General features: G+C 34.9%; 5 protein-coding genes and 2 long non-coding RNA genes across 26 annotated transcripts in view; 4 read left to right on the plus strand and 3 right to left on the minus strand.

Moving 5' to 3' along the window:
- Positions 1–1046, minus strand: part of LOC149986747 (uncharacterized) — a 2723-nt gene extending 1677 nt beyond the window's left edge. Inside the window, exons 1-3 of one of the 3 annotated variants that reach the window (XR_016499875.1) lie at positions 872–1046; positions 516–610; positions 1–74 (exon numbers count right to left, since the gene is read on the minus strand). The exon at positions 1–74 is cut by the window's left edge and continues 21 nt beyond it. This is a non-coding gene — a long non-coding RNA (uncharacterized LOC149986747). Of the gene's footprint in view, positions 180–515; positions 611–871 lie in introns of those variants that run through there. The other 2 variants (XR_016499877.1, XR_016499876.1) reach the window with 2 other exon arrangements.
- Positions 1047–20293: 19247 nt separating this feature from the next.
- LOC112273982 (serine/threonine-protein kinase AFC3) lies at positions 20294–26822 on the plus strand. Of its 15 annotated transcripts, XM_090245940.1 has the most exons (16): positions 20639–20945; positions 21222–21259; positions 21503–21756; positions 22072–22261; positions 22494–22520; positions 22663–22816; positions 23099–23150; positions 23643–23757; positions 24013–24104; positions 24381–24525; positions 24697–24761; positions 24939–25036; positions 25201–25306; positions 25426–25734; positions 26057–26157; positions 26300–26822. In XM_090245940.1, exons 3-14 carry the CDS (start codon positions 21667–21669, stop codon positions 25570–25572), a joined length of 1281 nt encoding a protein of 426 aa, XP_090102066.1. In that variant the 5' UTR covers positions 20639–20945; positions 21222–21259; positions 21503–21666; the 3' UTR covers positions 25573–25734; positions 26057–26157; positions 26300–26822. The 15 variants fall into 15 exon arrangements, with proteins under 15 accessions (XP_090102065.1, XP_090102074.1, XP_090102068.1 ...); XM_090245938.1 differs by lacking the exon at positions 21222–21259 and having other exon boundaries at positions 20624–20945; XM_073529947.2 differs by having other exon boundaries at positions 20808–20945; positions 21548–21756; positions 25426–26157.
- Positions 26823–27612: 790 nt separating this feature from the next.
- LOC112273983 (transmembrane emp24 domain-containing protein p24beta3) lies at positions 27613–29601 on the minus strand. The gene is made up of 4 exons (XM_024503105.3): positions 29228–29601; positions 28439–28625; positions 28156–28263; positions 27613–27905 (listed from the first exon to the last, which is right to left on the minus strand). The coding sequence occupies exons 1-4, from the start codon at positions 29453–29455 to the stop codon at positions 27772–27774; spliced, it is 657 nt and encodes a 218-aa protein (XP_024358873.1). The 5' UTR covers positions 29456–29601; the 3' UTR covers positions 27613–27771.
- A 38-nt stretch (positions 29602–29639) lies between these two features.
- Positions 29640–30156, minus strand: LOC149986748 (uncharacterized). The gene is made up of 2 exons (XR_016499916.1): positions 29917–30156; positions 29640–29816 (listed from the first exon to the last, which is right to left on the minus strand). It is a non-coding gene; the product is annotated as an uncharacterized LOC149986748 (long non-coding RNA).
- Positions 30157–31296: 1140 nt separating this feature from the next.
- On the plus strand, positions 31297–33198 carry LOC112274245 (uncharacterized). Of its 2 annotated transcripts, none has more exons than XM_090245952.1 (4): positions 31297–31713; positions 32137–32284; positions 32445–32555; positions 32684–33198. In XM_090245952.1, the coding sequence occupies exons 2-4, from the start codon at positions 32165–32167 to the stop codon at positions 32918–32920; spliced, it is 468 nt and encodes a 155-aa protein (XP_090102078.1). In that variant the 5' UTR covers positions 31297–31713; positions 32137–32164; the 3' UTR covers positions 32921–33198. The 2 variants fall into 2 exon arrangements, with proteins under 2 accessions (XP_090102078.1, XP_090102077.1); XM_090245951.1 differs by having other exon boundaries at positions 31305–31750.
- Positions 33199–33665: 467 nt separating this feature from the next.
- Positions 33666–34930, plus strand: LOC112274244 (ATP synthase subunit O, mitochondrial). Its single transcript, XM_024503555.3, has one exon. The coding sequence runs from the start codon at positions 33973–33975 to the stop codon at positions 34663–34665; it is 693 nt and encodes a 230-aa protein (XP_024359323.1). The 5' UTR covers positions 33666–33972; the 3' UTR covers positions 34666–34930.
- Positions 34931–37179: 2249 nt separating this feature from the next.
- LOC112273984 (uncharacterized) lies at positions 37180–43394 on the plus strand. Of its 3 annotated transcripts, none has more exons than XR_016499781.1 (5): positions 37180–38308; positions 38649–39956; positions 40123–40761; positions 40986–42486; positions 42735–43394. XR_016499781.1 is itself a non-coding variant. In XM_024503106.3 (4 exons), the coding sequence occupies exons 1-4, from the start codon at positions 37841–37843 to the stop codon at positions 42159–42161; spliced, it is 3591 nt and encodes a 1196-aa protein (XP_024358874.1). In that variant the 5' UTR covers positions 37180–37840; the 3' UTR covers positions 42162–42643. The 3 variants fall into 3 exon arrangements, 1 of the variants encoding a protein (XP_024358874.1); XR_016499780.1 differs by having other exon boundaries at positions 40986–42477; XM_024503106.3 differs by lacking the exon at positions 42735–43394 and having other exon boundaries at positions 40986–42643.
- The last annotated feature ends 23202 nt before the right edge of the window (positions 43395–66596 follow it).

Here is a 66596-nt window from a genome sequence, read left to right on the forward strand (position 1 = left end):
GGCAGTAATAGTCAGAAACAACATGAGAGTTGGCCGCAACATTCGTAAACTCCCTAAACCCGCAGCTCGCAGGGCTGCATTTAACCACAAGCTCAAGAAACGTTATGTGCCCGTTCATAAAGTTGAAGACGGAACATCCATGATCAGACCACTGGCAAATGACAAACTTCATTACAGCGATGCCATAGGAAGCGCCAAAGCAACGTATGACTGTACAACATGAGTATGTTTCAACTAAATCTGGCTGGTCAATTGAGAAAAGTATTGATCATGCAAATGATTGAGGTAGCACTTTCGTCATCTTACATCCTCATCAGCACGGTTCGGCTCCGAACATAGAACATGGAGAACTATACAGCGTTGTGTCGATAACACTTAGTGCGTCATAGAAACATGTTTGATTTGTGACAGAAACTACGACGTTATTGCATAACAATGCAGATCGCTCTTCCAGACAACAGTCCAAATTATAGAGTACCACATTCACGGAAATAAATAAACGCGATTAAGCTTACCGGGAGGCGAAAGAAGAAAATTTGCGTACAAAGAAGACTGCTGCGAAATGAAAAACTTGTTTTTTCAATTAATGCCATTACTTCCGGCCCTAGTCCTGTAAGAATTGAGAACCAATCACGCATCACATTCACCACATTCGAATTCTCTCAAAACTTTCAAGCAAGAACATACAACACTGTTTTAGAGGCAGGACAATAACAGCTCGCTACGGTCCAAACCCACATATTTGAGGCCCTAAGATTAACCAAACTAACAGTCGTATAAAATCTACATCGACTAAATTTTGCAACAGCAGTAATTCCACCCGTTCTATTTAGTTGAAAAGATCAGCAATTGATGAATGAAAGAAGATTACTAGAGGATGAAGCGTAGTCTCCGACCAATCGAAACTCCCAGTAAAGTGAACGCCTCAGTGCTCAAAATAAGAGGAAGAAGCTCCCTTATCAAATAGAAATCCAATAACATCACAGAGCTTCTGATGCTTTCTCCTACAAACCCTGTCTTCTGCTGCCTTGCAGCGAATCTGCTGCGCCATCTGCCTTTGATCACGCAGGGCGAAAAATTCTCTCTCTTCCAAATTTCATGAGAAATACAGCAGGATTTCGAACCTCGCCTCCACCACAACGATGCGTCCAAAATCGGGCGACTGGCAAAACGACCAAATCCATAGCAATCCAAAAAAAAAAAAAAAAAAAAAAAAAAAAAAAATCCGAAATCCTCCGCACACGTGAAACCAGAAAAACTCCCGGTGCACCAGCAGTGAAAGGACTTTTGACCAACGTTGTCTCTCGCAGGATTAAAGCTATGCACCGCATGCGAATAATCACTAGCTCGACGTCCAAAATCCGCCCATCCAAAATTCACATTACGGCTCTGTGGAGTAAGAATGCACGATGCACTGAACGCAAGGGGGGAAATTCAATGACGCAGGCTTCGCCATCTGACCCCGGGACCGCAGTCACAGTAGCAATACTGGTAACAAACGAGTAATCCATGAGCATCGTCCATCGCATCAATAACTGCAGCAATTGCTCCAGCGAAAAATCGCAGCAGCGGCCAAACACGCTGCGATATGGCGGAATTTTGCGGCAACAAAACATACAAAAGGCATCGTTCGGCGCCACTAGAAAGGCCCCGAAGGCAATTTCAAGGTGTTTCAAAATTGGAGGCCCTCCACGTCGTTAAAGATAAAGTAGATTTCAAAAGTAAAAGTATCAGATATGTATTGGTTTTTATCTAAGTCTGGTTTTGCTATACAAGTTTGAGTTTGAACCAGTTCCACCTACCAACCATATGTGTAACTAGTTGAATCCATGCAGTTGTCACTAAAACAATTATGATTGAGTCAAAAGCCAATGTGATATTCTTTTGTGAGGTAGAAGTGAATCACATGTGTTGTTAAGGCCTTATAAATCTATAAATCTGGTTCTATTAAGACCTTGTGAATTGCTGCATAACTCAACTTATGCTTCATTTTAGATGAAAACAATGAGATCAAATTTGTCTCTCTTAATATGTTCTACATAAGAGATAATATGTGGTCAATTTAATTTGTGTTCATAATAGTTGAAGAATCAAGTTATTACTTCTACAGCTATGGCAAATATACACTACAAAGCTAACATTATTTTGCAAATCAAAGGATTGAATAACAAAATTTATATTTTCATGTACAAAATCTAGATTCAATTTACTGAGGAAGATGCTCCAAGTAAACACTTATTTAGTTGTAGTATGAGAAGAAAAAAATCATGTTAATTAGCCTAATTGTATTCTTGAAAGAAAATTAAGACAAAAAATAAAATGGTGATGTCTTTAAAATAAATGTTTTTAATTGATAAAGATAAATTATTATATTCTTTTTATGTTTTTTGATAACCTATCGTGATATGCAAAAAATTAAATATAAAGAAGTCTAATAGCTAAAAAAAACAAAGGATTTTTTTGGTGAATGTCTATATTTAGAAAAATTACCATATATATCAAGGTTCATGAAAATTTAAAATGTATAATATTTTGTGAAACAATTTAGTTGCCTTTGTTAGTGCCAATGCTCTTATAATTAAAGATAAAATTTTATTTTTTGACATTTTATTACTATTTATTATTTCTAATTATTGAAATTATTACATTATTTTAAATAAAGATATTTAAAAAAAAGATTGAATAACTTTTCTAAGATTAAGTAAAAATAATAATAATAATAATAATAATAATAGTAAATCTCTTATATTAAATATCTTTGAAACATTGTCTATTCCAATCAATACTATTATAGTGAATCAAGTCTTATAAATAAACATTAACAAATATTATTGACACAATTGTAAATAATTCAATCAAAATTTGGATATAATTCACATTCTTTGAAAATAATTTAAAATAATTAATTTTATATCTCTAGTTATATTTTTTTCTATCAAAAATTTAAATGATTTAAATTACTTAAATATTAAAAATATATATATATATAGCCTTCATTTAACTCTAAACTATCATATATCAAAAAAATATAAAGATGAAATATCAATCTTATCTTCTTTTTAAAATTCAAATAACAGATTGAAAAAAAATATTAACTTTTTTATACCATTTTTATTCTAAATAGTAGATCAAATTTCTCTTTATTTAGATTGGAAAGATAAAACAATCCAAAAAAAAAAAAAAAAAAAAAAAAAATCACATTTAAGATAGTGGTTTTATCTTCTTGTAAGTTTTTTTTTCACAATATTTTCTTTTTTTGTTTATGCTACTAGCACTATTCAAATTGCAATATTAGAACTAGAAAGATTTTGTAGCTACTTGTATTTATTTCTTAAATTTAGATATTTATATAATAAAATTATACAAGATAATAACAGATATTTTTATTTATAAGTCGAAAATCAATATAAGCAAGAACATGAGTTTTCCTATTGAAGAAGTCAATGTTAAATCAACCAATTTAAAAAATATTTTCGTATGATTAATTTGTTTATTCAGTAACAAAAATATAGGGAAATGATAAAGCAACCCAAATTTTTACTAAAAGGATCCACTCCATCTTAAGCATCATTGCACCTTTGGAACCTTTATCCCTATTCCTGGTCATTTTCTATTTCCAACCATTGCTAGAAATGGGCGTGGAGGATTGAAAACATTTAAAATAGGAGCAGTGATTGGAAACAAGGGAATAGGAGAATGAGGCCTGTGGGTCAATTTAGTAAAAATTTGGATTGCTTTATTATTTCCTAATATATATATATATATATATATATTTATTTATATACTAGTTTTTTATAATCAAAGATAATATGTTTAAGCATTGAAAGTCAATATATGTATTCTTTTAAGCTATAGAATAACTAGATTTACTTTAAAAAATTAATCTAATAATAAATTGAGATAAAATATGTTTATATACACATACACACACACACACATATATATATATATATATATATATATAATATAATACATTTGTGTTTCATAAATAATTTAAAAATATACTATATAAATAAATAATAATAAAGATTTTAGAATTTAAAATTTAAAAATATTATTAAATAAGAATTTAATTGAAAATATTAACTTTTAAATTCAATCAATAGATTAAATTTATTAATTCACTTTCTTTGTAGAAAATTTTAAATTCTAAAATAAATTCATCAATATATTATGCAATAAATCTTATTAAATATTAGAAAATAACCTTAATGTATTTTTTCAAATTATCTGTATTAATATGTATGTAACATTATATATATATATATATATATATATATATATTATTTATTATATCCTTACTATAGATTAAAATTTTATATTAGAAAATTTTAGTACTTATAATAAAACTGACAAGCATATAATAGTTGTTAGTATTGAAACTCTATAATATAAGAATAGGCAAATATCTTCAAAATTGATATTATTTTATTTGGCTTTGATGTCTTAGAAATTGAGATCTTGCATCAAATATTTTAAATTAAGAGCACTTACAAAGTCACCAATGTACTTATGTAAAATGATTACAATCTTTTTTCTAATACAATTATATTTTTGGATTTTTAAAATTTATAAATATCATATTTATAATGACATAATTATGATATTTAATTTAAAGATTTACAAAAAAAAATACTACAAAATTATATACATATGTATGTTTTTAAATTATTCAAAATTAAATATTTTTAAAGATGTAGATTATTTCAATAAGCTAAAGATTTGTAATTTGTTTTCTACATCGTATCAAATCAAATGTTAAAATTTTAGTTATAATTATTAGAATAATATCAAATTTTTTTGTAGATCTTTTTCATCTTAATAAAAAAACATATTATTAGTTATAAAGACACTTAAAACCACTTATTATTAATTATAACACCAATGCTATAATTTTATTTTTTAAATGATATTCATACAAACAAAAATAAAGGCACTACATTGAAACTATGCTTCTATAGAAGCCTTTTGATATTGACAATGATTTTAAGAATTTTATGTTGTAAATGTCGTTGTGAATTTTTTATTATGTATTTAAAAGAATAAAACTCTTTATTCTAATTTGTAAAAAAATTTAGAATTATTTGTACTACTTTCTATTTTGTTAACATCTTTCTTTTCAATGGCAAAGTAACAAGCTTTAATTTTGATATGTATACATATTTTTAGTATTTTTTAAAGATTTTAAAATTGTATATGATTTTTTAATATATTTACTATATTCAAAAAAATAAATTTTAGAAATAATCTACAAGTTAAAAAATTATTTATTAAGATGAATAATTTTAGCATATAATTTTAATTATCTTCATGTCTCATAATTATATAGCATTACATTCACTGACTTAAAATAATTAATACGAGTATTATTAATTAACTAATTGAACATGTGTCGTTTTCACAAAAACCTTGATTCCAAAGAAGTATTTTTTTTAAACATATTTGTAAGCCAAAAAATATTTTTCAAAAGTTTTTCAAAAAAACAAAGAAATGAAACACACTATGGAACTTTCAACTACAAAAGAGGCTAGTCTATGGTAGAATCTAGTTGCTTCATTGAAAAAGTACTTGCACTAACTTCTTATTCTTTCAAATATTTACTACTTAACAAATTTTTTTTTTTTTTGGAACATTTGCAGTAGAAAGAACAATCTCTTTGAACTTTCTTACATGGACTCAAAATTCTTCTATGCCACATTATTGACTCTAATCTTGGCAAATTTTTGAAAATGATATTTTCATTAGCTTTGTAAATGTTTATGGTCAATAATCTTATGACTCAATCAAATAGGCCTTTGCTACCTCATAGCTCTATAAGTTTTAACTCTTGCTTGTAAATTACAAGTAATAGATAATTTTTAATTTTTAACAATATCTAATATAATTCTATGATATATCATTGAAAATTGAGAATCAAAAATTTGTTTAGACCTATAATATAAATAAAAAATAATAAAAAAAAAACAATCTATTCTTACATATCCTTACAAATCCAAATTCAACTTCATGCAATACTTTGCAATACAATGGTTTATGCTTCTTTGGATTTGTGTCAAAGATATGAATTACAAATAAATAAAACCTCAATACAATCTTATTTTACTTTAAAAAAATAGATATTTATTCAAAATTTATATAATATAAAATAAGAATGGCTATTGCCAAAGACAAGAAGACTAGAAAGTCGTAAAGAAAGACTAAAGATCAAAAAGGTATTGATAAGAATAAAAAAGACTTTACTTTTGTCTCTATATATATATCATGGACTTACATATTTATTCTAATAATTATTTAGGTAATATGAATAGATAGAAGTAGATAAAAATAGATTAATTTCATAATATCTTTTAGAAAAGCTTTCTAAAAGCTTTGTAGATCTAATTTCACCTTTATACATGTCTATAGGTGATTGATAGGTTAGAAACTTGGCCAATAAGTTAATCATGTATTGCACATATTAATAGCTTGTATTATAAGTTAATAATATGGCATACATATAGGAAATTTGATTTGCAAGTTAAGACATGTGTCTCACAAATTAGACATGTGTTGAAGGTCCTATAAAATGTTGCCACATAGCTCTTATATAGATAGTATGTATAGAAAAAAAAGTAAAGCCTTTTTTATTCTTAACAACTCTTTTCTTATTTTCAAACTAATTTCAAGGATTTTTAGTTTTTTTTATCTTTTGGTAATAGCCATTCTAATTTTTTTTAATATATATATTTTATTTTATCATCTTTCTTTAAGAAAAGTCTTATTTCTTTATTTTTCTTCATCAAGTTCTTGTCATTAATAAATTAATAAGAATATACTTACAAATTAGAGCTTTATCTTGTCTTGATTAAGAGTGGATAATCTCTCTTTTTTGATAAGACATAAAAATATAAGAAATTATAGATTATTTATTATTAAATTCATATTTTTTTTAGAATTTCTTATATTTTTTAGTCCTCTATTCTATTTATCTTGAGAGATATTAGACATCTTTTTTTTCTATTATGTAATCATGGCCAAACATATTGGATAATTTAGAAGCTTCTTTAAGTAGAATTTTGATCTATATATGGAAAATATAATATAATGTATATTACAACAAATAAGATCCATATTTTATAACATTCAATTGATTTATAATATTGTATGTTTTATAATTTTGATAACCTTTAACTAATATCAAGTTGGATAATGCTGTACTCATTAGCTAATTTCTTTATAGATTACAATATGAGATAAAGAAATTGATACTCAATTTATTTGATCCTCAAACATTAAATCAAGCAATCAACTTTACTGTGAAGTGTGACAAACAATTTTTTGAATTTCAATTCATGAGTCACACAAGTAGGCCTCAATATTATTTCAATTCAATGGTAATATGAATGTCTTTTCAATACATATCTTTATTAGTAGAGGATATGCAAATTAATGCAATACATTTTAAGCTCTTATTAAGCAAAAAAAGACTTGTTGTTGTTGAAAAGGATTATGCTTATATTATAAAGAATCTAAATACATTGCTTAATATTATGTAAAAAATCAATACGATCACAAAATAAAAAATATGGCTATAAGAAAAGATAGTATGTCAAAAAAATAAGTTTATCCAATTATAATAGAGATCGTATGGCTAAAATCTTATACAATACCTAATGAATGTCTTATTTTCTTTTTAGAGTCATTTTATTATTTTAAAATAAATTTTAGTTTAAGATCTAAACATCTTAAAGCCTTTGCTTTGTTAGATTCATAAGCATCAACTAGTTTCTTAGATGAAGAGTTTGTTACAATATATAGTATACTTTTAATAAAATAAAAATAAAAATAAAAATATAGAAATCATAAATGGTCATATGTTGTCTTTTAAAGATGTTATTTATAAAATCTTTCCTATAGAAGTAGCAATTAATAATCATATTAACTTTGTAATATTTAATATTATTATATTTTCTTCTAATTCAATTATTTTAGATTTATTATGGCTAAAAAAATATAATCCTCACATAGATTGGATTTCTTGTAGTCTTGATTATTTTAAGAATATAATTTAGAGTATTATTGATAAAGTAGAAAGTTATAAGTCTAGTATAACCAAATTTGTATTTATAGGTATAAAAACTTTCTTATATAGTACAAAAGAAGGATCACCTTGTGTTATTTATATTACATTTGTTTCTAATGGTAGAAAGACTTCAAGTGGTATTTTAAGCCAATATCAATATTTTCAAGATATTTTTGAGAAGAAGAATACAAATACTCTTTTAAAACATCATCCCTATAATTATTCAATAGACCTTCAAGGATTAATTCAATTGCTATTTCGACCAATTTAAAATTTATTACAAAATGAGTTAATTGCACTTAAAGAATATATTAAAGAAAATCTGGTAAAGAATTTCATACACCATTTGAAATCTCCAACAAGATCTCTAATCTTATTTTAAAAGAAAAAAAGTAGATCATTATAAATATGTGTTAATTATCAAGAACTCAATAAGATCACTATAAAAATAGGTAATATTTATATTTTAAATCTACACTTCTTGATCAATTGAATCAATCTAAAATCTATACAAAAATAGATCTACAAGGAGCATATGATCTGGTATGCATCAAAAAAATATATATTTATGTATATATATATATATATATATATATATATTGAATTAGATATGAATATTTTGAATATAATTTCATACCTTTTGGACTTATAAATGCTCTAATAGCTTTTTAATATTTAATAAATAATGTCTTTTGAGAGTTTTTTGATAATTTTATTATTTATTATCTAGACATCATCTTAATTTATTTTAAAAATAAAAAAAGAATATGAACTTCATATTTTTTGTAAGTTACAAAAATTAAGACATGCATGGTTCTATATCAAGATAAAAAAAAGTGTATAATTTACAATATTCAAGTTGACTTTTTAGGATACATCATTTCAAATAATGGATTTATGATTAATTCTAAGAAAGTTCAAACTACTACAGATTGGAAGATCTCAAAAATTGTAAGGATTTTTTATTATTTTTTAAAATTTTCTAATTACTATTGAATCTTCATCAAAAAAAAATTTTAAGTTGTAGTTCTACTTATACGTTTGACTAGTAAAGACAAAATTCAATGGAATCAAGAAATAGAAGCAGCATTTGAAGCTTTAAAGATATTTTTTATTATTACACTAATCTTTTATTGCATCAAATTTTTTAAGCTACTTTTTTTAAAAAAAAACTTTTCTTTGAATGTCATATTGTGACAAATAGAAACAAATGATAAATTTCACATAGTAGCTTTTTATTTAAGAAAAGTTTTAGCAACCAAGATCAATTACAAGATCTACAATAAATAATTTCTTGCAATTATAGATTTGTTTTAAGAATGATATTATTATCTAGAAGGTACTTCTAATCTAGTCATTGTATATATGGATTACAAGAACTTTGAGTATTTTATATCAACACATATTTTGAATCATTGCTAAACTTATTACAGTATATTTTTTCAATATTTGAATTCAAAAATCACTTATTGGCTACAAAAATAATAAGATTTGTCAAATGCTCTTTCTAGACAATCTTATCTTGTATAAAAAAAATAAATATGGCTTTTAATCAATAATAAATAATTCTCTTAAAACTAGAGTAATTTCATCTTTGAGCAATGAAATCAACACCAACTTTCAATTCAACTTTTTTTAAGTAAGTTCAGTCAAATATGTCTTGTAATCATCTTGTTTATGATATTAAGAAAAATTCTTCAAAATCTCATGGTACTTCCAAGTCTAAATTCAAAAAAAATCTACTCTATTTTGAAGGTTGCATGTATGTTCTAGAAGGTAAAATACAATTACATATTTTTCAAGCTGGTTACAACTTTCCCAGTAGCAAGATACATTGAATATAACAAGACTTTAAAATTAATATCTAGAAATTTTTCATGGACTTAAATATAAAAGGTAGTCTAAGATTTTGTACAATCATATGACATTTATTCAAAATCAAAAACTCCTTTTCATTGTCTTTATAAACTTCTTTAGCCATTACTTATTCTAAAATAATCATAGTCTTTTGTCTCTATAGATTTTATCATCGATTTTTTAGTCTCAGATTCTTATGACTTTATATTTTTCATAGTAGGTTATTTTACTAAGATAAAATATTTTGTAATAAATGTATCACCATATGTAAATTCTATAAAAAATAAAAAAATAGCTTAGCTTTTTTTTAATAATATTTATTGCTATCATGGATTACTTAAGAATATCATATCAAATAGAAAAATTCAATTTGTATTAAGATTTTGGAGAACTCTTTTCAAGATTTTAAAGATCGATATTAAACTATCTTTGACTTTTTATCTTCAAAATAATGGATAAACAAAGAATATATATTAAGTTTTAGAGTAGTATTTTAAATATATCATCAACTATAAATAAGATGATTGAACAACTTTTTTGCTAATGACAAAATTTACTTGTAATAATATGATACATTCTTCTATTTAATAAATACTTTTTTTTTGCTAACTATGATTATTATTCACAACTTGATACTTTTGACTTTTTAATAGTTGATAATCTTATAACAAAAAATTTGAAAAATCATTTATTTGAATTTTATATAATAAAGAAGGCATATCTAAAAGATTCTCAAGAACAACAAAAGATTAATATAAATGCCTATTGCAAGGAACAACTTCAATTCAATGTTGGCAACAAGTTATAATTTTTTGTTATAATATTAAGACTAATCACTCTTATCATAAATTGGATTACTATAGACTTGAATCATTTCTTATCTATAAATAAGTCAATCATATTGCTTATCAATTATATCTATTAAAGTCTATAAAGATCCATCTTATATTTCATGTGTCTCTTCTTGAGCCATATGATATATTGAATATCTTAGAAAAAAGACAAATACCACCACTTCCTATAGAAAAGGATAATAATCAAGAGTTTAAGGTAGAAGAAGTCTTAAATTCAAGGTAGTGCCAAAATATGTACCAATATCTTATTCATTTATATAGTTACAATATTAATAAATGTACATGAGAGCCAATAAAGAATCTTATAAATATACTAGAGAAAGTTAAAACTTTTCATTAATGACATTCATCAAAATCAAGATGAAGAATCAAGCAATTTTCTACTATAAAACAAAGGATGTTCAATGGAAATTGCATTCTATCTTTTATATTTTATTGTAAGTTTTTTATACTTTATGATATTAATAAGATAAAAAATCTGTAATAAATAGATTTAACTCATGCGCTATTGTTTGCTAGCCTATTATACTAGATATTGCAATTGTTACAAACTTTAAAATAATGTATTCAAAATAAAGACCTTCAAAAATGATATGTTTTTTTCTTAAATGGATAGCAAGATATAATGTATTTCATATCATGACCTTCGAAGAGACTTTTGATATTTGATAATTTTATTGGAGGTAAGAACAATTTCTGATGATATAACATATATTTTGTTTGAAAGAAGTTATGAAGGCCTCAACAATAATCAAATAATAGGGTGGTATTCTTACCTTTGAAATAAATATTATCAATGGCTAAGAGGACCTATCAACTACCTTAAAAAAGAGAAAAACAATCAAAGTATGTGACAAATACAATTCATCATATATTTGACTTCATCAACATGTGATCACCACTCTTCATAGAACTCATTCTTACAAAAGAGGATACTATCACGAATATACATATTTATTCTAATAATTATCTATATAATATAAATAGATAGAAATAGGTAAAAATAGATTAATTTCATAATACCTTTAAAAAAAAGCTTTTTAGAAGCTTTGTAGATGTAATTTCATATTTATACATGTCTACAAGTAGTTTTTAAGTTAAACACTTGGCCAAAAAATTAGCCATGTATTACACATATTGATAGCTTGTAGTACAAGTTAATAATATAGTGAACATATAAGAAACTTGCTTTGCAAGTTAAAACATGTGTTTTACAAATTAGACATGTGATGGAGGTCCTATAGAATGTTATTATATAGTTCTTATATAGATAATATATATAGAGGTAAGAGTAAATCCTTCTTCACTCTTATCAACTCTTTTCTTACTTTTAGTTTAGTTTCAAGGATCTCTAGTTTTCTTATCTTTTGGCTATAAGCATACTAATTATTTTTATGTACATATTTCTTTATTTTGATTTTATTATCTTTTTTTGAAAAAAATATCACTTTTTTATTTGCCTTCATTGAATTCTTATCCTTGACAATATACTATCTAACTATGAACTACATGTTGACATTCTATAGGATCTTTGACATGTGTCTAATCTACAAGATATGTGTCTAACTTATAAAATAAGTTTTCTACATATGTGCCACATAGCCAACTTGTACCACAAGCCACCAACATGTATAATATGTGGCTAACTTTTTTATCAAATTTTCAACCTACAAATCAATTATAAACATGTCTAAAGTCAAATACATGACTATGTAGCTTCTATGAAGCTTCACTACATATAATATCAAATCTATTTATAATAATTTTTTTATAACACTTTTTATCTAAATAAATATGCATATTAATGACATGTTGTCAATATGTATTTTATAAATGAATAATTGTATCTTAATTGGATAATTTTTTAAAATTTTCATATGTTTCAAAGTAGAGCCAAAAAGCAAGATAGAAATAAGAAAGCTTTTTATGAATGTAATTTCTACAAGGTGTAAAGAAGGGAGTTACAACAATTGCTTTGATATATAAAACAACTTCACATTTGTAAATCTAATTTAAAGACTTGAATCTGTAAATTCTACATCAATACAGATAGCACCTCCCATTGAACAGTTTAACCATGTCTTGCAACTTATTTCTCATGTTTTTAAAATAATACCAAATCAATAATTGATTCAATTATTGTGTACACATATATGTAATAAAATTATTCAATGGTTCATTCATATTGTATATATTAATAATCTTCTTATCAATTTGTCCAAGTAGTATAAGTTTTGATTAAAGCTCAACCTCAGGATTCTATATTTCTACCACTCCTAAAACAAACATAGCCTACTTATCTTTCAAAGCCATATTATATGAGTAAGAAGAACAAAACATATACTTACTATTAAATATACTACACAAATTTTGTAAAAAAAAAATGCACAACCATTGTCAAGGACAAGAACTCGATAAAAAAGAAATTCAAATAAGTGAGCCTTCACTCAAAGAAAGGTAACAAAATATAAATAAACAAGTATGTACATTGAAAGAAAAATTGGAATGGCTATTGCCAAAAGACAAGAAAACTAGAGACCCTTGAAACTAGACTAGAAGTAAGAAAGGAGTTGACAAGAGTGAAGAGGGCTTCACTCTTGTCTCTATATATACTATCTAATTAGGAGCTACGTGGCGACATTCTATAGGACCTCCAATATGTATTGACTTTGTAGGACACATGCCTTGACTTACAAGGCAAGTTTTTCTATGTGTGGGCCATATAGTTAGCTTGATCTTCAAGCTAACAACATGTGTGGCTCATGGCCAATTTGTTGACCACGTTTCTAATCCAAAAAATCAATTAAAGACACCTATGAAGTCAAAGCAGCATCTATGAAGCTTCTAAAAAGCTTCCATATTAAATACTATAGAATTAACTTACTTTTACCTATTTTTACTTACTTCCACCTATTTGTATATGTAATTACTAGCTTACATGAGTATATTCGTGACATCACCCCCCCTTCTAGGAACGAGTTCCACGAGGAGCGGTCATCATATGTTGAGGAAATCTATGATGCGACGAATTGTATTCGCCACATACTCTGATCTTTGTTCTCTTCGAAGATGATTGATAGGGCCTCTCAACCATCAGTAGTATCCTATACCAGGGCGGGAAGACCACCCAGTTATTTGATCATTATTGAGGCCTTCATAACTTCCTTCGAATAGAACATTTGGAACACCATCAGGAGTTGTTCCTATCTCTAGCAAAATCACCAAACATCGGGAGTCCCTTCCTAAATCGTGGTACCAAATGCAGTGTATCTTGCCATCTATTTGACAAAAAATATGTCATTCTTGAAGATCTTCATCTCGATTGCATCGACTTGAAGGTTGTGACAATTGTAATGTCTCGTTCGACAGGTTAGCAAATGAAGGCTCTTAAGTCGAATCCGCTGGTTGTTGGTTCTCCATCTCTTGAGCGTCACAACTATAAAGAAGCTATGAACAAGGATTGAAAGTAGAATGTTATCTTGCCTAGATGTTGTTTCTTTTATAAAGAAGATTTTTATCTTGATTTTAATGGATGTTGTCGATGAAAAGCCTCCACCGCCTTTGCTGCATTTGTAAGATTCTTTATTGGCTCCCATGCGCATTCACTAATATCATATCCATGCCAATAGACAAGATATTCCAATTTATTCTGGCACTGCCTTGAATCTAAAACTTCTTCTACTTCAAACTCTTCATTATTGTCCACTTCTATAGGAGGAAGTGGAGCTTGTCGTCTTTTTGGTATGTCCACTGTCTTATATGGTTCAAGAAAAGACACGTGGAATATTTGATGAATTTTCATTGACTCCGATAGATGTAAACGATATACAATTGGATTGATTTGTGTAGAAATAGAAAATGGTCCAAGTCTTCGATAGTCCAACTTGTCACAAGGACGAGTGGTCTTGATATTGTGACGAAGTAGCCATACCTTATCACCCAAGACAAATGGTGGTTGTTCCTTTCGATAGATATCTGCATTGACCTTTTGTTGTTCTTGAGCCTCTTTTAACTATGCCTTCATCGTTGCATGTAGTTCTGATAAATCAATCACCAAATCTTTCGCAGCACGATTATCAACTTTTGAAAAGTGAAAAGTATCAAGTCATGGATAATAATCATAATTAGTAAAGAAAGGTGTTTGTTTTGTAGAAGAATGTACCATGTTATTATAAGCAAACTCTGCCAATGGCAAAAGAGTTGTCCAATCATCTTGTTGATAATTAATGGTACATCTTAAATATTGCTCCAAAACTTCATTAACACACTCCATTTGTCCATCAGTTTGAAGATGGAATGTCGAAGATAGTTTTATATCCACTTTTAGAATCTTGAAAAGAGTCTGTCAAAATCTTGATACAAATTGAGTTCTCCTATTTGATATAATATCCTTGGGTAATCCATGATAGCGATAGATATTATCAAGAAAGAGCTTAGTTGTTTCTTCACTTGTGATAGATTTTGTACATGATACAAAATGTGCCATCTTGGTAAAACGATCTACTATCATGAATATAGAGTCATAAAAATCTGAGATTGGAAGATCTATGATGAAGTTCATAGAAACAGAAGACCATGGTTGTTTTGGAATAGATAATGGCTAAAGAAGTCCAAAAGGTCGATGACGAAGAGTTTTTGATCTTGAGCAAACATCACATAATTGTACAAAATTTTTGACTGCCTTCTACATTTGAGGCCACCAAAAATCCCTAGATATCAGCTCCAAAGTCTTATTATATCCAAAATATCCTATTGCTGGAAAGTCATGATGAGCTTGAAGAATACGTAAATGTGCTTCTCCTTCTGGAACATATAGGTGTCCTTCGAAATAGAGTAGGTTGTTCTTGAATTCAAATTTAGAGGGATCATGAGATTTAGAAGGATTATTCTTGATATCATAAACAAGAAGGTCTGAAGACATACTTAACTGGACTTGCTTAAGAAAAGTTAAATCAATTGTCAATGTTGATTTTATTGCTCGAAGATGAAATTGCTCCAGCTTCAAGAGAACCATTCTTTGTTGCTCAAAAGCTGCATCTCCTTCTTTTAGTACAATATAAGAACGTCTAGATAAGGCATCGGACAAACCTTGTTGTTTTCCTAGCCGATAAGTGATGATGAATTCGAATCTTGATAAAGACATGCTCCAACGAGCTTGACGATGATTTAATACACATGTTGACATAAAATACTCAAGGTTCTTATGATCCGTATACACAGTGATTGGATTGGAAATGCCTTCTAGATAATGACGCCATTCTTGAAAAGAATCTACGATTGTAAGAAGTTCTTTGTGGTGGATCTCATAATTGATTTCTGCTGGTGAGAATTTTCTTGAATGAAAGGCTACTGGATGAAGTTTGTCATCTATTTCCATTTGTGATAAAATTGCACTCAGAGCAAAGTTTGATGCATTTGTTTCCATAAAGAATGCTTTGGAAAAATCAACTCGATACAAGATTGGTGCAAAAATAAACACTATCTTCAAAGATTCAAAAACAACTTTCGCTTCTTGATTCCATTGGAGTTTGTCTTTACAAGTCAAACGTGTAAGTGGAGCTGCAACTCAAGAGAAGTCCTTAATGAAGATTCAATAGTAGTTGGCAAATCCCAAAAAACATTGGACATCTCTTACCGTTTTTGGAATCTTTCAATCTATAATAGTTTGAACTTTCTTAGGATCCATCATAAGTCCATCATTTGAAATGATGTAATTTAAGAAATCGACTTGAATAGTGTGGAATACACACTTTTCTATCTTAGCATAGAGTCTTGCATCTCTTAATTTTTGTAACATACAACGAACATGAAGTTCATGTTCTTCTGGATTCTTACAATAGATCAAGATGTCGTCTAGATAATAGACCACAAAATCGTCCAAAAACTCTCGAAAAACATCATTCATTAGATGTTGAAAAGCTGCTGGTGCATTTGTAAGTCCAAAAGGCATGACGTTGTATTCAAAATGTCCATACCTAATTCGAAATGCAGTCTTCCATTCATCTCCTTCTTTGATGCATACTAGATTGTATGTTCTCCGGAGATCTATTTTTGTATAGATCTTAGCTTGATTCAGCTGATCAAGAAGTCCAAATATTAAAGGTAGTGGATACCTGTTCTTAATGGTAATCTTGTTGAGTCCTCGATAATCAATACACATCCGCAATGATCCATCTTTTTTCTTCATAAATAGAATTGGAGCTCATGCTGGAGATTTAAAATGGCGTATGAAATTCTTGGCTAGATTTTCTTCAATATACTCCTTGAGTTCAGTGAACTCATTTTGTGATAAATTGTAGATTGGTCCGAATGGTGGTTGTGCTCCTTCTTAAAGGTCAATTGAGCAATCATAGGGACGATGTTCCAGGAGTGTATTCGCATTTTTTTTTTTCGAATATATCTTGAAATTCTTGATATTGGCTTGGAATGCCACTTCAAGTCTTTTCACCAGTAGAAACAGGTGTGGCATAAATAATATATGGTGATTCTTTTATAGCAGCATGCAAGAAAGCTTTTGCACCTACAAATATGGGTTTAATTGAACTGGACTTATGACTCTCTACTTAATTAACTACACTGTTAGTTATACTTTTAGAAAAAGTAAGAGTTCGAGAAATCCAATCTATTTGAGGGTTGTATTTTTTTAACCACGATAAACCTAAAATGACTGGATTAGAGGGAGATCTAATGATATTAAATACTACAAAGCTATTATGACCATTGATTATTACTTCTATAAGAAGGGTTTTGTGAATAATATCTTCAAAAGATAATGGACGACCATCTATGACTTCTACATGAACAAGTTTAGTTTTCTTTACTAAAGATATGTTGTGTTTTTTGGTAAATTCTTCATCTAAGAAACACGCCGAGACTCCTGAATCTAACAAGGCAGAGGCTTTGTAATATTTAGGTCCTAAAATAACATTTAATGTAAAACAAGGACAGGGCTCTGAGGAGAGAATAGGACCTTTACTAGATGTTGTGCAAGGTTCCAGCCGCATGGTTCCTATTGTAGCTGGACAAACTCGTTTTCTGACATATTGTCTTCTTTCACAGCCATACTCTTCATTTTGTGATTACGTCGTTTCTTTGGAAAATATTGAACATAATCCTTCTTGACGACGACAAGTCTTTTTTTGCTCAGTAAGAGGTTTGAAACGTACTGCATCAATTTGCATATCCTCTACTTCTGAATGTATGTGCTGAAGAGGTATTGGTGTTGCCATTGAATTATAGTAACGTTGAGGTCGGTTCTCAGATCAGAATTCAAAAAGGCGATTGTCGCACTTCACAGCAAAGTCAATTGTTTGACTCAATGTTTGAGGATCAGTTAAGTTGAGCATTAATTTTTTTACCTCATATTGTAATCCGTAGAGAAATTGGCTAATAAGTGCAACATCATCCCACTTGATATCAATTGCAAGTTATCAAAATTATAAAGCGTATAATATTACTGATCAATTGCCTTGTTGTAAAATACGGATCTTGTTGGTTGTAACACAAATTACATCATGTTCTCCATACATGGATCGAAACTCCGCCAGAAAAGCCTCTACATTATTTAATATTGGATCTCGTTGTTCAAGAAAAGATGAAAACCATGATAGTGCTGAACTTGAAAGAAGCGTACTAATGAATCTAACTTGTGATCCTAGAGTTGGATAGTTTTGGGATTGAAGTTCAATCTCAAGTTGCACTTGATTAATAAATCCTCGAAACTTGAATCTGGTACCATCGAACTTCTCGGATAGGATAATTCTTGGTTCTCTAACACTGGAAGGGCGTTCCACCATAGGAAATAGGACATGATTTGGTACAAATGTTGAAGCAACTCCAACCATTTCTGTATCTTCACTTCCTGCCAATCTTGTTGCTCCTTGTGGTGGTAAATTGAGTTGATGGATCGCAAGCATTAACTCTTTCAATTGCTCTTGTATTTGTACCATTGCACTTTTCATTTCAACAAGTTCTGCCATGATAACACTTAGAAAAGAGAAGTTTTCTAATATCGCTCAAGACAAATAGAAGAGAGGACTTGAGAACAAAGAAAATACTAAAGATAATATCAATTTAGAAGAGGGTAATCCGCAACTTCTAATATGCTTATATCTTATCAAGAAAAATGAGTAACCCACTCTTAATCAAGATTAGACAAAGCTCTGATATTATAGGTGTACTCTTGTCAATCTATCAAGGACAAGAACTCGATAAAAAAGAAATTCATATAAGTGAGCCTTCACTCAAAGAAAGGTAACAAAATATAAATAAACAAGTATGTATATTGAAAGAGAAACTGGAATGGCTATTGCCAAAAGACAAGAAAACTAGAGACCCTTGAAATTAGACTAGAAGCAAGAAAGGAGTTGACAAGAGTGAAGAGGGCTTCACTCTTGTCTCTATATATACTATCTAATTAGGAGCTACGTGGCGACATTCTATAGGACCTCCAATATGTATTGACTTTGTAGGACACATGCCTTGACTTACAAGGCAAGTTTTTCTATGTGTGGGCCATATAGTTAGCTTGATCTTCAAGCTAACAACATGTGTGGCTCATGGCCAATTTGTTGACCACGTTTCTAATCCAAAAAATCAATTAAAGACACCTATGAAGTCAAAGCAGCATCTATGAAGCTTCTAAAAAGCTTCCATATTAAATACTATAGAATTAACTTACTTTTACCTATTTTTACTTACTTCCACCTATTTGTATATGTAATTACTAGCTTACATGAGTATGTCCGCGACAACCATACATCACACTTCTACAGCTACATCTCACCAAAACAATCATTTGCTTCAATATTGACTCTTTTTGCTCATGGTGTGTTTTTGCTTACATTAGTAAATATCTAAACATGTGACAATAGCACAAATTCAACATGATAGTAAATATTGATATAGGCTAGATTTTCTCTAGTTAAAGTTCTGAGATTGGCTTTATTAAGGCCCTATGAATTGGCAAATTAAGTTAAGGTAAGTTTTGATGAAAACAATGATGATTGAAAAATTCAACCAATCAAAAGACCATTTTTTATCCCTGGTTTATTCTATTGATTTATACCTCCTGATGTGTTAAATAATAGAGATTAATATATCTATTAGTTAATAAAAATAAATTAAACCACAAAAACAAAAATCTTGTGGAAAGTATTTTTTTACATACTCTATTAATTTACTATTTCATATATGCAATTTTAATTCACATCTCAAACTTATGTAAAAACGTATACACATGAAATGAAAGAATTCGACAAAAGTATAAGTAAAAGTTCGACAAAAGTATTCGACTGTCCGACCTTTGCACATGACAGGGAAGGAAGACTCACGAATTTCAGTCGAAGGATAACGAACGAAGTCGACGTCGGCGTCGACGACCCGCCAACTCCGTCACTTGTTGTTCGTTTGTTCCGCGACGGCGACGGCGACGTCGGAGCCGATCATCTGCCCACTCCGCCATTCATTCTCATCGTCACGTGATGACATGCTTGCGCTCTTTCGGGTCGCAATCCTTTGCTTTGTTCTTTTTATACATAAATTGATTTGAAGAGCGCTTTGCGACCAGTCATGGATGCTCCGCAATCCCCGTGTCGTCGTGTTAGAATTGCGTCTCGCAGCCGCCTGACCGGTTCTTCGTCACAGAATCCGGGCCGTCTCGCAATCCGTTTCACTTGTTCTCCTTCGCATGTCGTTTCTCGCCACTTTCCGGCCCCCGCCACCAAATCTGGTTTCGTCAGTCTGCGTCGGGTCTCGAGGATCTCGCTGGCAGTCTAGTTGCTGCCTGCGGTGCCGTGTTGCGTCTTGGAAGCTGAGAAATGTGGGAATTGAGTGTTCCAGTAATTTTTTACAGATGTTGAGCTTTTTGTGTAGTTGTCGTGCAGTTGTGATTTTCTCATGCCCTCGTGAAGTGCTTGAGGGTTGACATTGGAATTTCTTCAGGGAGAGGCCTTGAGGTCATGATTAAGGCGTAGGATCACGGAGATTTTCGAAGTGCAATTTTTTATTTGTGTTCAAATAAAATGGATATCTTTTTGGAAACCCTGAGTTGGAAGAGAGGGGGGAGAGTTTTGGAGGATGTACCTTCCGTTTTGAGCAGTTCGGTGCTAATTCTTAGGGTCTGGTAAGGAGAGAACGAGGAGGATCGTCTCATGACCTGTTGCTTCTTCTAGGTGAGGACTGTCTCTTGGCCTGGAATTACAAATTTTGATCGTTGCAGTGAGAAGGCTTGGAAAAGAGTCACACAGGCTGCTTGAGACGGTGTTAATCGTGAGCGTTCGCAGAGAAGCGTGCAGGTGGAAAACTGTCTGCGAAGGAGTGCATTACTTTTCCAATTTCATAGCCGTAGTGTGCTAGGATCGGGATATTTATCCTTGTTGGCTAGGAGAGTTTGAAGGGCCCTATTATTAGGTTCTGAACCCTTTTCTTTTTGTCCTCTCCTGTCATAGCTTCAATCAATACTCACCTACCCTGGAAAACTTCGAAGGCAAGAACTCCCTCCTCGTGAAGTCTCCTCTGCAGCTTTTGCACCTTGTCTCTCTTGGAACTTTGTCTACCTCAGTGATTTTAGCAGTGTTGATTGATTCCAGCCTTGCTTACCCAAGTAGTAGAAATGCACCGAGAGGTTTTGAGTCTCGGTCTTGTGTCAGCATGACAGCCTAGTCGTTAGGATGAAAAATGTGGCAGGTGGATTCTAGTCCAGACCTAATGGGTGAAGTCTTGGACGCAGAACATGAGATGTGAAGCCTTGTGGTGCTGTGAAAATCTTATGCAGCTATATCCGCCTGGCCGTTGTTGTATTACTGCTGCTGTTCTCATCAATAATTTCCTGGGAGGAGAAGAGAAATTTTTTTAGCTATTTTAGCAAGGGGGAGGAGCAAGTTGCTTTTGAGTATGGACCGTTCTTTGTATGAACGACCTGAGAAGCGCGCCCGGCTAACGTTAGTTGAGGACAATGTTTCCTGGGTTGACATTTATGATGAAGTAAGTTCATTTCGCTTCGTTGTCGTTTGCTGTGAATGCTTGCGTTATGGTTAACAATGAAGCTGAGGGCAATTCGGCACTATTCGAACATTTGAACTCATAGTTTAATGGAATTATTTCCTATCAAGCAGATACAACAGTTAAGTCCTTGATTTTGCACATGCCATGCGAGAAATTCTAACAAAATAGGCTGTGATTTTTGCGTGTTGAGTAAGTGGGCTCGAGATGATCGGTTTGGTTCATGATTTGTCAAGTGGAATGCTGAATCTGACGAAGTAAACCTTTGTGGTTGATGATTGGTGTGAATGCATCTAGGAACATCAGGTAGCGGTTAACAGTGGACACTTCGAACAAATGGGATTGGGAAGAGGAGTACCACCAGCTGCTATGGGGAACAGTCCAGAATCCTACAATGGATATCCCAGGGTATACTCTCCAGTATGGCGGGACGATGATAAAGATGGGCACTACATGTTTGAGCTGGGAGAAAATATAACACCACGCTGTAATCACACCTTCAACCCTGGTCATAGTGTCCGTTACCACGATTTATCCTTCGTAATTCACAGGTTGCTCCTGCCTTACATTGCTATTGGAGGCGCAAATAATTTAAAGACATTAGACGCCTTTGCCAGTAAAGCTGGCTTCGGAGGTTTTAATACCTGATCACGTGGTGTCGTGGTGCCTGTGTGGTTGGGTTTTTTCTGTTTTTTTCTTTTTTTTTTGTGATACCGCAGACAAAATCATTAGCAAGAAGGGTGAAGGTATGTACTTTAACTTAATTTACTTAATTAATTTAAACAGACGCATTCATGTCTTGAAAGTAACAAATGGGTAAACATCGTGAAGACCAGATGGAAGGTTCTCATAGGTTGGAGTATAACGGTATTTGGTTGGATTCTTCAGGTACTTTTGGTAGGGTGTTGGAGTGTTGGGACAGGGAGGTCCAGGAGTATGTGGCTATCAAGGTCATTCGCAACGTTCAGAAGTACCGCGATGCTGCGATGATTGAAATTGATGTGCTGCGCACACTTGCCAAGAATGACAAATTAGGCACACGGTTCGCTTGTTTCCTATCTTTTCTGTTTCTTTTAAGAGTTATAGTTGACACAACCCTTGTCACTTGTGTATATATCGTTTCACTTGATGATTTTCGGCTTTGTTATCTCCTCTAGATCATCATCTTTCGGTTCTGTCTTCTGATGAGTATTTATTCGCTGATAACACTCACGTGACCATGGTCATTCATCACAGTGGACGTCATTGACGTTTACTTGATAGTATCGCCAATGCTAGTTCACGTTTCTTGGTTACACCTTGATAAAAGCCTGCTTGTGAACAGACGATGTGTGCAACTGAAGACTTGGTTTGACTATCGAAACCATGTCTGCATTGTAAGTTTCTCTACTTTGTTTCAAAGACGTGGTTGGGATAGTAGAGACGAAGTGATGTAATTTGAGAATATATTGTGTACTGTGTAGAGTGCTGAGTCCTGAGAGTTGTCGCCAGTAGGTGTTAGTCCCTCACACTGACGTGTATTGTGTGGATTCAGTTGCATGTAATTCTATAGTTCAAACAGAAAATAAAAATATTATTCTATGCTATAGTATGTTATATTATATTATATTCTTTGGTAACCAATTGATGTACTTCAAGGTTAAATAGTGAGGTTTACGAGGTTCACGTAGAACGATTTTCCATTGTTTTTATGTAAAAGAGCGTGGGGAGTTGGTGATTTTTGCATTGACTGATTAAGTTAGTGGGTTATTATCCTCTTTTTTATTCAGTTGATTGAAAACGATTATGGTGTGCAATGAAGTAACGCTCGAATCTTAGTTTCTGAATTAGTGCTCATGTGTCTTTTGGATAAACTGGTAACTATGCAGGTGTGTGAAAGGTTAGGGCCAAGTTTGTATGATTTTCTTCGAAAGAACAACTATCGACCATTTTTTGCTGATCTTGTTCGTGATTTTGGCCGCCAGTTATTGGAGTCTGTGGCGTGTAAGTCGTCCTAGTACATTGTGGCATATAACATTTAGCTTTCAACTACGTATCTGGGTGTGCAATCTCTCTCCCATGTTTCCTTTGTAATGTGGTATGATTGTGGTTTGTACAATGTCATGTATGTGCTGGTTGTTTTGCTGTAGCTCTCTAGTCTGCTGAACATTCATACCATTGTGATGTTAAACAAGTCTATTGTGTTTCTTCTGATCACTTGCGTAATTAATTTCGCTGTTATACTATCGTTTGTTGCAGATATGCATGAGCTAACCCTCATTCACACCGATCTTAAGCCTGAAAACATCCTATTGGTCTCTTCTGAGTACTTGAGGGTGCCAGATTACAAGGTATGCAAATTTTCCTGGAGCACGTTCTGAATTTAGGCACTGTAAATTAACCTTGTGGTATACTTTTTGTCCAGTTTCACATATGATTCCATCCTTAGAGCAGTGCTAAATCTCGCTTAAGACTGCAGATTCTGGCAGCGATAGCTTGTTAGGTGCTGCTATTGCTTTACTGATGTGTTAGTCATATTGGTGTCCATGAAGTTTAGAGTCGTTTTTGTTGGAAATCTCTCTTTGTTTTGATGCGGGTGCATTCTGTGATCTTTACAACATTTGCAGGCTTCAAATACGGGAAAACACTTTAAGCGGGTACCAAAAACAAGTGAGATTAAGCTTATTGACTTTGGTAGTGCGATCTTTGACAGCCATTATCACTGCTCAGTTGTCTCCACTCGCCATTATCGAGCACCAGAAGTTATTCTAGGTGAGTTTCGCATCACTTTTCATTCCCTTGAAGAGCTAATACTAGGGGCCCACGAGGGTGTTTTCGTTCTAGTCAAACTTTCTTTGGAGCATCTCTTGTTCGTCCCTAGAATTTGAGGGAACCAGAAGGCAACACTAGAGTGGTTTAATATAAAAAGCGAACTTGTCTCAGGACTTGGCTGGACGTATCCCTGCGACATATGGAGTGTCGGCTGCATACTCGTGGAACTCTGCTCGGTATGGGATTCCTATCGCCTTCCTTTCTCTTTTATATTCCTCTATTATCCAGTAATTCCCTATACTTTCTCTTCAAACTTGTAAATTTGAGAAAATCTTTGATGTCATAGTTTTTCATGCGAAGATGTTGAAACCAATGTAAATGTTTTTCAGTGGTTACAGTATTTGCTATGGCAGGGTGATGCATTGTTTCAGACTCACGAGAATTTGGAGCATTTGGCTATGATGGAACGAGTCTTAGGTCCTATTCCTGTACACATGATCAAGAGGGCAGAGTAAGTGACATGCGTCTGTTAATCTTTTCTTGGCTTCCTCTATTCTAATCTTGTGTGATGTGTATTGAGCCACCAAGTTTGAGTTCATGATTATGAGTAGACGTTTTCTATATTCTGTCTGAAAGTGTCCTTTGGTTTACGAGCACTTTCAACGACCTCTGCAGTCGACGACTAGAAAAGTACTTCAGATATGGAAGAGAGTTGAACTGGCCTGAAGGGACAGTATCAAGGGAGAGTATCCGAGCTGTGAGGAGGTTACCTAGCCTAAGGGTTAGTCCTACTACTTGAGCATCTTTCATGTTTTTATTTCTTGAAAGATATCCAGGTATGTTACGTATTACTGTTGTCTTTATGATAGATTGTGACAGAATGATTCGTTTTTATGTCAGAACTTGATCATGCGCTATGTAGACCACTCTGGGGGCCTTCTTATTGATCTGCTTCAAGGCTTGCTAAAGTTTGAACCATCAGAACGACTCACGGCTAAAGAAGCACTTAAGCACCCCTTCTTTAAAGAGTCAAATCGGCGGTTGTAAGACTCCTGCTATCGACTGGGAACCCAAACCCCAAAATCTGAGCAGCGTTGTTCCGTAGGATTGTCGAAGAATCGTCTTGTTTTAGCCGAAAGCTGCAGAGTAGGTAATGCCGAGTGACAGAACGTTCTTTCCATCGACAATAGTTTGGCATGGTTCGAAGAGGTGACTCCCACCGGACATGCTCCTTATTCAGTCACTTTCACTCTTTCCAGAATTGCTCTACGCAAAGGACGCATCCATTTGTGTGGGCGCTGTTCATTCCACATGTTTCGCAACCTGGGTTTCGCGTGTTAGGTGAAACTGTATATGTTTTTTTGAACTCTTATCCTCATGAGGGCTGAGGCGGTAGCTTGGTATCATTCGATCTCAAGGAAATGGAAGCATTTTCTCGAAGGCACCAAAACCTTATTGAGAGGATCTTGGTTACTTTATACATATTGTCTTCTGGTGGCCCTCGTCTCATATCATCATTGCCAATGAACAGGGCTAGGGTCAGGGTTTGGGTCCTCGCTTCAGCTGTATATTTTTATTCCCGACAGGTCTTAAGATTCTTCTCCTTCAATGACGAAGTATATTCGAAATCAGGTGACAGTCTTGCTTTTTCTTTCTTTCTTTCTTTTTTCTTTTTTCTTTTTAATATCAACCAAACAATATGAGAAACCTCAGCCAATTTCTGGTTTTGATTCTTCGGAGACTCTCCTAATTCATACTGGCTGTCTTGCGGCAGTGAATCTGAGCTTGGAGACAATATTATCTTAAAACGGCCACCCTTCGGCACGGGATAGTACTTCTGTTCGCTCAGTGAAGAAGGTCTATAAGCAGCAGCGGCCAGTGCAAACTCTTTACTTGCGACGCTAGATGAGTGCACGCCGACTGGGACAAATTGCGAACTGCCGTCCCAGATCGGATAGTTCTCTGTGACATTTTTCAGCAGCCTTATGTTCCCGAACCCAGTCCCTGGGTTCTAAGAGAAAATCTGGCGGGATAACGTTGTGTGTGAGGAGTTTTCGTTCAACCTTGTGCGAATAAAAAGTGGTGCCAGATTTAAGTTGGTAGCATGCAGAGTACTTATTCCTTTGACACACTTGCATCATTAACCTGAACGCTGTAGACTAGGAACTGATCTGCAGAGCTGATCTTCGTGCTCTTATCTATGATTTGCCACAAAGATTGCCCTACCTTTGACGTTCAAAACTTGGAAACAGCCATCTAATGAGTTTTACTCATGAAGTGGGTATTATTCTCGCCTATCAATTTTCTACATGTTCTCTCAATTGGTTCACCAAAAATGATGTTCTTTTCTTCAGCGATTTCTTAAAATTAACACGTGATTGTTTATTTTTAAGAAGCTCTTCTTATCCTGCCTAATAATTTTCCGCTATAATTCAAAACTTCAATTACAATGAACAACAAGTATCCAAAGTTTCTATGTGCGTAAGGTCCTTTCCTACTCCCTTGCATTGGACAAATCACAGATAGGTGAAAGGGCACTGCGAAGCCATAACCAGCAAGCGTAAGTTAATACTCGTCTTCTATTAACCGAAAATGAAATAAACGTTTAAAACTTAAATTTAACAATGAAGTTTAGGGCAGAAACATTGTGAACTAACTGCGACTGCCTCCAGAGGGGTGGCAATGTGGGCCTCGGATTGACCAATATGTAGCTTGTGGAGACTACTTTTGTGACATGTCACATATCCCATTATTATGCCACGTTTATGACATGTATTGCGTCGACACGTCGAACACGAAGTACTGTTCAGCATGTATTGTGTCAGCTCTTTATATGATACATCATTCACCATCAGCTGCGACTATAATCAAAAAACTGCAGACTCATGCTCACCTCACTAGTCTGCCATCTCCATGATTTAAATTCACCTCAGCATGTCGGGGGCAGAACAGTTACGCAGTGTACATTGGAGCTTGGAACTTGAGAGTTGCAAGATAAGAAGATGCTAACTTGCAGCAGAGAGTGATTTACAGAGGATCCAATCTTTCAGACTACTGAAACGTAATCCATGAACTTTGGCGACCGGAAACAGTGAATACAATATCATATTAAATATGAAGTGTCAGTTGCAAGATACTTTGGTGCATTGCCTACAAAACCATTTCAGCTAGAAAAACCTGTGATCCCAGCGCCTGGGCAGGAATGCGTCCTCCTGCAACACGGACTGATCTGCAAAGGAACTGCAATCAAACCCTGTTATATCCGAGGCGCTTGTCAAAAAGCTTGCGGATGAGGTATACTTGACCAAGGCTCACACCAATGAGGCATATGTATTCCCCTACGGTATAAGATATTAATCGCCTCTGGGTGCTTTCGTTTGCTGAATCACAATAAAATAAACAAACAAACAGTCAATAAGCTGCAACATTACAGACAAATATGGAATTATCCATTCCATCAAGGCTAGATATTTCATGATTGGCATAATGATTAACCTTAAAATCTTAATAAGAAATGACAACCCCTAATAAAATGCTAAATTTATCTTCATTCTCGAGGGAAGCTATCTTACAACATACACTAAGAACAATGCACCAGTTACAAAAGCTGATGAAAAGTTTGATACTCACTGATACGATGCCGACGGTCACGAGCTTTTAAGTAAATCAACTCTCCAGACACAGCTGCAAGAGCCTCTCGGACTCGTGCTATATTTACATTCAGAGGCTTCAAATGTTCTGCAGCACCCGTAGTTTTTAAGTGTCAAGAACCTTCATCAATCCAGTTCACATCAGCTATGCCTAGAGAGCCCTACGTCCTCTTCCTCCCGCAGCTGGAAACATGACATTTACATCATTCGTGGGCAATCCAAACACTACATTATCCGCTGAAATTTGGGTTTCAGAACTTCACCGTCTTTTGCAAGGTCCATAAGGCCATAGATGTGCCCAACGTGGATGTAGAACGAGATTGTCTCAGGAGTAGGCCCAGGGTTGTTGAAGCAGAACTTGTACATACCCCGCTGATGGGCTACGAACTCAAATTTCTCGCCTTCTTTAGCAGTGATACCAATAACCTTCGCGCCAATGGGACTCGTTACCTTCCATGAACACATCATTAGTTTTTAAAGCAGCTGCAGATAAATGATTTCAAAAGGTCGGATGGCCATGACTACATGAATTCAAGCCAGAGAAAGGACTTTTGGGTTTGGCTGCAAATCATATTTTCGACTCAACTGCAAAATTTACCTAACAATTTTTGTAAAAGAGCCTGTAGCTTTGACCTCTTTGTGGGTACAACGAAATGTCGGTCCAATTTTGGCAACGAAGTTGAGGTAAGACTTAGACATGGAGGACCTATCTGAATGACGCACAGAGAAAGAGACCGAAACTCAGGGAGATTGCAAGCCTAGCAGACACAGTATCGTCCATCGTATGACACAACAAGACGATGAAAGGCCATTGCGCAAAAAGAAACGATAATCCCACCCGGTTAAACCCTAAGTGCATCCGAATCACAAAGATCGGCTCTTCCAAGAAAAGAGGTGAACTCCATCGACGACGACAGATCTCACGCGCAATGCACTTATCATATGCCAGCAATCTCAGGAGCACGCAACGCATCCATCTCTCTCACACACACAGAGAGATGCACACAAGTAAAAATATACAATAAACATCGGGGTAGCACTGCACTACGCACCACAAGCTCCACGCCCGGCTCATCGGCCCACGCAAGTCCGTGATCGATCACCACGAAGCTACCAGAAACTGTGTCGCCCTCATAATCCACTTCCTCGTACACGCACTCCTGGTGCGTGATGGTGGTCATCAGCGCCTTGCCGCGATCCACACACCCTAACCCCACCAAAACCAACACCGCCAAAAATATCCACCATTGCCTCCGACTACCCGGCGCCATAGCCACCATATAAACTCCAAAACCCCCTAACACTTCACAACACCTCACACCGATCTATACCCAACTCCTCCGCAAGTCGAACTACCACCGAAAGCACACCAAAGCTCTGAAACCCTGAATGACACAATCGCTTCAAGCTCTTCTCCGCTCCTGGAAAACAAAAAAAATGAGAGCTGGGTTCGTGAAAAAAGTAGGTCAACGATCCTCGGTCGTCATGCAGCGAAGAACTGTGTCATCCTCAACCTCGGCAGCCTGTCATTTGCCGATTCCTGAAAAGGAGCTTGCTTGCTTGCTCTTCCACTACCGAGAGCTTCGTGGTTTTGTCCTCAGCAATCCACAGGACTTGTCACCGACACCCACATGAACCCCTCTGTAAACACAATTTCGCAGCAAGATGTGAGCTGCAGATCTTCATTATTTAAATAATACACAACCGTGAGTTGTCGGTGAATGGGTTAACGGGTTCAGACCTAAAAGCTGCTGGGAAGGACTGATTTTTGCTGCATCCTGTGACCCACTTGGCACTCGCAAATTGCCTCCTTTTTTACCGATTGTTTGCTGATTTTGGATTCTGAAGTTGTGATCAAGCTTGTGCGATCTATCACGCTGCATTTTGTATTGTGAAAATCTTGGTTGCTGTGTTTGAACTTAGTGAGTGTGGGATCATCAATCGGATATGTGAATATATATATATATATATATATATATGGGGGTGTGGTGTGTGAATATTATATATAATGTATTTGTTCATATATCTATTTATATATATTTCTTAAAAACTGTGTATGATTTGAGTTTAAAAATACCCAATGCTAAAGAGTTAAATAAACAAGTAGAATGAATTTTTAATCTTCAAATAAAATACAACAAATTAAAAACTTTAACAAGTTTTCTTCTATAAGTTGTATGAATCAAACTTGCCAGAATTCTTATGAAAAATCAATCATTCTTTCAATTTTGAAATTTATAAATAAAAGAAGTTATAAAGCATTTATTTTTACAGTATACTTTTTATTTGGTTTTGATTTATTTTTTAGAGTTGATATGTGTATTAGAAGAAGAAGAAGAAGGAAAAATAATAATGATGATGATTGTATTATTCTCAACTTCTATTTCTTAAGTTAGAATGTACCATTTATATTAAAGTTAGAGTTTTATTTTACCAAATCTAGCATATTTATTGTAACGTATTTTAAACAAGGTATCCTACGACCTCTTAATTCAATTTTTTTCTTGTACAAGTTAGTTTAAATGCTATGTTACTTAAACAAAAAACATGTAATAATAAATAAATAAATGTTAAACAAGATATAGATTTAAAGTTGAATATTTTGCAATCTTTTGTACACAATATTATTCCTTGAAGAAAAAAAACATATATATATATATATATATATATATATATTAAATTGTAAATAATTTCATGTACATGACATTGTCCAAGTATGGATTATAGAATGATATGCAATTACAAAACCTTATTACAAAAATATTGAAGGGACTGTGCATTGTGTTTTGGCAAAAAGGAGTAAAGCCACATGAAATGTAGGCAAATTCCCCAACATCGTTTATCCGTTTGATACCCTCCGGTGCCAAGGCCGGTTTTCACACCTGATCCGAGTACAATAGCCGAAGGGGTATAGACCAGGGCATGACCCTTCCTAATCTCAATACCTGCTACTTGAATGTGAATGGAACCCTCCATTCTACGAGTGCATTGAGATGGTTTTCGTCCCTTATGTGAGCTACAACCCGACGATTATCGTCCTCGTCCATGGTTATCGTTCGTTGTTGGGTTCCGAGGGGCTCGATGCTTTTGCAGCACGACAGACGTCTTTGGCAGATTTCGTGTTCGCTGCGGTGATATTCATGTAGATAATTGAATTGCTATTGCTTTTGATTGATCACGTTACGTCTACATTGGTCGCTCAAGATGCCATTGCTGCGACAAACTACTCTGGGTTGTTAGTGGTGTCACATATTTAGGGTTTTTTTTTTTCTGTCCAGTTTTTGTAACGTGGGCTCTGGGAATTTGCAGGGGGCTGCTTAGGGCCCTGCTCAGAAATTCTGGGCGGGGAACTCCTCGAGACGATGCCCCTTATGGGTGCATAGCTTGTGTGAATCGGATTCAGGCGTTTTCCGTTTGTCATCAGTGTCCGAGTGGCCAAGGTTTTGGCTTAGATCTTTCCTTTGCCCCATCCCACATTTTCAGGACCGAAGGTGTCTGGTTACGCGAGGACAGAAGGCGCATACAAAGATGTCCTGCAGTAAGCATGAGCTCCATCTACTCCTATGCACAATCACGTGAGTTTATGGTCGATTCTATGAGCATATTTCATGAATTATTGAATGAGATGAACTTGTCATATATGCTATCCAGAGTGGTGATCGTGAGATCACTCAAGCCTGAGTTGCTCTGAAATGGAGGCTCTAATCCACATCGTAGATGCTCGATGGTAGCGGATGTAGGATGCCACGATTAGCATTGTAGATTCTGTCGGTTGTAGACTTGAATTACAGTCTTCCAGTGATTTACGTCTTTATTTAGGAAACATGGTTCAACTAGTTTGAAGAATGTGGCGCCAGTTCTTCGGCATATTCTTTCACGATTCAGAAGCAACTCTTCCACCTGTCGTGCAATAGTTTTCAGGGATGGAGGGGTTGTAGTTTCAGTAGATTGTTGGTTTCAGGTGGAAGATAGCCTCGAGCATTGCGAACATGATTTTCAAATTTGCGTTTGCTACCCGGGTGCGGGAAATTGTACGAGTATTGCGAGGACTTCCACCCGACCAGGCTGTTCGTGACCGTACTGTTGCTATCAATGAGCAACTTGCCCGGGTATGACCTGTCTCTCCAACCATAGTTTCTTGCACAATAATATCGAAGAATTTGGGACAGATGCCTCATTCTGCAGTTAGGGTAGCAAACTTGAAGTGCACTGGTTGTTTGTGCTTGTTAATTAGTCCAAGAATGGGTGCTCATATTGTAATGGGTGAAGCTTCGAGCAACCAGGATAGCACAGGAGAAAGTTCGCGAGGAAGCGGCTCTGCGAGAGGTTCAGTTTGTAGTTGAGGAGATGGAGCGGCTCAAGGAGAGCTTGACGGCAGCGGTATGTATTACCTTTTCATTGCTGTTCAATATATGAACTAATCTGAAAGGTCCTTGGTTTGTATTTTTCTTCGGGTTTGGAGGTATTAAACTCCCAAGCATATTTGTTGTATTTCTGTTATGGTGCAGGAGGAAGCAGCTGTTGAGTTCGTAAATCAGATAGGCGACCATGCGCAGGCACAACTAGAGGAGGAGTGGGAGCAGAAGGCCAAGACGTTGGTGGCTGAGTTCATGGCGGAGGAACTCCCTCTACCACGTGAATCAACGCCCTGCAAAGCTGACGTTCCTGTTCCATCCCTTGCACAGGAGGGCTCTCCAGTCTCCAACACCAGAACCACCGTGGTTGAAACAAACGTTACACCTTAAAGCTGGATTCTAAGCTTCTTTCAGAGCTTCATCAACTCTATCGTTATCCTCAGCACCTCCATTGGATACGATTTGTTTCCATCCTTGGAAGATCTTTAGGGTCTTATAGCACATGAGCTGGGCATATCAGAGGAGATTAAGCCTTTGTACTCACAATGGCTGATAGTGAGCTCACCTATTTGCTTTCAGCCTCTGTTAGTCATTCACATGTTCATGTTCATGTTCAGGACAGAGACGTTATATACCATTCAACTTCACCGATTAACTGGTTAAGTAAAGTACACTGTGCTGATCTCGCCCACCGTCGCCAAATTCTATTTTGTGATAGAATGTCTACATGCGTGGCAGTCAGTGATGTCAATGCCGGTTGTCATGCCACTTTGGAATTTGGAGCATTTGCACTACAACAGAAGACGGATTTTATTCAGCGGCCACCACTTTTCGTCAATGCAGCGAAATTTAGAGTTCAGGAGTAACAAGTGAAGCCAATCCATTATCAATTAGTGCAATTTTGTAGATAATGGTCAGTAAAATTGTGCTGCTAATACAGAATATGGCTACGTGACTTATGAATACGCGATGTCGTTAATGTTAAAATTAATCTCAACATCCTAACCAGTATCATATAGCTCAAAGGGAATAGCATTCAATCCTACAGAAGTTCTCTCCCCTATAATCACCCCAGCAGTGAAACGTAGTCTTAATTAGACAGACAGAGTTGACGGGAGCATAGTCGTGAACTTCCTCAACGAATGAGCAGTTCTATCAACACTGGAGCACCGGACATCAGTGCGAAAGTGCCCTTAGATACCCTTTGGGCTTCGAGAAAGACCACCCCAGAAACAAACCAGGCGGAACCAGTGCGGTTGTACGCCCAGTTTATCAGCACGGCCCACACCATCTCTCTCCTTGGTTCAATCTTGGGCAGAATTGGAACAACATTTCCTGGTTCTAGGGTTTGTGGGTGAGCTTGTTTCTGTCTTTTGGCTTTGTCGCTGAGCGCGACGAAGAGAAACTAGTGTCTGTGTTGGTGGAGTAGTAGAGGGGGCGCCATGTTGAGGTCTCAGCACCTGTTGCGGAGGTCCGTAGCCCTGGCGCGGGCCGCTGCCGGAACATCCGAGCACCCTGCGGTGCGAGCCGTGCGGTCGTTTGCGGGCAAGGCAGAGGCAGCGGAGCAGCATGTGGAGGTACCATTGCCCATGTATGGAGTCGCTGGGAAGTATGCGTCGGCGTTGTACGTGACTGCAGTGCGCAGCAACGTGCTGGATCCTGTTGAAACGGAGTTGCAGCAGGTGATTGGGGCTGCGGAGCAGAACCCTGTGTTCGCCGATTTTCTGAAGGACCCCTCTGTGTCGAAGACTATGCGTATGAAGGCGATGGAGGAGATCTTTGGACAGACGAAGTTTTCGAACGTCACGAAGAATTTTCTAGCAGTGTTGGCCGAGAACGGGAGGTTGGCGCAGTTGCAGCGGATTTCGGGGTGCTACTCGGAGTTGTTGCACGCACACCGGGGAGAGGTGCAAGCGCTGGTGACGGCCGCACTGCAGCTGAGTCCTGCGGAGCTTGAGGACATCAAGAACGCATTGAAGGGGTACTTGAAGCCTGGGCAGACCTTGAAGGTGGAGCAGAAGGTAGACAGGAGCATAATTGGGGGAATCGTAGTGGATATTCAGGACAAGCACATCGACCTGTCGATTGACACGAAGATCAAGCAGATGGAGAAGCTGTTGGCGGAGGCCATCTGAGGCAATCAAGGGAGTAGAAAAGTTGATGTTTAGAACAGGAATTCGACATTGTGCTTTTGGCAATTTGAGCAGTTTCTTGTGCGCAAAGCGTGACCTGTTGAATGAGAAACGGCGAATTCAAGATTCGTACTTGAGATGCGCCGTGTTACCTTTGGACTTGTGCCAATAGTACTGGGACATTCTGGTTGTTGCGATGGTGGATTACTGAGATTGTAAATAAATGCACAGACCCCATTCTGGGCCCAATAAAAGATTACTAGGATCATATGAGGCTGCGTTTAAGGGTCTTGAGATGCACTTTATGTTTTCCTAGAGAGAAAATGGTGGTTGAGAGGGTTTTGATCTAAGAATCTAGAGATCAATCCTGCGAAATTAGGGTAGTCAAGGTTGCGTTAGAGATCAGAAACACTGGTGATATATTCTTTTCCTTCAAGTTTCACCTCCGAGCAGGTTGATTGTGGCAAAATTTATATGCGTTGTGGGGATTGCTCAGGTCGTTGGTACGAAGATCACAGTTACACTGGGTCTAGATGATAGCGGGAGGTAATAGGAATGCATGAAATCCAATTTGAAGCTCCGTGTGATCGTTTTTGTTGCCGTATGACCAGTAGAGATTTTCCTCAACACGAAATTGCCAGAAACTTTGATAGAGGAACCGTGTGTGTGTGTTTTCTTTTTGAATGTGAACAGTGAAATATTAGCCAGTTTGTCATTTAAGTTTGGGGTAAGAATTATAGTAATTTTGCCGTAATGAACTTTAGATTTATTGATCAAGTTTGCACATTGCACACATTTATGGACCTCAAAGCCATGAATTCCTGCAATGAGTGGTTAACGACGCTATATTTGAAACACTAACTATCAGAAACCTTCGAATTTGAATCATATAACAATGAACAGTAAATGATAAAATATGGTTCAATTGTATCAATTTTAATTAATGTCGTTTACGATAATTAGCAAGATAAAACTACTTTCTTTCTATACACCTAAAAATATGTAATGTCTCCAAGATTACATATCTACTGGAGTTTATTAATTAAATCTTCATTTATTTTTATTGCTAAAATTATTATATTAAGATGATTGTGTAATACACTCATGTATTGTTTAAATAAAGGTAAATAAGTAGAAAGAAGTAGAATTAATCAGATGTATAAATTTTGTAGACAAATCTTTGAATTGTATTCCTTAAATAAATTCTATCTAATGTATTATTGTCCACAAGGCTCAAGTTTGAACAACTCTTTATTTGCTCTTTGCTTGTTGTCTAATCTATATATATATATATATATATATATATATTAAAATTTGAAGCAATTAGTATGTGTTGCAAAACTATTGGTAAGAACATTTTCAAATTTATATTTCAAATTTGATTTTAAATTGCAAAGATTGCCTATGGTCTTTTTTAGAGCATATTTTTCAAATATTTTAATATTTTTTTGTAGATTTATTCTCAACAACTATGTTAATATGCTTCTTTATTTTTTGTAGATTACACGTTAGAGATTTTTAGACTTTGTTAAATTATTAATTTGAATGAATATTGATTTCAAATATTCATCCCTTTCAATTCTCTATTCTAGAGGTTGATTCTTTGTGGCCATAGAAACTTGCTGAACAAATAATATCTTCCTCAAGAATAATGAAAAAATCCCAAAAATAAATTAGAACTATATCTACTTCTAGACATGTCATGTGGCCATAGAAACTTTTTATAGAGGTTTTTTATATTTAAAAAGTTGTAAAAAAAATGTACTATAATTTGAATTCTTGGCTAACAAGCTTCGTGGTCCTTAGAAAGCTTGTACATAGCATTTTTCTTGGCTATTATATATAAAGGCAAGATTGCAACCATGTTCAGTTTTGTAATCTTGTCTTAGTTTAAGACTCTAATTTTTTATACTTAATAATTGCAATTATAGTTTATTTTTGTAATATATATATGTGTGTGTGTGTGTTTTCTTTCTTTATTTTTTGTAATGCAAGAGTATATTATCTCTTTAAAAAAATATGAACTTATGATCTTAACTATTGTTTTGATATATATATATATATATATATATATATAACCAAAATATTGTTTAATGTTAATATCAATTCTTATGATATAAGCACAAATGCTTCTATATTAAACACAAAAATAATAATTCTTACTATTTTTACAAAACTTACGAATATGTAACCTAGAGCTATGTGGCTAATTTAATATCAATATATAAATAAAGTATGTAAAAGTTCTTTTGACAGCAAAGATCACACATTGCTAACCTTTCTATTTACATTGGTAATTAAAAAAAAAAAATTAAATAATTAATAAAAATTTAAAACAATTGTGTGAAGGTATGCATCATAGTTGTAAAACGATGGAAGGGAAAAAAATCAGAATAAAAAAGGATGGTGTCATGACTATATATATATATATATATATATAAATACATACATACAAACGAAATAATGCCTTTCCACTACTTATTACATATTTTACTACTTATGAAAAATTTATTACATACTTAATGAATTGACATCTTGTTACACAACTTGCTTTTCACCAAGCGTTTTCTTGTTCCGGTGCAGTAATGTGTAAACTTGCCCTTGCGTAGGTGTCGAAGCTTAGAAATGCTGGTTTTAGGTTATTCGATAATAGAGATGTTGAGAGAGGCTTGCAAGAAATCGGAGCAGGGACGTAATGCACGCAGTTGGGACATGAATTAGGCGATTACAAACAAAGGTTACATTTAGGATTGTTTGTGATTTCTTCGCGGTTCCTGCAGTGATCAGATTTGTGTGGGGCAGCAAGTCATTGCGTCCATCCTTCCATATTCCTGTTACGGATGGCAGAGAATTAGTGGTGAAGTGTGATGCAGACACAGACTGCTCTCGCGGGGACCTGAGCGATAAATTGTTCTTCTCGTTGAAGGCTCGGTGGCCATGGCGGATGTTCAGCCTGGGGGTCGTAGTCCCAAGACTTCTGGATTGTCTTGAGATTGTTCTGGATTCCGCTGGTTACCTTTAAAGCTTCTTTTGAAGCATGTGTAGTTTTTTTTTTCTATTTCAAGTATGATCTTTGCGTGCGGGCGCTATGATGTCTTAATGGCCGTTTGTAACTCAATGAGGCTAGCTCCTCATTGAAGAGTCTTTGAACTTTTGCTATAGACATTTCAAGGCCACAATGAGGCTAAAATGCCATGGAGTTGTTAGATATCTTAAGAGCCTTCTACCTGTTCCGCACCTTGATTGCTTTGCTGACGAATTATTTAGCTGCGATGGAACCAAGTCTTTCGATAAGGTTTTGCCATTGGAGATACTTGCTACTCATTTGCGATCTTCCGACACAAGAGTCTATGTGGCTGAAGAAATTGATATCATGTGCCCAAGTAGGTTAGCAGAGCAGTTCATAGGTTACCTACTTCCTCAATCAATACCTAGCTGCGTCCTCGGTGGCGTTACAGATTTGGTTTCTCCATCGAAAGCATGTGCATGGTTCGAAGACATGGAAATAGATTCTCTGATCGTGACGAGAGAAATCGAACCGTACATGCTAGACCTGCTTGAGGTTTGGCGGTTCAATGAGAGTCTGAGCCTGGATATTTTGCAAAATTATATTCATTTCACCAAGGACTTTGAGTGCCTCAAATTGGTAAGTAGCACCAAACAGCAGGTTCGACGATTCCTGTTTTACAAGCTTAATTTGCAAATTTTTCATTGGTGTTAATTCAAAAAATTCTATTAGACTATTTACCGTCTAAGAGATAGGGGATCTGGAGTGTCAAATTAATTAAAACAGTTGCACATTCCATTGTTCATAGCTATTGAGGGTTCTCTGAGCTTCAATCTGACCTGAGGTGATACCGTGACGAATCCATAAGTTGACTGCGCCAAGTTGGTGAAGATGCGTAAACATGCATCAATTTAGTAAGCACTTGGAATATTCTTTGTTTGATGACCTTTGCTGGTATCTTTTGCCTATGGCAACACAGGTTCAGTACGTGATCGAACCGGGGCAAAACGCTACTCCTACTGTACGTGATGAAGACTGTAATCAGGGGAGTGTTATGCATGATATGCTGGCTGATGCAGGTTGCAATTTGAAGGAAACGAAAACCATGCATAATAATACTGTAGAAGCTTCTGAACTCAAACCCCTTGACCAAGAGTCGCTTCTGGAGCAGTATTCTGGTCAAATCATTCGCAATAGGGAATTGAAGGATAATGCTAAGAACCACGCTGAAGCAGTTGATTCCGAATCCCACATCGAGCTTTTAACCGAACTTCTACACTTTGACCCCAGGGCTTTCCTATTGGACAAAATGAGTATTAAGCCAAATATTGAACACAACGAACTTCAGTCTGCTATTTCGCCCTCATGTACAGCCCGTTGTTTGAGTTTGTTGGACGAGAACTCAGTTGACGCGGACACAGAAGCTGTTACCAAACACCCTACCATAAATACAGTGAAAGTTCTGTTTGAACTTCCAGAAGTTCTTGAGGAAGAATTTCTGATCACGTCTTATACCTTATATCTTGGAGCTTACGTTACCATATTAATGAAGCCGCTTTTCATTGAACTTGAGGAATTGGATTCCCGAGAGACTCCTATTCAGGGTTTTGAAAGATTATTAGTTCTTCCTGAGTTAACATTAGATCCCTCTAGCTTTCATTTGCTGCCAGAACCTTCTTTCATTCCAGGATATGAAGCACATTTGAGTGAAGACGTGTTTAAGAATCTTGTCCGAGCAAAAGCCTCACCAACTGCCACATCTGCTAGCGATTGCTTGTATCTGGATTGGCATTTGTCTCAAATGGGACATTGTAACAATTATAAATGCTTCCATCTCCAGAGGAGATTGGTTGAAAATGAGTTTCGATTGACAGTTCCTGGAAATTTAAATCTAGGAAAAAGAATCCCTGACCATCAGCTATTACCAATGCTCATTTCGGATGACGACTCTAAGTCTTCGTGTGAAGGTGATACAGAGTGTTGTTACAACACCGTGGAGGAGAATTCTTCGGCTAATTTAAATTCTTCCGCATCAGACTCCATGCTCAATTCCAACAGTTTTGTGTACACAGCTGCTAAAGCAGTAAACAATTATCACTCGGATCAAGCAGTATTGACGGAAGAAAGGAACGACTCGATTCCAGTAAGAGTCCATCAGATTCTTCAAGCAGGATTCAGTCCTACTGCGATGGATAGTGTCCTCACATTTATGAAACATGCCAGGCAGGGGGCTCCATCAAGAGACACAAAATGGATGCAATTACAAGAAAACCTTGACTTCAAGGAGGTAAACACTGTCCACTGAAATTATTTACATTAAACTATTACAGGGCACAGTAACTCATAGCATCGTGCGCTGTTCTCTTTCTGGATTTGTTATGTCCGGCTGTCATTCAACACTGATAATGTAGAACATTGAAAGCTATGAATGTATAATTACTCTTCTTATACAGAATCATCAAGGCTCATGCAACACCAAAGACCAATCCCGCAATTCCAACTTGTTTTATGAAGATGTCTTGAAATCTACATCAGGTGAGAAGATCTCCGCACCAAATCCATCGTGCTCTTCAGGACTGGATGCAGCTTCGAGTTACGATCTCAAAACCTCCGACCATATTCAGCGTGAATCACAAATGCCAATATCTACTCCTTTGTGCTCCCCCAAAGATTCACTTAAAAATGGGATCAAATCAGCAACCCCTCTTCAAACAACGCTTGCAGATCAGTTGAACACTCTGCAATCGGAAGTGGAAAATCTAGTACAGTCGGCGGAAGAACATGGACCTCATATCATAATCGTCGTAAATGTTCTACAACAGAACACGTCAATACTTTTGCAAAGAAGAAATTCGTACCAGAAAATCCTTGGTCTTGAAAATGAAGACTTACAAGTTGTGGAGAGGGAGATGAATCTCCCTGTGGATCTCTTGCTGGATCCATCAACATGCTTGACCATTTACACTGAGGAGAAGCTGCGCTCATATATTCGCAGTTCTGAAGTCACCGACGAGTTATTTTCGTGTGCTGTGGATAGCGTTGTTAATTGCCATATGAAGATCCTCAGCTTATCTTTTCAGAGATGGTTTATGGTAAGTCTATCTCTAATCCTTTCTAAGTAAATGATAGACATTAATTTTGATTGGGATAGTACTTGGTTCCACATCACCCAATTTGTCATTGTTTCTAATTTGTCAGTTGTTGTCCCTGTGACAATATTCTGCATGATACACGATTCATCGAGTGCTTGGAATATCTGTGCGGTGGTCATACATGGTGAAGCTAAGGTCGAAAGTGTTTGTTACCTAATGTTCAGATTTTTGAAGGAGGTCTGGAATTCAATTCGGCTATTCTTCGTATCATGAACAAGCTCTACAAAGATTCTGCTGGATTCCAGATACATGCGGAAGGTTTCATCTCTAAAAATCCATTAGACACAGATTCTCTGGTCCTGAGCTGCATTAAAGGCATCTGGAAAATGTCTAAGAGATCCTTCGATTCACCGATGTCCGAAGACCTGACTGAAGTTGAATCCTTTCTGACAAACTTCCCATCACTCAATCCGCTATCTTCACACGCAATACTGTGCCTTAATATTCCTATCGCTACATTCATTTCATGGCCACTCGAAAAACAAATTTTCGCTCTCCATGACTTCAACATACGAGAAGAAAGCCTGGAATTGTTACAAACTCAGTTTTTGAGCTTGCATGGAAAGTTGGAGGTTGCAACTCAGCAAGGGCTTTTAAGCGCGTGTCCATGGCCAGCTGCGTCGGATATTGTTGCTTCGGAGGTTGAAAGCCATGGCAATGATGGTTTTATGTTCTTCCCACCCGCGTCGGAGATTGTGAACTGCGAGGTTGACGAGGACCGTCACACTGTGGCTTCAAGAGAGAGATGTAGTGATCTGTATTCCCCCAGTCCCCGCGATTCTATCTTACTTCATCCTAAAATAAAGCAGATGCGAAGTTGCTTCTTAAGTGGCGAACGTCTGTCAACTCATAAACTTGCACAACGACCAAGTTACGTCGAAGACAAACGTGACTGCACTAATCCAAATGATGTGCATGACATTTCACATCGATGGATTAGAAAACGTGAAAGAGATATTGATAAGAATAAGAATTGCTCAGAACTGGAGTCCGAACTTCTCTGTAACCCACTCAAAGTTCCAAATCAAAAGTTGTACAATGAACGGTCCCCCATCAACAAGGTACCTACTTCGGGAAAATCTACAGCTGAAGCATTCAGCTCAAATTACCGAGGTCACGCCACCGATGAACTCCTGTTGTTCCCAATGCGAAAGAGACTTTTTTTGGATCTCCAAGGGGGGGTTACTTCTGCATCGCAATCACAGAACAAGAAGTTGAAACCAACATCCTCAACTAACCCTCTCATGAGTATCAGACCCTCTTCTCAGAGGCACGACTCGTTGAATACCTTGAGACAGTCTTGTATCAAATTCAACTCCCCTTTCAGACGCTCGGTTTGAGAAACTGCACAAAGATACCTGGGCCAGCCACTCACTACGTTCCCAAAAAATCACTAGAATTGTAGTGTGAAAGCTTCACCGACATTCTAAATATCTAATAGCAATGCTGCTCGTGACATGTCTTCAAATCCTATTTTAAGCTTAGGCGTAGGGTTTCAGGGTGAAATTTGCATCCTCTAGTAAACTTGCATATTGTGATCACTTGATTGGTCATGTGGAAAGTGCAAGATTGGACTCGATTTGTTCCTGCGTATTTTAACACGTGAGAACATGTTGAAGGTAAATTGCGCAACGGGAGAAGAATCTTCAAAAAGAGGTGAGTTTGGTATGTCACATGTTACTCCATCGACTTTGAAAATATGGTCTGAGATTCTGTTATACTGTCTACGGTTGTCTATTTCTGCAACCCTTAGTCATGTGAGCAAAAGCCACTGATCCAACTTGAAGCATCCCGCTTCTGAATTAATTTCATCTTCATCCTCTATCTCTGATATCCAAGAGAAAATGTTCAATATCACTCATTTTTGTAGGTCCTTATATTTTGAAGTAATCAGCACGAACTTTCTCTTTCAGGTATTATTTCAGACGAAGTTCAGTCTAACTGATTTGGCAAAGCACAAAGGACGTTCTCGATGTCCTAGCCACCTCTCACGCATGAGATGCCCATTAAAAGAGGCCCGCTCAGCATGACAAAAGATTTTACTGCTGTTACTTACGGTCTTAATATTCCGCCAGAATATGAATGATATACTTCATTGCTTTGAGTGACAGAGATAAATGTGTTGGAACTGTTTACAATCTTCACAAGAGAACATAGAAAAGTTATGGAGGCACATCGATCTGGAGAACGGAATCAATTAACAGCATACAAACTAACGCAACAATGCAAGGTGATGTTTGATTGTCAATTCTGAGCTTAAGGGGGTGGAGATCATAGATACAAGAAGCCGGTTTTGGGAACCGCATATTCAAAAGTTTAGGGGATCGGCCAGTGCCAGAGGAACAAGATTAGAAAACAAGATGCTGAGAGGGGCGTGTAGAAATGTAGTCAATTGATCAGGAACAGTCGGGTTGTGCACGAACTGGTCATGGAAAGGAATCCGAAGCAGGGTAAGTTGGAGACGGACCAGCTGCTTAGGTCTGCGGTCTGTTAATGCTTCTGAACATATGATTATGTTTTTGGCGTGTTTTTTAATCAATTTCTTCTACGCCATTGGCTGCAGTTTATATCAATGTCTATTGTCGTGATAATGCCTGACATGTATTGGCTACTGCGACATATTTTCTGATATAATTAGATCGAGGAAGTCGCTAACGATGGTTCAAAGTTGAGAAATATTTTTGCTTCTCGGCCCACTTAATGCTGCTTGTAAAAGGCTATGCCAAAACTTATGGAAGAAAAAGGTGACAGAAATCCCTTCGTTTGTCAATTCGTTCGCATTCCTTCGGTACGATGATGTTAACAGCAAATAAGCACGTGTTACAGGAGTTGCAGGTGGATCTGGACATTCTTGTGAGCTATTTGTCGAAAGGATGTTATTGCGATATTGCTTGTTTACTTTGTTAAGATATTGCGTAGGAAGTTTTTATGACGTTTTTAAATATTTATTTAAATCACTATTGAAAATGATGTTTAAAATTTCGATGGAATATATTAGAGGACACTTAGGATTGGAATCACCAAGGTTGAAGCAGAGCAAGTTAGTTGGAATCTAAGTTGTTAGCCTTATAAGATATCTAAATTAAAAATAAAAAAATCTACCTATTTATATATATATATATATATATATATATGATATTGAAAGCTGTAAATTTTAAAATAATTATAATTAACTTTCATCTATACAAAATAATGTATAATGGTCTAAAAAAATATTAACTTGATAAAAAAAAACTATTAATTGTCATAATCAAATAAATTGTAGAATAAGTGATTTTTCATTATAGATCAACAAAAATATTATGATATATTTAGTCATTAAATAAATATTACATCATTATAAATATAAAAAATTATATATTATTATCTTTTATCTTTTTTATTTTTTATTGAATAAAAATCTAGTAACCAAATTGTGACTAATTTTATTATGTGTGATTGCTTTATTATATTTCTTCCACTTTTTTTATATTTTTTCTTCATTAATTAATTATTTATTTATTTCTCCTTTATACTACCAATTACAAGCTACTTTTAATTAAAGCTCTCTTATAATTTGGATTTAAGGGTGAATTTTGCCCTTATATTGAATCAATTCTTTTAGTTCAATACTATTGCAAGTAATGTCAATCATTGTCTAAAGGTGGAGTAAGGGCACATACTTCTTTCTTCTATTTTGCAAGCATCATTATCTCATTGCTATCTTTTAGATTGAGATTTTCTTTTAGATTGAGATTCTCCTTTGCATCCAACAATGATATTTTGTTGTGCCACTTCGGATCCAATTATGCCTTGTCATTATTAGGACAAGGAGACAAGAAGAGGGTTTTTATACTACCATTTGTCAATTCCTTGAGGACCTCTTGTATCTTAGTTGCTTAACTCACAAAATTGGCTGAGGTTTTGATCATGCAATATATCAACATGGATACTTGTTGTTTTAAGGTTTGGTCCTAGAATTGTGCCTTAATAATCAGCTCTAATTTAATAGTATAAAAAGCACAATCTTTTCTAATTTATATTGTTATATGGTAGCAAAGATGGCTTAGATATTGAAATAGTGGATTTCTTCTTTGACTTGTTATTATTCTTTCTTCAATGCTTTCACTTATGTTTCTAATATCATCACTTTCTTTAGACTTTCTATTGCCTTGACTATTAAATTGAAAATCCAAGTTATATTCTTAGATGTATGAATTAAGGTCACCATATAAATTAGTATCTTAAACAAATTGAAATAATTGTATAAAAAATAATCTAAACTCATATAAATGGTGTCAAATAACTTAATTGAAGTTGGCACTAAAAAGTCTAATTAAGTCTGCTTTGTTTTTTTCTTTAATTTGGATCATGGAATAACCTCTTCTTTTCTATGTTTCAAGGACAATACTATTCCTTATATTTGCTTTGTCCTTATAGTTTCTTTATCTTTCTATTAGGTATCTTTATCTTTATGCTTTAATAGATTGATTTCTTAGAATTGTCAAGTTATTTCTTCTTGTATCTATTCTTCTTCTTTCAACAAAATGAGTAGACGATTGGCTTGAGACAAGTGATAAATATAAGGCAAGATGGATGATATTTGGTTCTTATGTATGTTGATTATGGATTGTAGAATCAAGTCAAGATTATAGAAATAATTTTATCTACTTCAAACCTTACATCTTGATAATGACTCTTGTCAAAATTTATCTTCAAGTCTTATTGATTCACTTTTAGTGGTTAAGATGAATGTTACTTGGAATTTTGAGGTTACTTACAAATATGGAACATGACCTTGTAACGTTAGACTTAACACACATAATTATTGAAAAAATAAAAAATAAAAATAAAAATGTATTGTTTAGTCAAAATTACATGGACTTGGGCCCAATACTAGCTTGATTTTTGGTACTATTACATGGGACCTACTATGTATTATGCTACTTTTCAGCTATTCATTAAGTAATTTTTCCAATCTTTAAATATTCGTCTACCTTACTACATCTCCATTAATTTTGATAGCTTCATAATGGTGCCTTATTTCTTTGCTTACTACTGCTTTGATATTGTGCCATTGAAATATTTTAATAGATATCATCCGTAGCAAGTACATGCTTTTTTAACAAGTAATATCATTGTAATTGGATGTAATTACTTTAAATGGATAACATTTTATCTCCTAAGATATCTCACATCATGTCCTTAAGATGTTTAGAATATACAAAAAAATTTGAGTTAGGATTATACATTTAGGAATACACACTAGGAAATAATTCTTATCCATTGTATAATTTTTGTATTGCTATGGCAAATCCATAATATATACAATAGTGATTGTACTAGGTTTTTTTTATTTATATTGATAGACATCAAAAATCAAGTTGCATATAGATTTTGTATTAACTAAATAATCTACCATGTTGATTTAAATAATTTTTTTTTTTTTAAAGTATAGTTGTTTAAAAAAATATTTTAAGATTATTCATTGTGCCTTTCTTATATCATCATCATTATCAATCTTATCATCGAAGCCACTATTATATGGGTTGTTGTTATTGAACTTGTACTTAATAGCCAGATCCACAAGTTGTATTCTATGCCATACTATTAACATTGGTTGATAGCCACAAGCATCAAATAAATCAAACTTGTAGTTCAATACACTATCAAGGACTTGTAATTGATCCTTGCAACTGATCATGCATGCAAGAGATACATAAAGTGAATTTGTATTATTGTTTAATTGTTCAAGATGCAGGATTGCATGAGTGGCTAATAGTAAGTTAAATACCATACATTTTTTTTATCACTATGGAATTCCATAGTGATAAAAAATTCCATAGTGATAAAAAATTCTTTGACTTAGATTTGGATGGCATTTTTCAAAGCTTTGAAGGTTCCATATTTATATTGAATCATTTAAATTTTGTCTTCCAACTTGTGACATTCAAGTACACAGATAATTTTGTCTTCCAACTTTTGTAATCATCTCTTATGTTTGGATGCTTGTGATGACATGGCATTGCATAGCTAGATTATATTCTAGTTCAATTTATTATTGTATAATTGTAACATTGTGTTGAGCTTGTAATATTCATGAATTATATCATAAGCGTAGTTTTTGCAGTGCTATAACCTTGTAGTTTTTTTATTGGCCAATGCTACCAATTTCTATATAGTATGGCATAGGATTTTTTGTTGCAACCAAGTTTCTTAGATTACTACTTTTTAGACTATTTTTTTAAAATGTATTGTAAATCAACCACAATGGTGCAGACATTAACATTGGTATAGAATTTCTCCTATTTAAATTCCTCGTCATACTACTTTTATAGGTGCTTGCTATTAGCATCCTCTTTTGTATTTCTTTGCATGTCCTTGATCAATCTTTCATGTTGTATACATCTAAACTTGATGATATAATATTGACACTCAGTTATATATACTAAAAAAAAAAATAATGATAGTGTAAGAATGTTGGTCTTTTTGAAGATATCTCAATTTTCAATTAGAAAGGCATTGTTGACGATCATATCCTAGTTATTGTATCTCCATCATCTACTAGGAGATAAATATCTACTATGATGTTTGAAATGATATTGACTTGCTTACAAAAAAATATTAAAAAAAATATACCATAAATAAATATGTATTCTTTGATATTGCATTAGATCATAACTGTATGTATATTATATTTGTCGACTACATTAGTTTTATTGTTAACAACACCATTGTGGTTATGATATAGCTACTCACATTAGAGCTCATAGTTGATGATTTCCTAAAAGTTAAATCCAAACATCACCTTGAGATAACTGATATTTGATAAAATCTCTTCACTCTTGACTAAGCTCAAGTATTGATTGTATGAGGATTTGCACAATGCCATATTTTGTAAAAACTCTCCATACTACTTTTCATTAATGGCAAATAAGAGCTGACAATAATAAATCTCTAAACCTGTAGTATTGATCTTCTTATTGTCATGCATGTCATTCCTTGCTTGTATCTTGGATATAATAAAGAATTATATATAGGAGCGAGATGCCATTCTAATGGAAGAAGAAAACATTAAAGACAAAGTCAAAAAACAAGAAGGTAAAGAGACAAGAAGATGTGAGTATAAGATAGTAAGATGAATAGATAATAACATGGTGATTTGTTATTAAGAGATGTTTGTATAAAGAATTACATTGATATAAAGGTTTTCAAATGTTGTCATAATGGCTACCATTTTTATCATAGATAAGATGAATTCTTTTTTAATTATATTTTATTTAAATAATGAGGTAGTGATGTAGGCGACCACAATCTTAAAAGAATGTATAAGATGCAACTCAAAATTCTAATTGTATGATGATTTTGAATTGTCATTGTTTTTGAGGATTTGACTAATGTCTTTAAAGAAGGTAGTTTACGGACATATAAGAATCAAGTTTATAAGTTTTTACTAACAAAATTTATTTGTACTTACAATAGAAGTATATAGATTGTAGTTATCTTGATTGATCAATAAAACTATATTATTGAGTAGCGTAAGCTGAATTCTATATGGTATGTCCTATAGTATATGAAATTTGTTAATGCAAATTTTTGAGTCTTTAGAGCACCAAATGGCCATGTTGCTTCTATTGAATTTGTAAGGTTTGTACTTCTTTTAAGTCTTTAGCTAAGTCTTTAGCTAAGTCTTTCAATATCAAAAGAAGTACAAACCTTACAAATTCAAGCATAGTTAAGAAAAAATATTTAAGTCTTTAGTTAAGTCTTTCAATAGTGTAAATTTAACTAATATAAAAATAATATATAATGTAAGAAATAGGAATCAAATACCAAATATAAGTTCAAATGGAAAGTAGTTCATTGTAGTTTTATAAGCCATGCGAAGGGTCGAAAGAGTAACAAATAAATATTCATTCTAGTTTGCCTTATTTTTGTATATGAAGTGATATAATATATTAACAATAGTTAATATTGATAGAATTGGCAAGGCCATTGCCATATAGATAGTAGGTCATAGATATAAGATACTTGATGATAAATATGTCTATGAATTGTTCAATTACTTTATTTACAAAATGTGTGCCTTAATTCAAGATTATTTCAGTTGAATATTCAAATCAAGTAATAAAATGTTTTTAAAAGAATTTGGCAATAATTAAGATAGTATTGGTTTTTAGTACATATGCTTTATATCATTTGATAACATAATTTGTCACTACAAGTATATATTTATTTGATTGTTGTGTACGAAGTTTAACAGATTTGATAAAGTCTAACTTGCAATGCATAAATAATATAAGTAGAGATATCGGCCGTAATATAGCTTGTTCCATTTATACAAATCTTAGTTTATTTATTTGATAAAAATAGGACAAAGAGACGTACTCATGAATATCTTTATGAAGTATAGATTACTAATATTGTATAGAAAGAAATTTTTAAATAGTAATATCAACTACCTTATGTCATATTCATGGAATATTATACGATACTTGCATTAGCTCATATTGTTGGACTGCTAGGATATATAAAGAAGGAATATGATCCATCTTGAGTTTATATAGTTTATCATCAATGTATGTAAATAATAATGCTTAGCATACAAAATTAAGACGAATCAATCTTTATGAATGTCAATAAAATATATTTCATCTTCTTGAAGTTTGATAACTTACTCAAATGAAAAAAATACATTCAAGTATAAGCTCAAAGCAGAATAAAAATATGTATTTATCTACATTGAAGTTGATATTGTATTTTTAACAAGCTTGAAGGATTTTTTGCAAATATTAGATATATTCATTCTTGAGCCTATCAATCATTCTATCATTGAGGCATATTTAAAAGAATGTTTTGAAATATGATTTAAATAAAAATTTCATCACATACTAGAACACCATTAGTGTATTGTTTGTATTGAATAATATTTGTTCAAATTCAAATAGTCTCTATTTTGTAGAGAAAGCTATTTTGTTTTAGACTTCCAGTGCCATAGCTGCCTTGTAATATTCTAAGAAATAATCAATGTAGCTATATATCTTGTGGCTTATTACCTTGTTAAAGATTTCTTCCATATACAAGAAGACATAATGATCATTTTTTATAAAAATATTTAATCTTCAAAAAATTCTTATAAATTAATAGAGCTCCTATTTTTTTTCAAAATGATTGCTATGGATGACAACCATGAAATAAAATCCATAGGTAAAATAAATTTGGCTTTTAAGAATTTATCCAGTTCCTACTTGATGATTTAAGTGTAATTGGGATTTATTAAATATCACCTTTTTTGAATAAGAGTAGTATTTGAGACAAAATTAATTTGATGCTCTATTATCTTTATAGATATTTTTTAAAAATATTTATATGACTAAGCAAATATGTCTTGATATTCACAAAACGATGCAATTGTAGTGATTTTTATGTCATTAGATGTATGAGCATTTATTTTGACATGTTTGGATTTTGGAGATGTTCCAAGGTTAATAAGTTCTATTTTTAAAAAAATTATGTAGCCATTCTGTAATCATTTTCCTTTTTGATTTTATATATGTTGATTTTTTTATTAATGATTGATTGATCTTGAAGCTTGAGAATAAATTTTATAAATATATTTAATGATTTTTTGGTAGTTATAATTATAAGATTTACTTCCACAATATACTTTGATTTAAATACATACATGAACTCTTCATAATCTCAATTTAATTTGGAAGTCTAATAATTTTTTGTAATTAGTCAAATCATCAAGGTTTTTTTTCAAGTTATGTAGTTATTAATATGAATACATGCTTATTGATGTTGACAATGAATAGTGATTTTGATATTGTACCAATTGTGAAATGCATTCACATCTCGTAACTACAAACTTTGTAAGATGTTCAAGAAGTAACTCTTGTTAAAAATCTCAATTAAGTAATTAATATGCAAATCTTTTGGATGGAGATAATTATATTTTGTAGTATCTCAATAAAGTTGACTTGAGCATTGTTTATCATATAGAGTATAAATAGAGCTATTTAGGATTGAAAAAGTCTAAAAAACTTATGAATATGATTTTCCATGACATTAATGTGAAATCTTCTATCCACAAGTATGTTAGTTAGTTGATGCTTCTTGATGCAAAACTTAATAGCTGTAACATCAATATCTATAATTACAACACTTAAGTTTGCAACTACTTGCAATGATGGTTTGGAGCAAGTATTATGTTTTAAATATGTCAATATTTTAGGATTTAGTTTGAATAATTGAGTAAGTAAAATTATAATTATAATTGAGTATATTTTTTATTACAATTTTTTAGATATTATCATGAATTGGCTTCATAGTCTTATCTATGCATAGCTCCTATTGTATCTGTTTATAAATATTTTTAAGAAACTTCTAATTTTCTATAATATTCAAGAGATGAGATTTTTATTCCATTTTCATAAGTACTTTGGATTAGCATAGATTAACTCAAGTACTTATCATAGTATATTTAGCTTTTATCATTAAGATTGTTGGTAAGTGCAGCTCTTTGGTGTTTGTGATGGTTATCCCTCTCAAAGGAGGTTCTATTGATTCTAATACTTTGTCCATCATTGTCTTATATAAACACAATAGTTGATTTTGTGATTTTTTCTACATTTAAAACATCGACCTAATGTTAGGGACATAGTCCTTAGACCTTTCTAGAGACAAGTTTCTAGAACCTTCTAGAAAGAAGTCTCTAGAAACTTCCAGAAGATTCTTTCAATATTCTCTTAGAATATTCTTCAAAGATTCCCTAAAGATTCTTTGAAGATTCCCTAAAGATTCCCTTAAAAGGTTCTAGAAGATTCTTAGAATATTCTAGTAGATTCTAGGAAGTTACTTGAGAAGCTTCCTAGCTCTTGGGTAGTTGCTCGAGAAGCTTCATAGTTCTTGGGAAGCTTCTTGATGCGCTTCCTTAGAACCATAGGCCAGTAGTATATATAGGAGTCGAGGCTGAAGAGTTCTTCAGTCTCGACAACACATCTCTTGGAGTTCTAGCTCACCTTTTTGGTGTTGTTCTGGTACTCATCTGTTTAATCTAGTTCTGTCACTTCTTCTTGAACTTCTTGTTAGATTTCAAGTCTGTATTTTGTGTCCGTGACAGTTTGTCGAGACTACCTTTATCTTAATATCAGAGCTGAATCCTTCTTGTTTGAGAGCGGATTACCCCTCTTCTTGAAGGTATTCTAGCGCTTTAGGGGTTGCGGATTATCTTCCTCTAAACTGATATTTTCTCAATCACAATATCAGAGCTTAGTTCTTTAAGGCAGAGAGTGGACTACCCCTTTCCTTGGAGATACTTGAGCGTTCTAAGGGTTGCGAATTACCCTCTCTTGGACTGATATTAATTCCTTCTTTTTGTTTAGCATAGCTAGTAGAAAAGACTGTTAACATCGATTTCAGAGCTTTGCCTTCTTGATAGAGTGCGGATTACCCCTCTTCTCGAAAGCATTGAGGCATTTTTAGAGGTTGCGGATTACCCTCCTCTAAAACTAAAATCGTTTAGTGTTTTTTTTTCCTTTTCTCCGAGTAGGTTTTAGTGACAGGTAGTGCTACAATTTTCTCCAAGAGACTTAGCAATTTCTTCTTCTCTCAAAATTTTAATCCATCTATTCTCTAAATATGGAAGTAGACCAGGTCATAGACAGTGCATCTCCACAAGTAGACAATAGAGTGGCAAATCTTGCAGATCTTCAAGCTCTTATGAATAGTGTACGAAAGGAGATTGCATTTCTTCGCAATCCTAGTAAAGAACCTCAAATTGATCTAGTGACCGAAGAAGCTAGACACGAAATTCATAGCCTACAACAAGAGATTATTCGACTGAGAGAAGCAAGACATGTGTCATATACGACCCCTATAGATACTTCAAGGATTAGTACGAAAGAACCAAAAGCGACTATGCCAGACAAGTTTGACGGAACAAGAGCCAACTTTCGAGGTTTTGTGCAACAAGTACGGCTTTACCTACGCCTATACCCTTCTCGTTATCCGAATGGATTTACCCAGGTTGCTTTCATAGGTACTCTTCTATCAGGAAATGCTCGCTCTTGGTTTGCTCCACTATTGGAGAAGGATTCTCCAATATTGTACGACCTAGAGGCTTTCATAGAGAGACTTACTGCTGCGTTTGGAGATAGCGATCGAGAAAGAGTGGCTGAAAGAAAGATACAAAATCTGCGACAAGGATCACGTTCTGCTGCAATCTATGCTGCAGAATTTCAACAACTTACATGTGATCTTGATTGGAATGATAAGGCGTTCATGACACGATTTCGATATGGACTGAGAGATGATGTCAAGAACTTATTGATCACCATGCCTAAGGCGGATACTTTAGAAGAACTTATATCTCAGGCAATTATTTGTGACAACCGCCTCTTTGAATTACGACAAGAAAGACGATCAGGCTGGAGAAATGATGGAGCATTTGCTACATTTTCAAAAGGTCCAGAGAATCACTCCACAGATCCTGAACCCATGTAAATTGATGCGGTACGTTTCAAACCCCTCACAGCTGAGGAAAGGAAGCGACGGTTTGAACAAAACTTGTGTTTATATTGCAGAGAAGCGGGCCATAAAGCTGTAGATTGTCGGAAGAAACAGAAGCCTCAAACAACAAGACTCAGGAGTACAAGCATGCAGGAAAACAACGATGCCCAGCCACAATAGGGACCGTGCGGCTGGACATCTCAACATCCAAAATTAATCAAGGTCCCTTTCTCTTAGTTCAACCTTCAGATTGTTTTATGGTACTTTTACATCTGAGTATTCAAGAACTACAAGTCGATGCTTTATTAGACTCGGGTGCATCCACTTGCTTTATAGATGAAGAGTTTGCCAAGCTTCACAATATTTCTCTTGTAAAGAAACTTAAGCCTGTCCATGTAGAAGTCATAGATGGACGACCATTGTCTTCGGGCAATGTTATCCATGAAACTAAACCATTGAAGGTACGTCTTGAAAACCATGAGAGCAATATTGTATTTAATGTTATCAAGACCTCTTCATGTCCTATCATTTTGGGACTATCTTAGCTTGATACATATAATCCATTGATAGATTGGAAGTTGCGGAAAGTGACATTTCCAACAAACTCCTTGAACGTGGAATCTGCCAAGACAATGTCTAGAAACAAATCCTTGTTTATAGGTGCAAGGGCTTTCATGAAGGAAGCCAAGCAAAATACACCTCTTATCATCTTTGCAACTCCGACTCGAGAAGATGCAACTCTGACTTTGGTTATTCCAAAGCAGTATGAAGAATTCAAAGATGTCTTTGAAAAGAAGAATGCTGATATGCTGCCAGAGCATCGACCCTATGACTGTGCCATTGAATTGCAAGAAGGAGCACAACCACCTTTTGGACCAATCTACAATTTGTCGCAGACGGAGTTGACTGAGTTGCGGAAGTATATTGATGAGAATCTAGCCAAGAACTTCATCCGTCATTCGAAGTCGCCAGCTGGGGCACCAATCTTATTTGTGAAGAAAAAAGATGGCTCACTACAGATGTGCGTGGACTATCGAGGTCTCAACAAGGTGACAAAAAAGAATCGCTACCCACTGCCTTTGATCTCTGGTCTTCTAGAATAACTTGGGCGTGCAAGGATCTTTACAAAGATTGACCTAAGGGGAGCTTACAACCTTGTGCGAATCAAGGAAGGAGATGAATGGAAGACAGCTTTTCGAACAAGGTATGGCCATTTTGAATACAATGTCATGCCATTTGGTCTTACTAATGCTCCAGCGGTCTTTCAACACATGATGAATGACATCTTTCGAGAGCATCTAGACGATTTTGTTGTCATCTATCTAGATGATATTTTGATATTTTCTAAGAACGAGGAAGAACATGAGAAGCACGTTCGTCTGGTACTCAAAAAACTACAAGAGCGAGGACTCTATGCCAAATTGGAGAAGTACTTATTTCACCAAACTGAGATGGAGTTTTTGGAATTCATCGCGACTATGGAAGGATTGAAGATGGATCCAAAGAAGGTAGAAGCAATCATGTCTTGGGAAGTTCCGAAGACGGTTAGGGACGTACAATGTTTTCTTGAATTTGCTAACTACTATCGGATCTTCATCAAGAATTATTCTCAAGTTGCTGCCCCCCTCACTCGATTAACGTGCAAGGACAAGCTCGAATGGGGACCTATCGCAGAAAAAGCATTCCAAGATTTGAAGATGGTATTTACTACAGCTCCAATCTTGGTACACCCGGACTTTACAAAGGCCTTTTATTTGGAGACAGATGCTTCGGATTTTGCTTTGGGAGCTGTACTTTCACAGATGGGCGTAGATGAGAAGCTCCATCCAGTTGCGTTCTATTCTCGAAAATTCTCTGCTGCTGAGATCAACTATGAGATCCACGATAAGGAACTCCTTGCTATAGTAGATTCTTTCCAAGAGTGGCGCCACTTTCTCGAAGGAACTGCACATCCAGTGACCATATATACGGATCACAAGAATTTGGAGTATTTTATGTCGGCTCGGGTTTTGAATCGGCGTCAAGCTCGGTGGAGTATGTCGCTATCCAGGTTCGACTTTGTTATTACTTATCGGCCTGGGAAGCAACAAGGGTTGTCCGATGCATTATCAAGGAGATCATATCTCGCGCCAAAGGTTGGAGATGCAGCATTTGATCAACAGTGCACGATATTGTTGAAGCCAGAGAAATTTCGACTCAACGCAGCTATTGTACCAATTGATGCTGACTTCCTCGACCAGGTACGGGCCGCAACCATTGAAGATTCTCTAGCCCTTGATATCAAGCAACATGCTAGTGATGATAAATTCAAGATGGAAGGAGATCTAGTATATTTCGAAGAGCGGTTGTATATCCCAAAAGGGCCAACACGACTCCGAGTTCTTCAATCTCGTCATGACTTTCCAACTGCGGGACATTTTGGATTCAATAAGACCTTGGAACTTATTTCTCGCGATTTCTGGTGGCCTCAAATGTGGAAGGATGTGAAAGATTTTGTTGTATCTTGTGACATTTGTTCAAGATCCAAAAACCCTCGACATCGGCCTTATGGACTTCTACAGCCATTGCCTATTCCGTGCCGACCATGGTCTTTGGTTTCCATGGACTTTATTACGGATCTACCACCATCGAATTCATTTGACAGCATTTTTGTTGTCGTAGATCGGCTTACAAAGATGGCACATTTTGTCCCTTGCAAGAAGACATCATCAAGCGAAGACACAGCAAGACTCTTTCTTGATAATGTGTATCGATATCATGGTCTACCAGATGATATCGTATCGGATCGAGGAACCCAGTTTGTGTCAAAATTTTGGAAATCTCTTTTTGAGATATTGAAGGTGGATATCAAGCTTTCTTCGGCATTTCATCCTCAAACGGACGGCCAAACAGAACGAGTGAATCAAGTTTTAGAGCAATATTTACGTTGCACCATCAACTATCAACAAGATGATTGGGCCGCATATCTACCGCTAGCCGAGTTCGCATATAACAACACCCTTCATGCGTCAACTCAACAAACGCCATTCTTTTCCAATTATGGATACCATCCGAAGCTTGACTTATGGAGTTCGTCAACGATTAACAATCCGGCAGCTGAAGGATTGGTGAAGGAGCTTTCGCAACTTCAAACTATATTGAAGCTTCAATTGCAAACTGCCCAAGAATCTTACAAGGCGTCCGCGGACAAATTTCAGAATCAGGCACCTAAATTCACGATTGGAGACAAAGTTTGGCTGCTTCGACGAAATATTAAGACCAAGCGGCCATGTGACAAATTGGACTATCGGAGATTGGGACCATTTGTTATCCAGAAGCAGATCAATCCTGTAGCGTATCGTCTGGAGTTACCAGCTACTATGAAGGTACATCCTGTCTTTCATGTTTCTTTGTTGGAGCCTTATCGAGAATCGTCTTTTTCTGGAAGAGTACAATGTCCACCACCTAGCATAGAAATAGAGAACCACGAAGAATACGAGGTGGAAAAGGTCTTGGATTTACGGCAAAGACGGGGTAAATTAGAATACTTTGTGCATTGGAGCGGTTACGATATTAATGAACGAACATGGGAGCCGGCCGAAAATCTCGCAAATGCGCCGCAAAAGGTACAGGAGTTTCATCGACGATATCCTGAGAAACCCAAGCCGGTTCGACGATAGCTTCTTACTGAAGCTTGCTCATCCAGAAAACAGAAAAGAGGAGAGAGCACCACCAAAATCCATAGTTGATGTAGTCATTCTCTCCAAGATAGCGTAGAACTTTGTTAGTAGCCCAAGTTTGTTCTTATTGTTTTAGCCTTTGAATATGGATAGCCAAGATACTACACTTGTCATGTCATCTCAAGCAACTAGCTCACGAAGACGATCGCGAGATGAAGAACCCCCTGCACCACGACGACGTCGAAGGATTCCGAGCAACAGATCGCTGGTGATTGTATTTGAGGTCGAGCCTGCCTACAATGGTCAGCGAGAAGGAGTGTTTACAGGACAATTTCACAATGAAGACACGGAGGTTCATGCTTGGTCAGAAGTTGAAGGCGTGGGCCACTACCGTTGGCTTCAAGGACCATTGAATCACTTGCCTCGTGAACAACAATTGGAGTTCATAGCAGAGGTTATGTGACAGATCTTCATTTTCTTGCGTTGGTATTGATTGACGATAACATTGCTTCTCGGAGACCTCGAAGCTAAAGGAGGAGGTGATGTTAGGGACATAGTCCTTAGACCTTTCTAGAGACAAGTTTCTAGAACCTTCTAGAAAGAAGTCTCTAGAAACTTCCAGAAGATTCTTTCAATATTCTCTTAGAATATTCTTCAAAGATTCCTTAAAGATTCTTTGAAGATTCCCTAAAGATTCCCTTAAAAGGTTCTAGAAGATTCTTAGAATATTCTAGTAGATTCTAGGAAGTTACTTGAGAAGCTTCCTAGCTCTTGGGTAGTTGCTCGAGAAGCTTCATAGTTCTTGGGAAGCTTCTTGATGCGCTTCCTTAGAACCATAGGCCAGTAGTATATATAGGAGTCGAGGCTGAAGAGTTCTTCAGTCTCGACAACACATCTCTTGGAGTTCTAGCTCACCTTTCTGGTGTTGTTCTTGTACTCATCTGTTTAATCTAGTTCTGCCACTTCTTCTTGAACTTCTTGTTAGATTTCAAGGCTGTATTTTGTGTCCGTGACACCTAACTGTAGATGTTGACTGTTCTATTTTTTATTGCATTGTAGATGGAAGATATTGTATTCGATTTTTTTGTCCAATTCTATGGTTACAGTAGTTGGCTTTTTTTAAGTATCATTTAGCCAATTTTTTGGATTTTAGAAATTCTACTAATATTTTTTAGTATTTAATTTTATAGTAACATTTATACATTGTTGATGTTCCATCCATGTTCCTTTGTTTGAATTTTCATGCAAATAAAAATGTGCATTTGATCTCAAAGGTGACCTTGAGCATTTCTTCCATGTTTTTGAATTGCATATATATCATGTCTTCTTTGATACTTGATAGTAAGCCTTATTTAAACCATAAGATCTAGATAAAAATACTAAGAATAGGATCAAGTTTTTCCACAAGATCTGTGATTGGTCTTAATAATCTTCCATTGTCTTGTGATTGACTTGATTAATTTTTGACAACTCCAATATAATGTTGTTATTAGTTTTTATGCATCTAAATCTTTTCACAAAGCTTAGTCCAATCTCTTTCTAAGTAGCATCAAGATGCCTATAGATAAATAATAAAAACCACATAATATTCGTTTTTAATAATGTTATCTTAAATATTTTATTTAATATTTTTAATAATATAATCTTGTTAATCTTTGATAAGATTAAATATTCTTTGATGTATTTATTGGAATCACTGATACAATCATAAAGAAGATATTTTAAGCTAGATTATCTCAAGTTGAGAATCATTACCTAAGTTGAAATGGATGTTACAGGTGGATTTTTTTGTGGAGTTTGATTATAGCCCTCTTCCATTTCTATACTAGATTGCCTTATTTGAGGTGCCTAAAATTTAGATTATAAACTCCAAACTATTTACACAAGTTTCTTATTATATTAAAATATCTCTTTTAAGTTATTTACATGTAATCTTCCATTGCAATGGTATATTGTTATAATCAACTTTATAAGTCTCTAGCCGCTTTAGGATTACTCGCAATCTCTCTTGAATTTTTCTTGCCAAGCTCAAGTCAACTAAGAAGAGATCTTTATATGTCCTCTCTTGCTTCAATTTGTATGCTCAATTTGCTTGTGGATCTTATATTCATCTTCCATCAAGATTTTTCAAGATTTTTTATGTAATGCTTTTCAATATGGTTATCAAATATTACTTGGGCTTTTGAAGTTATTGGCAAGTATAAAATATGACCTTAGAAGAATAAACTTGATACATATGATAATCAAAAAAAGATAAAGATTAATTTATTACTATGTCAAAATTACATAACTTCTAATCTAATACTAATTTGACTTCTAGTGATAGTATGCAAGACATGGACATATAATGTAACTTTTGAATTGCCCGTTGTCATAATACGTGAAGTCTTGCTTGAAAATGCTCCAGGTACCTAGCTGTAGAAGGAAGAATGGAAATTGTAATAACAAAATCCTAATTCTAATAGAATACTAACAATGCTCTAATTAGACTATAATAATGCTAAGCAAGCTTAATCAAATTCAAAAAAAACCTCAAAGAAATTTCAAACAAACAATAAGAATTCTTAAAGAAATATTAGAAGGATCACAAATATTACTCAAATATATCTCAATTCAATCTTAATTTAATTCTAGTTAAAATCCTATTGAACTTCATTCAAACTTTAGGTCAAAACTAATTGAATCTTAAATCCTAATAAAATCCTAAACCTTGAATCAAATCCTAAACAAATCTTAAACCAAATCCCAACCAAATCCTAAACCAAATCCTAACCAAATTCTAAACCAAACCCTAAACCCTAAATCAAATCCTAATCCATATTCTAAATCCTAAATCAAACCCTAACCAAACTCTAAACCCTAAATCTTAAACCAAATCCTAATTAAATCCTAAAAAAAATCCTAAAAAAATCCTAAATCTTAAATAAAACCCTAATTCAAATCCTAAATCCTAAACCAAACCTTAACCAAATCCTAAACCAAATCCTAAACCAAACCCTAAACCAAATCCTAGTAATTCCTACAACAAATTTAAACCTCAATAACTAATGAATAAACCGTTGATCTTAATTCAAATTTTACATACTTCTAAAAAAATAAGTTAAAAACAAGCACAAAAAAATTGAAAAGGATCAGAGTTATCAAATTGACGATAACCTCAAAAATGAGCTCAAGTATTGGCCAGCCTCCATCTCTAATCTTGATGCCAATCTTCCAGAGTTAATATCTCTCCTTTGTACCATTCGATTGATCTCAAAATTCTCACACACATAGAAAAATAAGTCTAATATCCTATTGAAGAAACACAATAAGTAAGACACAAGTAAGTAGAAATCAGCAAGGTTAGACACAAGAGAAGTGTGGAATAAGATGCCTCTCACTTCCAGCACCCTTTACTTATAGGTAGAGGTTACATCCATTTTGGCTAGTATTCATCTTACTTTCATCCAACTAAACCCTAGAATCTTCTTAACTTAGCTGTCACTTTAAATCCTAGCTGCCACCTATGATCCTAGCTGCCATCTATAACCCTAGCTGCCACTTATGATCCTAACCACCACCTTGGTAACTTTTCTTCATCTTTTTGATGTCCTTTGACCATTAGCAACTTATCTAAGATAATATCTTTTACCTTCTATCTTATCTTCCATTTACTTTAATACTCCTACTTTGCTATTTGTCAAAGGCTAATAAACGTAATTCCTTTGTCAATTTGTGATGTCTAACCTTCACGAGTACTTTTGTGAATAAATCAGCAAGCATGTCTTCTGTTGCACAATATTTTATGTCAATTACTCCCATCTCAATCTTCTCCCGTATGAAGTGATGTTGAATGTCAATGTATTTTGTCCTTGAATGATGCTTTGGATTCTTTGCAAAAACAAGGCATCCTTGATTGACACATTTCATTGGAGTTGCTTCCAATTGCACAAGTCTAATGTCTTCTAAAACTTATCTTAGCCAAATTACCTCCATTGCACCATGACTTGTTGCCAAGTATTCCACCTGCATTGTAGACCTTATAATTGTTGGTTTTCTCTTATAATTCCATGAAATTTCTCCCACTCCTACAAAGAATACATATCATGTTGTTGATCTTCTATCATTTGCATCTCCAGTCCAATCCGCATCATAATATCTATGCAATGTAATACTATCACCTCCAAGACACAATTTGAAGTTCAAAGTACCTTTTAAGTACCTTAAGATCCTCTTAATGGTTGCCCAATGAATTGGTCCAGCCTTTGATATGTGTTGACTCACAACGCTCACCGCATATGCAAGATCCACCCTTATACCAACCATTGCATACATAAGTGAACCTACTGCTGCCTTGTAAAGAACATCTTTCATTTCTTCTTCAACTTCAGCAAATTCCTCATCCGTGAGCTTCATCAACTTCAAATTTGCCTCCAAAGGTGTTCCAATAGACTTGCACTCCTCCATGTTGAACCATTTCAACACTTCTTCAATGTACTTCTTTTGACTCAATGTAATGATCTTTTTAGCTCGATCTCTCATAAATTCCACTCCTAAGCAATAGTGGAGCTCTCTCAAATCACTCATTTCAAATTCTTTTGCTAACTTTGCCTTCAACCAATCCATCTTTTCCAAAGTATTGGTCAAAATGATCAAATCATCAATATAAAGAATAACAATCAGCAAAAAGGCTTTTGATTGCATCACATACATGGAATGATCAGCCTCACTCCTCACAAATCCTTCATTTACAAAGAAGGTGTCGATACGTTGGTACCATGTTCTTGATGATTGCTTAAGCCCATACAAGGATTTCTTCAACTTACACACAAGGTGTTGTTTGCCTTCTTTAACAAATCCTTGAGGTTGATCCATGTAGATGTCTTCTTCCAATTCTCCATTCAAGAAAGCCGTCTTCACATTCATTTGGTGCATCTCCAAGTCCATTGCTGCCCCAATTGCCACAATGGTTCTAATGGTGGTGAAGTTGGCCACGGGAGCAAATATCTCATTGAAATCAACACCAGCAACTTGTGAGTAGCTTTTCGAAACCAATCTTGCCTTATACCTCACAATATTATCCATTACATCCCTTTTGGTTCTAAACACCCACTTACAACCAATTGAAAATCGATTTGGTGGAAGTTGAGTCAATTCCCATTTTCCATTATCCATGAGTGATTTGTATTCTTCTTTCATAGTATTTTTCCACTTCATAGCATCTGTGGACTTCATTGCATGACATAAACTCAATGGATCAGCAAGAAATATAACATTGGCATATTTTTTACTTACTTGAGGAAAAATATGGTCCTTCTACTATTCACCACGTTGTTTTCTATCTCTCAAAGGATATCTCTTTTCATTTGAAGAAGACTCAACTTCTTACACTCCATGGTCACCTCCAACCTTCTTTTTTTTTGAAGATAGTCTTTTCTCACTCAAAAGTTCATAATCCTCATCATCATCATCAGCAACATCTTCATGCTCTTTATTGCTAGTCTTAGCAATTGTAGAGGCCTTCTTATCCACCTTCTTTGTCTCTTCATCTTCATTTCCATCTTTACAACCATCATTGTCTTTGTCTTCTTCTTTCTTTGCTGAATTTGAAGATGTATCCACAAACACACCATTACTCCCACTTGGAGACATCTCCAAGTACTCACAAGCACTCTTGTGCTCCAAAAACTCAACATCATGACTTTTGATGATCTTTTTAGTCTCCAAACACATGAACCTATAAGCCTTTGTACCTTCACAATATCCAACAAACACACATTTTGTACCTTTTGTATCAAATTTTAATCTCATACAATCTGATATTTTTACATATGCTATGCATCCAAAGGTCCTCATGTGAAAAATACAAGGTTTTCTCCCACTCCAAGCTTCTTCCGGCATCATTGATGTAAGTGCACTTATAGGACACCTATTTCTTGTGTATATTGCATTCACCACTGCTTCCGCCTAAAACTCATGTCTAAAATATTGTACATGAAGCATATTCCTTGCCATCTCCATAATGGTCCAATTTGCTCTTTCAGCAACTCCATTTTATTGTAGAGTGTAAAGAGTGGAGGTTTGTCTTGCAATACCATACAACTTTAAGAAATCATTCAATTGCTTTGACATATACTCACCTCCATTGTCTGTATACAATACCTTGATTTTGCATTCACATTGCTTCTCTACAAGTGCCTTAAACTCTTTGAACCTTGTGAAATACTCAGTCTTTATTTTGAGGATAAAAATCCATACTTTCCTTGAAAAGTCATCAATGAATGTGATAAAATACCTTGCAACTCCTATTGATGGCATCTTCATAGGTCCACAAACATCAAAATGGACAATCTCCAATAACTTGGTTGCACTTGTTGCAACTCTACTTGGAAATGAGGCCCTTTGTTGTTTGCCTTGAATACAACCTTCACAAGTGTGATTGCTCATTTTACTTATTCCGGAAGAAACCTCCCAGCATAAACCTGTATAGGAGGATTCGAATACAGGGAATGACCATGTATATGAGCTCTAATTATTAGAGTCACGCAATTAACCGCTACTGCTGAATGCTTACCATATCGAAGAACACTTAACTTTTCCTCCTACTGTCCACTCTCTCATATTAATACAATAACATCCACGACAATAATTTCAGTATCCTGTGTAATTCACGAACACACAAGCATATCTCGAACCTTGGAACGAACAACTTCCAATCCACAGAATCTAATCAAGATAATTCCTTCGATTACAATTCCTCTCCACTAAACTTACAACCTTGCGATAAATAGTGATTGGAAACTTCCATACATCCTCAATCTTTCACAACAATTGATAAACAGTGATCCATAAACAACTTTGTAAATCAAACATTAATTCATTAAATCAATTCTCTTCATTAGAATCAATACTAATACAAAAGAAACAAGAAAACTAAGAAGAAGAGATAGCACCAAGCTTATCCCCGGCTGAGTACTATCATAGTCTGGCATTTTCTTCCCCTCTTCCATCCTCCTTATACTACCCCGAGATACCAACTCCTATACTACAGATGATAACTACTTTTCCTGACTATTCATCCATTCTACCTGCTGAACCACCTTTTCAGCAGTTATCTATCCCTGTTTACACCATACATTAGATATCTACATTCTGAAAATAATTACTTATTCTACATAGCCCCACTTCTAACTGTACAACGTCCTCGCAAACACTCAATTGATACCTATCTAAAAATTATCTAACAAAACTCTACAAAAATTGCGATCTCTCTGGCCTATCTAATTAGTCAATTGCCACAGTATCTATTATTGGTTCCACTGATTTTGATTCCAACTACAAATCTTCGTCCTCCTCCAATCCTTTCATCGGCTCTTGCCTCAACTGAGCTGAAAGAATTCATTATACTTGCCCAGTTCACGAACTTGAGCTTCCAATTTCAGGATCTGGGCATCTCTCAATTCCAACTGGCGTTGAAAGTGACTCCTCTCTTCTGGAACTTCGGGAACTGGCAATGTCAATACTTGTGCTTGACCAATATTGACTAAATCCTCTGCCAATCTTGTCACCTCGGCATTCAAGGCCTCAATTTCAGCCCTTAACTGCTCCGTTTCACATCTGTATTGGTCACTCAATACCAATTTTTCTTGCGCCAATAACTCGGTCTTTTTTCGTTCCATTACCAGCTGACCCTTTACTTTTTTCAGTTCCAAAATTGAATGACTGCGAGCGCGGAATAGTTCTTGCATGTGGGTCTACACCATGCGCTCTCTTTCTTTGTCCCAAGCTTCTTGTTGTTCTCCAATTTGTCACTCCAATAGCAGCTTGGATTCCGCATTCGCCTGGATGATCCATTCTTGCTCTTCAATTCTTCGTGTCTGCTCCGATATCACCTTTTTGCTTGCCTCTAATTCTAGTTTACTACTGCCCTCTACATCCAATGCTCGTACCATACAATATATTTACAAAATGCACTTCAATAAAGAATTTTTAAGATGTACACCTTCCGACAGTCGGCCTTGTAGAAACGCTAACTGATTGATATCTAACAACATCGAGACTTCATTCTACTCCTCCACCACCGAATGAATCGAATCCGTTTCCGGTGCCACTAGATGATTGGATTCCCCAATTTCATGTATTACCTCCGTTGTATTGTCATTCTGTGCCAACGAATTCCGTTTTCATTGCGGAGGCACTAGCATTGGTTCGGAACTTCCTTCTACTGGTGATGTTTGCCGCAATGTATACGCGATCACATCATACACATAATTGGAACATAGCAACGCTGTAAACTTTCCTATTTTACACTTGGCTCCCATTTTCGCATGAATACGGGTTGCTACATAAGCTACCCAATTGAACACCATCCCTTCAAATGTCCCTACCACTGCAAACATTAACCGTTTTGATATATATGTGTTGTGTCGATACAACCCTAGACGCCTCAACACAAAGCGCAACCATTCCATGAGCTTTTGTGTAATTGCCTCAGCCGTCTGCCAATCTTGGTTCTTCTCAAATGATGACATGCCACTTTTGAAATAACTTCCCGGTCAAAAGTCACTGGACTTTTCAGCACCCACCGCAATCTCTCCTACTGGAAGAAACAGTACTTTTTCGAGGATCTTCTCATCAATATCGATAATGCGTCCTTGTATTACACTCAATCTATCCCGTGGATCATAGTTTGCGATGTATTCTTCCACTAATGCCAAATTAATTGAAGGCAAACTATCTGACCTTTGCAAAAACTGAAACATTTACGCGTTTCAAAAATCTCATATTTTCCTTAGCGTCCAACAAATCTCCAGCTTCATAGGCTCTATATTGGTAACGATTACTATGGATGGTGGCCCTAAATTACGTTTAGCTTTCACATTTCGACCACTTTCCTCTCTGTCCGTAGCTCTCTTTGCACTCTCCATCGCCATGATGCACATTCTTTCAAGCTCTAACCGTCAATACTACGTTCTAGTACTCCGAAACATCCAAAATTGTAACATCGAAAAGAAACAATAACAGAATGCGACAACTGAGAATGACCGTAAATGGATGCCCCACTCCTATTTTTTTACCTAGTGGTGATAACAACAACATGTTACTCCTACTGTCCGTTTCTCACCCCCATCCCATCAGACACATTAGTAATTACTAACTATCTTTTCAGCCACCTCTACACCCTAACTCACTTAATTATATCTATCCTAAGTACATTCGACGTGACCTCCTCTAGAAATTGAAAACCCGTCCCGAGTTTTATGTATGATATAATCATAATCGGTTCCCGTTAATGCGGGTACTGAATCGATGACTCATGAAATCTTCCAATTGAACAGACCTATTAGAAAACCCTTCAATCAAACGATATGGCCCATGCCAACGAACTTGAAATTTGCCCGAAAAATGATTAAACCTGCTATCAAAGAACAATACCAAATCATTGGGCATAAAACTCTTCGGATGCAGTTTACTATCATAATAACTCTTTCGCCGTTTTTGAGTTGCTTCCATGTTGAAGAGAGTTGTAGCCCGTATTTCATCCAATTTGTCCAACTCTGCCAACTGATATTGAAGTGATTCCTTATCTCGAAGACGTTCATCCAATGCAATGTGCAAACTATGAATTTCCAATTCAATGGGTAA

Source organism: Physcomitrium patens, chromosome 21 (genome assembly GCF_059467195.1).
Source record: "Physcomitrium patens ecotype Gransden chromosome 21, ASM5946719v1, whole genome shotgun sequence".
NCBI lineage: Eukaryota > Viridiplantae > Streptophyta > Bryopsida > Funariales > Funariaceae > Physcomitrium > Physcomitrium patens.

What these genes read in the sequence shown, in the direction of transcription:
- LOC112273983 (XM_024503105.3), bottom strand. Translation starts at nt 29,455, where the DNA reads ATGGTGGCTATGGCGCCGGGTAGTCGGAGGCAATGGTGGATATTTTTG. An exon ending in TATGGACCTTGCAAAAGACG is followed by an intron (nt 28,264 to 28,438) that starts GTGAAGTTCTGA and finishes CGGGTGCTGCAG; the next exon opens with AACATTTGAAGCCTCTGAAT. An exon ending in TGACCGTCGGCATCGTATCA is followed by an intron (nt 27,906 to 28,155) that starts GTGAGTATCAAA and finishes ATTGTGATTCAG; the next exon opens with CAAACGAAAGCACCCAGAGG.
- LOC112273984 (XM_024503106.3), top strand. Translation starts at nt 37,841, where the DNA reads ATGAGGCTAAAATGCCATGGAGTTGTTAGATATCTTAAGAGCCTTCTA. An exon ending in ACTTTGAGTGCCTCAAATTG is followed by an intron (nt 38,309 to 38,648) that starts GTAAGTAGCACC and finishes ATGGCAACACAG; the next exon opens with GTTCAGTACGTGATCGAACC. An exon ending in CTTTTCAGAGATGGTTTATG is followed by an intron (nt 40,762 to 40,985) that starts GTAAGTCTATCT and finishes CCTAATGTTCAG; the next exon opens with ATTTTTGAAGGAGGTCTGGA.
- LOC112274245 (XM_090245951.1), top strand. Translation starts at nt 31,704, where the DNA reads ATGTCCTGCAGTAAGCATGAGCTCCATCTACTCCTATGCACAATCAC. An exon ending in CTACTCCTATGCACAATCAC is followed by an intron (nt 31,751 to 32,136) that starts GTGAGTTTATGG and finishes TGTTGGTTTCAG; the next exon opens with GTGGAAGATAGCCTCGAGCA. An exon ending in AGGAGAGCTTGACGGCAGCG is followed by an intron (nt 32,556 to 32,683) that starts GTATGTATTACC and finishes GTTATGGTGCAG; the next exon opens with GAGGAAGCAGCTGTTGAGTT.
- LOC112274244 (XM_024503555.3), top strand. Translation starts at nt 33,973, where the DNA reads ATGTTGAGGTCTCAGCACCTGTTGCGGAGGTCCGTAGCCCTGGCGCGG.
- LOC112273982 (XM_090245939.1), top strand. Translation starts at nt 21,667, where the DNA reads ATGGACCGTTCTTTGTATGAACGACCTGAGAAGCGCGCCCGGCTAACG. An exon ending in ATCGAAACCATGTCTGCATT is followed by an intron (nt 23,151 to 23,642) that starts GTAAGTTTCTCT and finishes GTAACTATGCAG; the next exon opens with GTGTGTGAAAGGTTAGGGCC. An exon ending in CACATGATCAAGAGGGCAGA is followed by an intron (nt 25,037 to 25,200) that starts GTAAGTGACATG and finishes CGACCTCTGCAG; the next exon opens with TCGACGACTAGAAAAGTACT.